At 33.2% G+C, this 72089-nt stretch overlaps 1 protein-coding gene across 1 annotated transcript; it reads right to left on the bottom strand.

Moving 5' to 3' along the window:
• Nucleotides 1-14184: 14184 nt before the first annotated feature.
• On the bottom strand, nt 14185-38668 carry LOC139875682 (putative disease resistance RPP13-like protein 1). The gene is made up of 4 exons (XM_071862995.1): nt 36704-38668; nt 15211-16900; nt 14762-14815; nt 14185-14360 (listed from the first exon to the last, which is right to left on the bottom strand). The coding sequence occupies exons 1-3, from the start codon at nt 38577-38579 to the stop codon at nt 14812-14814; spliced, it is 3570 nt and encodes a 1189-aa protein (XP_071719096.1). The 5' UTR covers nt 38580-38668; the 3' UTR covers nt 14185-14360; nt 14762-14811.
• Nucleotides 38669-72089: the final 33421 nt, after the last annotated feature.

Below are 72089 nucleotides of genomic sequence, written 5' to 3'. Positions count from 1 at the left end.
CCTTCAAATCTCTTGAATTCTGGAATTCAACCAAGGTAACATCAAAAATTAAAACGAAACTTCATTTATTCATTTCACTTTATTGTGATAGCTTCATTCGTGCTCTTCGAATAATCGAATTATTTTATCTGTATTATTCAATAATGATAAAACTCTATTTATCAGCTCATATTCGTCAGGAAAACATATTTATTGTTAGCCATGACGACCTCACTCAAATTTCGGGACGAAATTTCTTTAACGGGTAGGTACTGTGATGACCCGGGAATTTCTGACCAAATTTAAACTTGAATCTTATTTGATTTCGATACGATAAGCAAAGTTTATATACATGAGTCTCAATTTCTTAAAAATGTTTACATGGATTCAATTACCTTTGACTGTTTTCGAGGATTCACGAACAATTGTTTGTAAATATAAATATATATATATATATATACATATATATATGAATATAAGTATGTATGAATTCTATAAATAATTACTAAAATATACACATACGAATATACATATAATGTATAAATATTAGATATCTAATATATGTTAGCATATAACATTAATAAATAAACTTAAATTACAAGTTCGAATATAATTGCTTAATATTATTAAACAATACTTTCATTTTAAAGTATCATTATTGTTAGTATTAATATTATCAATTATCATTTATTATTACTAGATCCTTCATCAATAATTTTATTATTATTAGTAATATTATTATCGTATTAATATATTTATATTTGTAATTAACAAGATTTACAAATTATATATATTTATATATATATAGAGTTATACGCATGAAGGGATATACATATACATATATGTAATATATGTAATATAAATATTTATAATAGGAAATTAGTATTATTTTTATGTAGATTATTATTATTAATAAAATTATAATCATTATTATTTAAAATTAATAAAAAAATTTTTTATCGATATCTATTTATGATTACTTCATGAATTTAGAAGTTGGATTAGTTTTAAATTGCTATCTACATTATTGGTCCTGTCTGTAAATCGAATCCTTTTAACAAGAACAAAACAAAATCTGTTTAGGGTCAATCTCATCTTTAATATATTTGTCTACTCCAATAATTTGATGTAGAATTCATAATCTGTTATAAACCACTATCAACAATTCACTATCAAAACAACTAACGCGTTTTCCTTTCTTTTCTTGATTAACCACTATTAACACCACCGAAGCCTCCCATCGAGCTCTTTTCTGTTTCTATTGGTACGTACACCTACGAATCAAACACACAACCACCATGAACAAATATCACCACTCTTTATCTTTACAATACAATACCCACATCCACCATCTCATACATGTACACGATCATCACCCATAACCTATAATACATCACCACCATCGACCATTTCATCAACCAACAAACATCCACCTGCTGCTATACTAATGTTCGAAAAACTCAAGCAAAGAAACCCATTTACTATTCTTCTCGATCACCTTTAGTTAATAAAGTTGTTGTTTCGGTTTAACACCACAACCATACCACCTTCATCTTTTAAACCATCACAAAAATTGTTTCTGTTCAGATTTTGTCGAATAGCATATACAAACATACTACTTCTGCTCATTTTTTATCAAACACCCATTATCACACCACCACTTCCCTATTATCATTGATATGATTGTGTTCCTGTTTGCAACCGCCATTATCCATCTTACAAAACTCAAACAACCACCACCACCGTGGAAAGCCCAAACCCATTAGTTGATAAAGGTTGCTGCTACTAAGCCATTTCTGTTTCCATTCGAGAACACCCCTAGTTACAATCTTTCTATTCTATAACCGAATAAGACAACCATCATGATCACAGCTGCAAAATCTGCTTGATTTCCTTCTGGTTCCTGCTTCATTCGAACAACAAAGGTTGTGTTCCCTTTGTTATTCTAATCGTGATATATCATTGATATTTGTTATTCATTATAATAGATAAAGTAATGAAGAGTGGGAGACTTAATAATGATAAATCAAGTGTTGTTGCTCTTCCTTTTGTTCGGTTCCTGTGGTGGGCCGAGACTTGGAATTGATTTTTTTTACATGTTCAAATAAAATAAAGCTAGTGACTAGTGATAAAGTGCAAGTGGAATGTAGTGGGAACTAGTTGGAACTTTGGCCGATAATTGGGGATGAGTGGGATAGGATTTGTTTATTGCAATTTATCACCCGTATTGTTCCACCACGTTTGGTATTATATTTCTTTTTTTAAACGAAACCACACAGCACCCTATTCTAAAATCAGTTAGCGGATTGATTGTGGGCCGTGACCCAAAAGAGGTTTTTCTGTTGGGGCAACATAGACCACGAATGACAATTTAATAATTTCTGTTTTTTTTTCTTGTTCGGCAACAACACACACCCGCAATCATTTAATGATGTACAAAATGGAATGAGGTTTACGGGATTGTTAGATGAAAACAATATTAATAATGGTAATATGATGAAGTAATAATGCATAAAACGAAGGTGATTAGATGAGGAGAATGTAAACAGAACATACGGGTTATATATATACAAGTTGAGTATTAAACAGAAATGAATGGGCAGTGGAGTGGTTAGGTGTGTTTGTGTTAAACGAGAGGTCTCGAGTTCGAGCCGTTCTAAGGCATTCTTTTTGTTAGAAAAGCTTTGAGGTAGTTATCTTCTTTTTATTATTTCCTTATTATTATTATTATTATTATTATTATTATTATTATTATTATTATTATTATTATTATTATTATTATTATTATTATTATTATTATTATTATTATTATTATTATTAATATTATTATTATTATTATTATTAATATTATTATTATTACTCAATATTATTATTGTTATTATTCTTGCAAATATATATTTTATCTAAAAATACATTACAATCATAATACATAATATTATATGTTATCATTAAAATGATACTAATTAAACTATATATATATTATATTAATTAATATATATATATATATATATATATATATATATATATATATATATATATATATATATATATATACATGTATATTTTTATCGAATAAACCTTAAAAATAAGTTCTTATTATTAATGAAGGATAAATATTATAATTACAAATAAATTATTAAACTACCTTAAATTATTATATTAATATCAATAAAAGAATCAATGAAACATATAAATAATATCACTCATAATATATAAATTGTTCGATTTCCATTATATATGTTAATATATATACAACTGATATAGGTTCGTGAATCCGAGGCCAACCCTGTATTGTTCAAATTCCGTCGTATGCATATTTTTACTACAAAATATCGTATGGTGAGTTTCATTTGCCCTTTTTACTCTTTTCGTTTTTGAGCTGAGAATACATGCAAATGCTTTATGAACTGTTTTACAATATTTATATGCGTGAGTTTCATTTGCTCTCTTTTTAAATGCTTTCGCAATATATATTTTTGGGACTGAGAATACATGCGCTGTTTTTATAACTATTTTACGAAATAGACACAAGTAATTGAAACTACATTATATGGTTGAATGATCGAAATCGAATATGCCCCTTTTTATTAAGTCTGGTAATCTAAGAATTAGGGAACAGACACCCTAATTGACGCGAATCCTAAAGATAGATCTATCGGGCCCAACAAGCCCCATCCAAAGTACCGGATGCTTTAGTACTTCGAAATTTATATCATGTCCGAAGGAGGATCTCGGAATGATGGGGATATTCTTATATGTATATTGTGAATGTCGGTTACCAGGTGTTCAATCCATATGAATGATATTTTTGTCTCTATGCATGGGACGTATGTTTATGAGAATTGGAATTATGAAATCTTGTGGTCTATTAAAATTATGAAATGATTATTTATGTTAAACTAATGAACTCACCAACCTTTTGGTTGACACTTTAGAGCATTTTTATTCTCAGGTACGAAAGAAATATTCCGCTGTGCATTTGCTCATTTTAAAGATATTACTTGGAGTCATTCATGACATATTTTAAAAGACGTTGCATTCAAGTCATTGAGTTTATCAAGATTATTATTAAGTCAATTATAGTTGGATATATTCTGAAATGGTATGCATACCATCAAATTTCGTTGTAAATAAAGATTGTCTTTTAAAATGGAATGCAATGTTTGTAAAATGTATCATATAGAGGTCAAATACCTTGCGATAAAATCAACTGTTGTGAATCGTTTATAATCGATATGGACTTCGTCTGGATGGATTAGGACGGGTCTTCACAGACAAGGCCGCGGAAGAGTTTTCAATATTAATGCGGCAGAGGCACAGGAAGACCCGGAGCTTGTTACGGGTACGTTTCTTATTGACAATAAATCTACTTACGTTTTATTTGATTCGGGTGCGGATAGAAGCTATATGAGTAGAGATTTTTGTGCTAAATTAAGTTGTCCATTGACGCCTTTGGATAGTAAATTCTTACTCGAATTAGCAAATGGTAAATTAATTTCTGCAGATAATATATGTCGGAATCGAGAAATTAAACTGGTTAGCGAAACATTTAAGATTGACTTGATACCAGTAGAGTTAGGGAGTTTTGATGTGATAATTGGTATGGACTAGTTGAAAGAAGTGAAAGCAGAGATCGTTTGTTACAAAAATGCAATTCGCATTATACGAGAAAAAGGAAAACCCTTAATGATGTACGGAAAAAAGGGCAACACGAAGCTACATCTTATTAGTAATTTGAAGGCACAAAAACTAATAAGAAAAGGTTGCTATGCTATTCTAGCACACGTCAAGAAAGTACAAACTAGAGAAAAGAGCATCAATGATGTTCCCGTCGCAAAAGAATTTCCCGATGTATTTCTGAAAGAATTACCGGGATTACCCCCACATCGATTCGTTGAATTTCAAATAGATCTTGTACCAGGAGCTGCACCAATAGCTCGTGCTCCTTACAGACTCGCACCCAGCGAGATGAAAGACTGCAAAGCCAACTACAAGAACTATTAGAACGTGGTTTCATTCGACCAAGCACATCACCATGGGGAGCTCCTGTTTTGTTTGTCAAGAAGAAGGATGGTACATTTAGGATGTGTATTGACTACAGAGAGTTGAATAAACTTACCATCAAAAACCGTTATCCACTGCCGAGAATTGACGACTTATTTGATCAACTACAAGGCTCGTCGGTTTATTCGAAAATCGATTTACGTTCTGGATATCATCAAATGCGAGTAAAGGAGGATGATATTCCAAAAACTGCTTTTAGGACGTGTTATGGTCATTACGAGTTTATGGTTATGCCGTTTGGATTGACTAACGCACCAGCTGTGTTCATAGACCTTATGAACCGAGTGTGTGGGCCATATCTTGACAAGTTTATCATTGTTTTCATCGATGACATACTTATTTACTCAAAAAATGATCAAGAGCACGAAGAACATTTGAGAAAAGTGCTAGAAGTATTGAGGAAAGAAAAACTGTACGCTAAGTTTTCAAAGTGTGCATTTTGGTTGGAAGAAGTTCAATTCCTCGGTCACATAGTGAACAAAGAAGGTATCCAGGTGGACCCGGCAAAGATCGAAACCGTTGAAAAGTGGGAAACCCCAAAAACTCCGAAGCATATACGTTAATTTTTAGGATTGGCTGGTTACTACAGAAGATTCATCCAAGATTTCTCCAAAATAGCAAAACCCTTGGCTGCATTAACGCATAAAGGGAAGAAATTTGAATGGAAGGATGAACAAGAGAAGGCGTTTCAGTTATTGAAGAAAAAGCTAACTACAGCACCTATATTGTCATTGCCTGAAGGAAATGATGATTTTGTGATTTATTGTGACGCATCAAAGCAAGGTTTCGGTTGTGTATTAATGCAACGAACGAAGGTGATTGCTTATGCATCTAGACAATTGAAGATTCACGAACAAAATTATACGACGCATGATTTGGAATTAGGCGCGGTTGTTTTTGCATTAAAGACTTGGAGGCACTACTTATATGGGGTCAAAAGTATTATATATACCGACCACAAAAGTCTTCAACACATATTTAATCAGAAACAACTGAATATGAGGCAGCGTAGGTGGATTGAATTGTTGAATGATTACGACTTTGAGATTCGTTACCATCCGGGGAAGGCAAATGTGGTAGCCGACGCCTTGAGCAGAAAGGACAGAGAACCCATTCGAGTAAAATCTATGAATATAATGATTCACACTAACCTTACTACTCAAATAAAGGAGGCGCAACAAGGAGTTTTAAAAGAGGGAACTTTAAAGGATGAAATACCCAAAGGATCGGAGAAGCATCTTAATATTCGGGAAGACGGAACCCGGTATAGGGCTGAAAGGATTTGGGTACCAAAATTTGGAGATATGAAAGAAATGGTACTTAGAGAAGCTCATAAAACCAGATACTCAATACATCCTGGAACGGGGAAGATGTACAAGGATCTCAAGAAACATTTTTGGTGGCTGGGTATGAAAGCCGATATTGCTAAATACGTAGGAGAATGTTTGACGTGTTCTAAGGTCAAAGCTGAGCATCAGAAACCATCAGGTCTACTACAACAACCTGAAATCCCGGAATGGAAATGGGAAAACATTACCATGGATTTCATTACTAAATTGCCAAGGACTGCAAGTGGTTATGATACTATTTGGGTGATAGTTGATCGTCTCACCAAGTCAGCACACTTTCTGCCAATAAGAGAAGATAACAAGATGGAGAAGTTAGCACGACTGTATTTGAAGGAAGTCGTCTCCAGACATGGAATACCAATCTCTATTATCTCTGATAGGGATGGTAGATTTATTTCAAGATTCTGGCAGACATTACAGCAAGCATTAGGAACTCGTCTAGACATGAGTACTGCCTATCATCCACAAACTGATGGGCATAGCAAAAGGACGATACAAATGCTTGAAGACATGCTACGAGCATGTGTTATTGATTTCGAAAACAGTTGGGATCGACATCTACCGTTAGCAGAATTTTCCTACAACAACAGCTATCACTCAAGCATTGAGATGGCGCCGTTTGAAGCACTTTATGGTAGAAAGTGCAGGTCTCCGATTTGTTGGAGTGAAGTGGGGGATAGACAGATTACGGATCCGGAGATAATACAAGAAACTACCGAGAAGATCATCCAAATTCAACAACGGTTGAAAACCGCCCAGAGTCGACAAAAGAGCTACGCGGACAGTAAAAGAAAAGATATAGAGTTTGAAATTGGAGAAATGATCATGCTTAAGGTTTCACCTTGGAAAGGCGTTGTTCGATTTGGTAAACGGGGGAAACTAAATCCAAGGTACATTGGACCATTCAAGATTATAGATCGTGTCGGACCAGTAGCTTACCAACTGGAGCTACCTCAACAACTCGCGGCTGTACATAACACTTTTCACGTCTCAAATTTGAAGAAATGTTTTGCTAAAGAAGATCTCACTATTCCGTTGGACGAAATCCAAATCAATGAAAAACTTCAATTCATTGAAGAACCCGTTGAAATAATGGATCGTGAGGTTAAGAGACTTAAACAAAATAAGATACCGATTGTTAAGGTTCGATGGAATGCTCGTAGAGGACCCGAGTTCACCTGGGAGCGTGAAGATCAGATGAAGAAGAAATACCCGCATCTATTTCCAGAAGATTCGTCAACACTTTCAACAGCTTAAAATTTTGGGACGAAATTTATTTAACGGGTAGGTACTGTAGTGACCCGAACTTTTCCATGTTTATATATATTAAATGAAATTGATATTTACATGATTAAGTGTTTCCAACATGTTAAGCAATCAAACTTATTAAGACTTGATTAATTGGAATAGGTTTCATATAGATAAATGACCGCCCAAGTTGACCGGTGATTCACGAACGTTAAAACTTGTAAAAACTATACGATGACATATATATGGTTATATATATAGTTAACATGATTTTATTATAAGTATGTATCTCATTAGGTATTTTAACAATGAGTTATATACATAAAAATGAGACTATTAAATTAAGAAACTCAAAAACGATATATATAACGATTATCGTTATAACGTCTTACTAGGTACATATGAATCATATTAAGATATTGATACACTTGGTTAATTATGTTAAATGATAAGTAAATATATCATTAAGTGTATTAACAATGAACTACATATGTAAAAATAAGACTACTAACTTAATGATTTCGAAACGAGACATATATGTAACGATTATCGTTGTAACAACATTTAACTGCATATATATCATACTAAGATATATTATATATCATAATATCATGATAATATAACAATTTAACATCTCATTTGATATAATAAACAATGGGTTAACAACATTTAACAAGATCGTTAACCTAAAGGTTTCAAAACAACATTTACATGTAACGACTAACGATGACTTAACGACTCAGTTAAAATGTATATACATGTAGTGTTTTAATATGTATTCATACACTTTTGAAAGACTTAAATACACTTATCAAAATACTTCTACTTAACAAAAATGCTTACAATTACATCCTCGTTCAGTTTCATCAACAAATCTACTCGTATGCACCCGTATTCATACTCGTACAATACACAGCTTTTAGATGTATGTACTATTGGTATATACACTCCAATGATCAGCTCTTAGCAGCCTATGTGAGTCACCTAAAACATGTGGGAACCATCATTTGGCAACTAGCATGAAATATCTCATAAAATTACAAAAATATGAGTAATCATTCATGACTTATTTACATGGAAACAAAATTACATATCCTTTATATCTAATCCATACACCAACGACCAAAAACACCTACAAACACTTTCATTCTTCAATTTTCTTCATCTAATTGATCTCTCTCAAGTTCTATCTTCAAGTTCTAAGTGTTCTTCATAAATTCCAAAAGTTCTAGTTTCATAAAATCAAGAATACTTCCAAGATTGCAAGTTTACTTCCAAGTTTTCTAAATCCATTCCAAGTAATCATCCAAGATCAAGAAACCTTTGTTACTTACAGTAGGTTATCTTTCTAATACAAGGTAATAATCATATTCAAACTTTAATTCAATTTCTATAACTATAACAATCTTATTTCGAGTGAAAATCTTACTTGAAATTGTTTTCGTGTCATGATTCTGCTTCAAGAACTTTCAAGCCATCCAAGGATCCTTTGAAGCTAGATCTATTTTTCCCATTTCCAGTAGGTTTATCCAAGGAACTTTAGGTAGTAATGATGTTCATAACATCATTCAATTCATACATAAAAAGCTATCTTATTCAACGTTATAAACTTGTAATCACTAGAACACAGTTTAGTTAATTCTAAACTTGTTCGCAAATAAAGTTAATCCTTCTAACTAGACTTTTAAAATCAACTAAACACATGTTCTATATCTATATGATATGCTAACTTAATGATTTAAAACCCGGAAACACGATAAACACCATAAAACTGGATATACGCCTTCGTAGTAAAACCGGGGGCTGTTTTGGTTGGGAAAATTAAAAGCTAAGAAGAACTTTGATTTAAAAGCTATACTTCTGGAAAAATGATTTTTCTTATGAACATGAAACTATATCCAAAAATCATGGTTAAACTCAAAGTGAAAGTATGTTTTTCAAAATGGTCATCAAGATGTCGTTCTTTCGACGGAAATGACTACCTCTTTCAAAAACGACTTGTAACTTGTATTTCCGACTATAAACTTATACTTTTTCTATTTAGATTCATAAAGTTAAGTTCAATGCAAAACCGTGGCCACTGGAATCACTCAAAACGGATTAGAAACGAAGAAATGGCGAGTAAAACAAGATTGATAAAAACTACTCATTTTACCTACGTGAAAGTTAGTAATAAATCTATTCCAACCATAACCTAATCAACTTATATCGTATATTATGTAATCTTGAGATACCATAGACACGTATACAATGTTTCGACCTATCATGTCGACCCATCTATATATATATTGCGGAACAACCATGTACACTCTATATGTGAATGTTGGAGTTAGCTATACAGGGTTGAGGTTGATTCCAAAATATATATATAGTTTGAGTTGTGATCAATACTGAGATATGTATACACTGGGTCGTGGATTGATTCAAGATAATATTTATCGATTTATTTCTGTACATCTAACTGTGGACAACTAGTTGTAGGTTACTAACGAGGACAGCTGACTTAATAAACTTAAAACATCAAAATGTATTAAAAGTATTGTAAGTATATTTTGAACATACTTTGATATATATGTATATATTGTTATAGGTTCGTGAATCAACCAGTGGCCAAGTCTTACTTCCCGACGAAGTAAAAATCTGTGAAAGTGAGTTATAGTCCCACTTTTAAAATCTAATATTTTTGGGATGAGAATACATGCAGGTTTTATAAATGATTTACAAAATAGACACAAGTACGTGAAACTACATTCTATGGTTGAATTATCGAAATCGAATATGCCCCTTTTTATTAAGTCTGGTAATCTAAGAATTAGGGAACAGACACCCTAATTGACGCGAATCCTAAAGATAGATCTATTGGGCCTAACAAACCCCATCCAAAGTACCGGATGCTTTAGTACTTCGAAATTTATATCATATCCAAAGGGTGTCCCGGAATGATGGGGATATTCTTATATATGCATCTTGTTAATGTCGGTTACCAGGTGTTCACCATATGAATGATTTTTATCTCTATGTATGGGATGTGTATTGAAATATGAAATCTTGTGGTCTATTGTTACGATTTGATATATATAGGTTAAACCTATAACTCACCAACATTTTTGTTGACGTTTAAAGCATGTTTATTCTTAGGTGAATACTAAGAGCTTCCACTGTTGCATACTAAAATAAGGACAAGATTTGGAGTCCATGTCTGTATGATATTGTGTAAAAACTGCATTCAAGAAACTGATTTCGATGTAACATATTTGTATTGTAAACCATTATGTAATGGTCTTGTGAAAACAGGATATTTTAGATTATCATTATTTGATAATCTACGTAAAGCTTTTTAAACCTTTATTTATGAAATAAAGGTTATGGTTTGTTTTAAAAATGAATGCAGTCTTTGAAAAAACGTCTCATATAGAGGTCAAAACCTCGCAACGAAATCAATTAATATGGAACGTTTTTAATCAATAAGAACGGGACATTTCAGATGATATCTAAACTCGAGCTTGAACGAGAAAATATTTTGATCAAAATTACAAACCGATTTGTTTTCTGAAAACCCTATTTTCAATGCGTTAATTACCATTGAACGTAAAATCCTAGAAATTCACCTGGAATTCGTTAGGTCACCTGAACCAAATCGGGTGTCAACCGTAAGAACGGTGGTTGCATAGCATGGTCAAAGACAAGACCTTGTGTCAGACTGAAAAATTATAAGGGTGAGCTTTACTATTGCTACTACCAAGGATAGTAATTGCATCCGACACGTTATAAACCATAATTAAAAGCATGTCAGGGGACATTGCCTTAACAGTTGCTTGTTCAACGCTTTCCTTTACAACAGGACGGTAGTTTATCGAAAGGTAATATACGGAGCAAGTATACTGGACATGTTGCTTTCCTAATACAAGGTTTGCAAGTGGGTGACACAAAACCACAAGTTTTGAGCTAAAATTTTCAAATATGAAACCCACCAAACCCACAAAAACATTTTGCAAACACCGGTGAAGGGTTATTCCGGAAAACTTATCTAGGGTAAAAGCTAGATTAAATTTTCAAAAGATCAAATGTTTTCATAAAGATCCAATTTCCTTAATGGATCTAAATTTTATAGTCATGAGGGACTGTAAACCACAACGTTACTACCATTGTTTATACCGCCGCATAGAAATCACTGATGTACAAAGTGTGAAGAATAAAGAAGTGATTCTAGTATTTTTATTTCAAGACTATATTGCTTGAGGACAAGCAACACTCAAGTGTGGGAATATTTGATAATGCTAAAAACGAACATATATTTCATAGCATTATCCCTCAAGAAAGACAAGCTTTTAGTTGCAATTGTTCTATTTACAAGTAATATTCGTTTAAATAATAAAAGGTGAAGACAAAAGACAGATTCGACGAATTGAAGACGCAAATGACCAAAAAGCTCAAAAGTACAAAATACAATCAAAGTGGTTCTAATTATTGATGAGAAACGTCTCAAAATTACAAGAGTACAAGACGCGAAACGCAAAGTACAAGATATTAAATTGTACGCAAGGACGTTCGAAAATCCGGAACCGGGACCAAAGTCAACTCTCAACGCTCGACGCAACGGACCGAAAGTTATAAATTAATTATGTATATAAATATAATATAATATATAATTAATTATATAAATTATATATATATATCATATTTATATAATAAAAACCGTCGGCAAAGCTAGGATCCAAAGTGTGTGAGCTGGAATCCAGTGCTCCGCACTCGCGGTACTTTTGTGAAGGAAACCTCAGCACTCACGGAACTCTACAGTGCAACGTGGGCCTATAAAAGCCATCGAATTCTGCACGAATTTTACATCTTTTTCTTTCCTTCTACCAACGTAAACATATATATATATATATATATATATATATATATTATATTTTAATTTTAATTTTAATTTTAAATTCTAATAATAAGGGTATGATAGCGAATGTTGTAAGGGTGTAAGTCGAAATTCTGTCCGTGTAACGCTACGGTATTTTTAATCACTGTAAGTTATGGTTAATGTTATTTTTAATTTAATGTCTTGTAACTAAGTTATTATTATGCTTATTTAATGCCAAAGTAATCGTGATGTTAGGCTAAATATTAAAATTGGGTAATTGAGTTTTGTACCATAATTGGGGTTTGGACAAAAGAACGACACTTGTGGAAATTAGACTATGGGCTATTAATGGGCTTTATATTAACTAAACGATACCTCGTTAATTTAATATATAGACTTATAATTTGACGTATTTATATATAACCACATACGCTTGACTGGGTACGGTGGGCGGGATATCTATAAATACCAATAATTGTTCATTTTACCGGACACGGAACTGGATTAATAGTTAATAGTCTTGTTGAAACAGGGGTGGATTACATTCAAGGGTAATTGGTGTAATTGTTAACAAAGTAGTAAAACCTTGGTTTACACGCAGTCGATAACCTGGTGTATTCATTAAACAAAGTATTAAGACCTTGTTACAATTCGAATCCCCAATTAGTTGGAATATTTGACTTCGGGAATAAGAATAATTTGACGAAGACTTTCGCACTTTATATTTATGACTGATGGACTATTATGGACAAATCCGTATGGACATATTGAATAATCCAGGACAAAGAACAATTAACCCATGGGAATAAACTAAAAACAACACGTCAAACATCATGATTATGGAAGTTTAAATAAGCATAATTCCTTTATTTCATATTTAATTGCACTTTTAATTAACGCACTTTTATTTATTGTCATTGTATTTAATTGCACTTTTAATTATCGTACTTTTTAATTATCGCAATTTTATTTTCTCGCACTTTTATTTATCGCAATTTCATTATCGTTATTTACTTTGCGTTTTAAATTAAGTTGTATTTATTTTTAATATTTTACATTAGGTTTTAACTGCGACTAAAGTTTTAAAATCGACAAACCGGTCATTAAACGGTAAAAACCCCCTTTTATAATAATAATACTACTTATATATATTTTTGTATTTTTATAATTATAAGTTAAAACTAATATAGCGTTAAGCTTGTTTAAAAGATCCCTGTGGAACGAACCGGACTTACTAAAAACTACACTACTGTACGATTATGTACACTGCCTATAAGTGTTGTAGCAAGGTTTAGATATATCAATTCTATAAATAAATAAATATCTTGTGTAAAATTGTATCGTATTTAATAGTATTTCGTTGTAAAAATAATATTATTTTCTAGTACACCTCGCACACATTAGTTTTGATCTTTAAATACCATTTTTTTTTTAAGTTTATGCTAACCAATTAAATGTTCAATTCAAACACAAATAAAAATAAGATTATTTGCTTTAGTTACAAATAAATTTAAATGTATTTTGAAAATCTATTTATTTTATTTTTTCATTGTATTTGGATCTTTAAATGATTAGCATGAAATTTGCTGGAAAGCATATGCTAATTTTTTAATTTCCACGTGAAGGGAAAGTGGGAGTTTTGAGGCACAAACAAGATTCTTTATGGTAACTAGAAAAGCAACAAACAAAAAATTGCTATAAAATTTCTTTTGTTTCACCAACATCTAAACCATGTCAATCATGTTTTATGTCATTATATAACAAAGAAACTCCTCAAACAATCACACAGTTAAGAAATCGAATCACATCTTAAACATGGCTCCGGAGTCTTCTCTTTTGGCAGGAGCGATTGAGCCAATTTACATCTGTTGTGCAACAAAACACGAATTATTTCTAACATGAGAATTACAATTTTTTTTTTTAGCAAGGAATATTATTAATCACGAAAAAATATTATTAATCATGAGAATTACAATTTTAATCACAACTGAGTTGCAAGCTAAAGACAAATACTTATTAGTCATATAATAAAGCCAAACTAAGTTGAGTGTTCTTGATTTATTAAACATTATATTAGTCTCTTTTATATTTATCCTGTTTTTTTTTTTTTTTTCGAACGACGATATCGGCATCACCTAGAGGAGACTTAACCACCTTTGCAATTATATGCCACCCACACACGTTAGGAGGAATCCAATTCACGACGATATTTGCAGTTCAAATAAGTCAATGATAGTTAGCTAGATGATGGTATTTGCAAACATACCTTTACTTAAAGCTCTTAATTTTCACTATTGCACTCGTTCAAAATATGAGTCACCTGTGGAAGTGGACACATATTATAAGAATAAGAATTATTATTATTATTCCACTAGTTCAAATAAGTCAATGACAGTTTGTGTAACATTATATCAATATTTTGCCGCACGAGAATAAATCTAGAGTAAGAAAACAAATAAGCACTAAATTATGTTGATAATTTCCCTGAATTCAATGATAACCAGCAATTTCCAAAAAATTATTATAAAAATGCATATGTTTGAGGACTTTCATCAAGCGCTGGAGGCCATGAATGAAAAGTTCAGTGAAGATGGAATGTTTTTGAGTTATTGACAATGAAGACTAACAAGCATAAACAAATACTCCGTAGTATTTTAGTAATAAAAACTAATATAGGCACACTATTTATTGTAATAAGAGATATATATGACATACCTTTTACTGCCATTGACTGTTACTGTCAAAGATGAAGTTGAACATGGCACATCTTTAATATTCGGGCAATAATAAATTTCAAGTTCCTGAAGGTGAGTGAGGTGTGAGACCACCTCTGAAATCAATTCCACATCATCAAAGGAAGATATACATAGATAAGTTAGAGATGGTGGAAGAAAAAAAGATGTCGATTCAACATTCATCTCATTTCCTTCCACTACAAATGAAGTCACTCCTGAATCAGAACCATCTAAGTCAAGCTCAACAAGTGAGGTCGGGTAATTTTGCGGCCCCCACTCTGACAATGTCGTTAACCTTCCTATTATTAACACCCTTAAACTAGGAGGCCACAACCCACATCGAACATCCATGGTTGGACAATTATATATCTCCACCTCTTCCAAAGACTCGAGACTTTGCAAATGCTCATGAGGAAATGACTTTAAATTCATGCAATCACTTATTTCAAGAAACTTGATAGAAGATGGGAGCTCATGCAACGTTGTCGACAAGGTCAATGAATTCATTGAAGAGCACTGTAAGATCTTCAAATTCTCAACACTATTGGGGCAATTGTAACTCTCCAATGAATCACAAATCCAAAGTTTCACATCTCTAATGACAAATTCGATGTTGCTACTTCCAACATCAACCTCTTTCTCTCCGATTGATACCAAATTTTTACATTTAATTACATCCAACGTTTGTAACTTCACAAGAAACCTGCTTGCCTCCGATTCTGAATCCCAAAGGTATCTTAATTCTTCACAAGCTTCAATCTTTAGATGCTCAACTACCCCAAGATGTTCTAAAAATTCCCCATCAAGTTTTGTAAGATTTTTTATTTCAAACATTTCCAATCTACGAATTGTTGAAGATGCAACAACTACGGCTCTTAAGACTTCTTCACCACAACAACTTATAAACAATACCTCAAGTGACGGCATTAATCCAATCGACACCTCAACCAGTTTTGGACAACTTACTATACAAATTTCACGAAGATTGGGAAATGATCCGGTAGGTTTCCCATTGTCACCATTACAAGACCATTTCTCCAAGCCTTCCATCTCAAAAATGTTTAATTTTTCTAATGATGGAAATGAAATATTAAGAAAGTGTGTACAATTTCTGCACCCTTCTATTGTAAGCTCCACTAACTTATCAAATGAGGGGTCTCCTACCCAACTAGGGAATTTTGTTCCCCCGTAGCGGAAAATTCTTAGTATTTCCAGATTCGTGTGAGGATTTAGTCTATGAATTACTTCATATTCTATCATCGACTTCTCAGAATTATTAAATACATCACTCCATTTCATATCTAATCTAATAAGACCCTTCTTTTCTTGTAAGTTGGCATCATTCGCTTGTTGTGGATCTGTCACATTTTCTAATCCTTCAATAGAAAGTGCACCTTGAAGATTCAATAAGCCTTTAAGGTCGGATACCTTCAAACCATTAGCTCCGTCGACAATAAACTTTGACAAAGTTTGTAGACTCGATAACCCACCAATCCCTAAGGGCATCTTGTTCAATGACGGAGTCTCACTCATGTCAAGATGCCGTAGATTTATTAGCTTAGAAAAACTGACCGGCAACCTATATAACATCTTACAGTCATGAACCAAAAAGCTTTGGAGATTATAAAGCTCACTAACCTCCTCTGGTACTTTTTTGATATTTGATAATGCTAAAAACGAACATATATTTCATAGCATTATTCCTCAAGAAAGACAAGCTTTTAGTTGCAATTGTTCTATTTACAAGTGATATTCGTTTAAATAATAAAAGGTGAAGACAAAAGACAGATTCGACGATTTGAAGACGCAAACGACCAAAAAGCTCAAAAGAACAAAAGACAATCAAAGAGGTTCCAATTATTGATAAGAAACGTCTCGAAATTACAAAAGTACAAGATTCAAAACGCAAAGTACAAGATATTAAATTGTACGCGAGGACGTTCGAAAATCCGGAACCGGGACCAGAGTCAACTCTTAACGCTCGACGCAACGGACTAAAAATTACAAGTTAACTATGTATATAAATATAATATAATATATAATTAATTATATTAATTATATATATATTATATTTATATATAAAAAACCGTCGGCAGAGAAACTCCAAGGGTGTGAGCTGTAAATACATTCTCCGCGACTCGCGGAGTTTGAAGGGGATTTTGCCGCGAGTCGCGGAGCCCCAAATTTCAACTCTGGCTATAAAGCCAACCGAATTCTGATCAAAATTCATCATCTTTTTCTTCCTCCTTCATACGATATATATATATATATATATATATATATATATATATATATATATATAATTTATATTTTAATTTTAATTTTAATTAGAATTCTAATAATAAGGGTATGTTAGCGAATATTGTAAGGGTGTAAGTCGAAATTCTGTCCGTGTAACGCTACGCTATTTTTAATCATTGTAAGTTATGTTCAACCTTTTTATATTAATGTCTCGTAGCTAAGTTATTATTATGCTTATTTAAAACGAAGTAATCATGATGTTGGGCTAATTACTAAAATTGGGTAATTGGGCTTTGTACCATAATTGGGGTTTGGACAAAAGAACGACACTTGTGGAAATTAGACTATGGGCTATTAATGGGCTTTATATTTGTTTAACTAAATAAAAGTTTGTTAATGTTAATATAAAGATTTACAATTGGGCGTCCCTATAAATTACCATATACACTCGATCGGACACGATGGGCGGGGTATTTATATGTACGAATAATCGTTCATTTAACCGGACACGGGAATGGATTAATAGCCACTAGAATAATTAAAACAGGGGTGAAATTACATTCAAGGGTAATTGGTGTAATTGTTAACAAAGTAGTAAAACCTTGGTTTACACGCAGTCGATAACCTGGTGTATTCATTAAACAAAGTATTAAAACCTTGTTACAATTCGAATCCCCAATTAGTTGGAATATTTAACTTCGGGTATAATAATAATTTGATGAGGACACTCGCACTTTATATTTATGACTGATGGACTGTTATGGACAAAAACCAGACGGACATATTAAATAATCCAGGACAAAGGACAATTAACCCATGGTCATAAAACTAAAATCAACACGTCAAACATCATGATTACGGAAGTTTAAATAAGCATAATTCTTTTATTTCATATTTAATTTCCTTTATTATATTTAATTGCACTTCTAATTATCGCACTTTTATTTATTGTTATTTAATCGCACTTTTAATTATCGTACTTTTTAATTATCGCAATTTTATTTTATCGCACTTTTATTATTCGCAATTTCATTATCGTTATTTACTTTACGCTTTAATTTAAGTCTTGTATTTATTTTATATTTTACATTAGGTTTTAACTGCGACTAAAGTCTTAAAATCGACAAACCGGTCATTAAACGGTAAAAACCCCCCTTTATAATAATAATATTACTTATATATATGTTTGTATTTTTATAAAAGTAAACTAATATAGCGTTGAGCTTTGTTTAAAGATTTCCCTGTGGAACGAACCGGACTTACTAAAAACTACACTACTGTACGATTAGGTACACTGTCTATAAGTGTTGTAGCAAGATTTAAGTATATCCATTCTATAAATAAATAAATATCTTGTGTAAAATTGTATCGTATTTAATAGTGTTTTCTGCTAAAATTAATAACTATTTTATATACACCTCGTACGACATCAAGTATTTTTGGCGCCGCTGCCGGGGATTATCTTAAAAGCCGGAAGCGCAACGCTAATATATAAAAAAAAAAAAAAAAAAAGATTTTTAGTTTACTTTTATTAAAAGTCGTTTTTGTAAAAATACGTTTTAATTATTCAAAAATATAAAAAGAAAAACAAAAATATATGTATTTTTAAGATTTTGTTAAATATTTAAGTTTTATAAGTTTCTTTATTTTTATTTTAGTTTATAAAAATATAAGTTTTATTTTAAAATCTTTTATTTAAAAACAGAAAACAGAAAATAATAAAAAAATAAATAAAGAAAAACGCGTTGAAATTATAAGCTGTCAACTGAATTTCTGAACCCCGCGACTCGCGGGGTTTTCTTCATTAATTACCGCTACTCGCGGAGGGTATCTGACAGGCGACAGGAAGCCCTAATCGAGCATTAATTACGGGTTATTATTAATTAATTATTATTAAAACCTAATTATTATTATTATTATTAGTTTTAGTTTTATTTTTACTTTTTATTTAATTTATGTATTTTGTTTAATTAGTTTTATTAAAATTGTAAAATTAATAGTTTAATAAAATAAATAATATAAAAATAATATTTTTATAAAAAATTGTACTTTTTACAACTTTTTGTATATTTTTATATTTTGTACCTTTTTAATCGTTGTAGCGTAATATTTGTATTTTTCGCTCATATTTAATTTTAAACTTAGTTTTTGCTATAGTTATTTTTACTCCTAGATTTTTAGGCTTTGCCGTAGAATTCCTTAAGTGCTTTTTCTTTAGACTAAGATTTAGGTGCTTTAGAATTTTGCGACGCCTTTTTAAGTTTTAGTTTCTTTTTAAGTTATTTCCATTTGGGATTTAGTTTTTTCTGTAAGCTTTAATATTTTTAGACACCTTTTACTATGTATCAATTATCATTCCAATTAGTAATTTCAATTTGCGATTATAATTTTAAGTTAGTTGTAGTAATAAGGTTAGGTTAGTCAAGTATTTTTAAGTTTTTATAAGTTTCTTTTATTTTTCCGTCACCTTTTATTTTTTTCAACCATTTTTCTTTTTCGACCTTTTTCGACGAACTCTTTTTCTTTCCTATTTCTCGCTATTCTAGTTTTAGGACATAGATTTTTATTCTACTTCTTATCTAAATTTCTTAAAATTACGAAAATTTATTTTAAGTGGTTAAATTGATAGACATCAAAATTTTCTGGTTCGTAGTAATAGTTGGATTTGTACGTGGACCGGGTTATTGGAGCCAAACAGTCCTCAATTATATTGAGACCAAACGAATCCTGCCCCTCTGCTGCATCTTTTGGCTATTCGAAACGTGGGCAAAATCAGAAAAGTCTATTGATTGGATAACTTATTATAATTTTTCTTTCATTTTTAAAACTAATAGGATATTCAGTGAATGCACCGAGCAAGACGTTCATCACCTTTTGTACGTTCACCACCTGTAACTAGATCAAGACATTTAGCAAATATAACCGCCGTTGATTTTTCTTTAGAATCGTCATCCAGTCGACCAAGTACTTCAGTTCAAATTTCCGATAATCCATTTTTTGAACCCAACCTCACAATTGAGAATCCGGAAAATATTCAGGAACGGTTCGTAGATCCTGAACCATTAAACTTTCCTCCGGAGCCACCAATCATTCAAACAGAGATTGTTGAGGAACGAACTATTAAATCAGAATCATCTAGTGATACCGATTCAACAAATTCAATTATGGAGAATCTGGAACCTTTAAGTATGGAAGACCGAATGAGAGCTAAACGCACTGGCCAAGGTTACGCAATTACTCATCCAGACATTAATGCGCCAGATTATGAAATCAAAGGACAAATTCTACACATGGTGACTAATCAATGCCAATTTAGTGGTGCGCCGAAGGAAGATTCAAATGAACATCTACGTACCTTTAATAGGATCTGCACACTATTTAAAATCCGAGAAGTGGAGGATGAACAGATATATCTCATGTTATTTCCCTGGACTTTAAAGGGAGAAGCCAAAGATTGGTTGGAATCGTTACCTGAAGGGGCGATCGATACATGGGACGTTTTAATTGACAAATTTCTTAAACAATTCTTTCCTGCATCTAAAGCCGTAAGACTTCAAGCAGAAATTGTTACGTTCACACAGAAACCAAATGAAACTCTATATGAGGCGTGGACAAGATATGGAAAGTTGTTAAGAGGATGTCCGCAACATGGTTTAGACACCTGTCAAATAGTACAAATATTCTACCAAGGATGCGACATCACTACAAGGAAAGATATAGATATAGCAGCTGGTGGTTCTATTATGAAGAAAACCGAAACTGATGCTTACAAAATTATTGATAATACTGCTTCCCACTCACATGAGTGGCACCAAGAAAAAGATATCATTAGATCATCTAAAGCAGCTAGAGCCGATTCTAGCCATGACTTAGATTCCATTTCCGCAAAGATAGATGCTGTGGAGAGACGAATGGAAAAGATGACTAAGGATATTCACTCAATACGAATTAGTTGTGAGCAGTGTGGAGGACCACATTTGACAAAAGATTGTCTCAGTATTGAATTAACAATGGAACAAAGAGAGAATATTTCATACATAAACCAAAGGCCTGGAAATAATTATCAGAATAATTATCAACCGCCAAGACCGATTTACAATCAAAACTAGAATTATAACCGAAATATTCCATACAACAACCAACAAGGTCCTAGCAATCAACAAGTATCCAATAATACTTACAATCAGCAAAGACCTAATTTTCAAAACAAACCACCACAACAAACCGATGATAAAAAGCCGAATTTAGAAGATATGATGACGAAGCTAGTTGAAACTCAAACGCAGTTTTTCACATCTCAAAAACAAACAAATGAACAAAATGCTCAAGCATTTAGAAATCAACAAGCTTCTATTCAAAATCTGGAACAAGAAGTAAGTAACCTAGCAAGGTTAATAGGTGAAAGAAAACCGGGAAGTCTACCTAGTGATACAAACGCTAACCCCCGGAATGAAACAGCTAAAGCTATTACCACAAGAAGTGGTACAACACTTAAACCACCTGAAATACCTGTAACTTCTGATGAAACTATTCCTACTCCACAAGAACCACAACCTGATCAAGATAAGGAAAAAGAACCGGTAGTTGAAAAGGATAATGAAGATAACACAGTTAAGGATAAACCTTATGTTAAACTATACCAACCACCACTTCCTTACCCGAGTAAAATGAAGAAAGAAAAACTTGAAGCCGAGCAATCCAAATTTTTGGATATGTTTAAACAGATAAATGTAAATCTTCCTTTCATTGATGTGATTTCAGGAATGCCAAGATATGCTAAATTCTTGAAAGATCTAATCTCAAATAGAAAGAAAATGGAAGAACTCTCGGCTGTTACTATGAATGCTAATTGTTCAGCAGTGCTGTTGAATAAGATACCAGAAAAACTATCTGATCCAGGAAGTTTCACAATTCCATGTTTTCTGGGTAGTCTTAGTTCAATAGAAGCATTGGCAGACTTAGGCGCTAGTATAAATCTAATGCCGTATTCACTATACGCTAAACTAGACCTTGGAGAATTGAAACCAACCAGAATAAGCATACAACTAGCCGATAGATCAATAAAATATCCTAGAGGGATAATGGAGAACATGCTAGTTAAAGTTGGTACTTTAGTATTTCCAGTAGATTTTGTTGTTTTGGACATGGAAGAAGATTCTCAAGTTCCTCTCATATTAGGAAGACCATTCTTAAACACGGCTAAAGCAATGATAGACGTGTTCGGTAAGAAACTGACCCTAAGTATAGAGGATGAGAGTGTTACCTTTTCAGTTGATAGAGCAATGCAACAACCACAATCTGTAGATGATACATGTTATTATATTCAAACTATAGATGCACATGCAGAATTATTAGAAGAATTTCCAGAATTACAAGGAACAGGAGAATGTTCTTTAGGAGAAGGTAATGAACCAATTGATGAAGCTGAAATGTTAGCTACACTTATAGCTAATGGATATGAACCAACAACAGAAGAAATTCAAATGCTAAAAGAAGAAGACAGATATCGATATAAATCATCGATAGAAGAACCTCCGAAATTAGAGTTAAAGCCACTTCCAAACCATTTGGAATACGCTTATTTACATGGTGAATCTGAATTACCTGTAATAATATCGTCTTCTCTTACTGAAAATGAGAAATCACAGCTCATTTCTGTGTTGAAAGCTCATAAACCAGCCATTGCATGGAAGATTCATGATATTAAAGGAATAAGTCCTTCGTATTGCACACATAAAATCCTTATGGAAGAAGGTCATAAAACGTATGTGCAACGCCAACGAAGACTAAATCCGAATATGCAAGATGTAGTTAAGAAAGAGATTATTAAACTGCTAGATGCAGGTTTGATATATCCAATTTCTGATAGTCCATGGGTAAGCCCAGTTCAATGTGTGCCTAAGAAGGGTGGCATGACTGTCATTACAAATGAGAAAAATGAGCTTATTCCTACTAGGACTGTAACAGGATGGCGTGTATGTATTGATTATAGAAAATTAAATGACGCCACCAGAAAAGATCACTTTCCCTTACCTTTCATAGATCAAATGTTGGAAAGATTAGCCGGAAATAGTTACTATTGTTTTCTAGATGGATTTTCCGGATATTTTCAAATTCCAATAGCACCCGAAGATCAAGAGAAAACCACATTCACGTGCCCTTATGGTACTTTTGCTTACAAACGCATGCCATTTGGACTTTGCAACGCCCCTGCAACCTTTCAAAGGTGTATGATGGCGATTTTTCACGACATGATAGAAGAATGCATGGAAGTATTCATGGATGACTTTTCAGTCTTCGGTGATACATTTAAATCATGTCTAGTTAATCTGGAACGAATGCTAATTAGATGCGAAAAATCAAATCTAGTACTTAATTGGGAGAAATGTCATTTCATGGTTAAAGAAGGCATCGTTCTTGGACATAAAATTTCAAAAGAAGGAATTGAAGTGGATAGAGCTAAAGTAGATGTAATTGCTAAACTTCCACATCCCACCAATGTTAGAGGAGTTAGGAGTTTTCTAGGGCATGCCGGTTTTTACCGACGTTTCATAAAAGATTTTTCTAAAATTGCCACTCCTATGAATAAACTCCTAGAAAAGGATGCGCCATTCATCTTTTCAGATGAATGTATCAAATCTTTTAATATTCTTAAAGAAAAACTCACTAATGCGCCGATCATGATAACACCAAATTGGAATCTACCATTTGAACTAATGTGCGATGCAAGTGATTTTGCAATGGGAGCCGTTTTAGGACAAAGGATTGAAAAACGATTTCAACCTATATATTATGCTAGTAAGACGTTACAAGGAGCACAAACGAACTATACAACTACTGAAAAAGAACTCCTTGCTATTGTCTTTGCTTTTGACAAATTTCGATCATATCTCGTTCTAGCAAAAACGGTGGTCTATACCGACCATTCTGCTCTTAGATACCTATTTTCAAAACAAGATGCTAAACCAAGATTAATCCGTTGGATCTTACTCTTACAAGAGTTTGATATTGAAATCCGAGATAAAAGAGGAGCAGAAAATCTCGCCGCTGATCATCTTTCTCGTCTTGAAAATCCCGAATTAGAAGTTCTAAATGAATCAGCCATACAAGACAACTTTCCTGATGAATATCTATTGAAGATAGATTATAAAGAAATCCCATGGTTTGCAGACTATGCAAACTGTCATAACCCGTCCTTAACCATAAGAACGTGTTAGATAACGTATGATTTCATTGCGAGGTATTGACCTCTATATGCGACATTTTTAAAAGAGAAACTGCATATATTATACATTACAAACCATAACCATTATTTTTGTTACAAGCTTTAGACAATAAAAAGATGATTATCGTTTAGCGATAATCTTCGACTTACAAACTTTACATATAATGATAACAACACGATTTCGAGCATATTTTACAACACAAATCCTTGGGTATGCAGTTTTATTTTTGACACAAATATGCGTACGCAAGATCCTGCTCAAATTCAACATAATGCAGCGGAAGCTTTAGTAATCTCCTGAGAATAGACATGTTTTAAAAGGTCAACATAAAGTTGGTGAGATATAGGTTTAATGCCGGCAGCAATATATATATATATATAGACCACAAGATTTCGTATATAAACAGTTTAATAAAAATATTCTAAGTGGTTGAGCACTTGGTAACCATACTTAACATTTAATCACGTCGCATATTCCCTTTAATATGAAATCTTACTACACCGTACCAAGTGTAGTCACAAAACGAAGTACTGTGCAACCGTTGAATACTGGTCGTCCAGTCCGGTTGGGGTTGTCAGGCCCGATAGATCTATCAACAGGATTCACGTTTACAATACCGCTGTAAATAACAGTTACCAAGCTACAAGGAAGTATGCCAGTGGTACAACTCAACGTAGAATATATTTTTCAGTTACTTGTGTCCATAACGTAAAACATAAAATACATGTATTCTCATCCCGAAATATTTAGAGTTTAAAAGTGGGACTATATACTCACTTTCGTCTTGAAGATATATATATAGTTTGACTTGGTCTCCGGTTGATATCACGAACCTATCCATATATAATATATCAATACCTTTTCTTTTTAAACAAACGTCACATATATATACTTGTTATACTTTTAATACTTTGAATAATTCCTTAGTCCGTAGTTAGCAGTTCGTTGTTAGTAATTCAATTTTAATGGTTCATTTTTAGATGTTTAATATACCCGCAATGAAATAAATAAAACCCCCAACGAAATAAATAAAACCCCATCGTATATGTATTGGTCGAGATTAATCTTGACCCACGGTACCGGTGTTGTCAAATGACGTGTTGCGTACATAAAGTACCGGTGTTGTCAAATGACGTGTTGCGTACAATCATGGGATCTTATGATTAATCTTCTCGTGTTGTTTACGGGTGATCCTGAACCATATAAAATTGAATTATAAGTACATATATATAAAATATCATGTTAACTTAAAAAGATGTGATTTATTTAATGTTTCCCAATTATTTTAGTGGCTAAACTAGTCTTAGATATCCGATCTCGTTTTGGTCATAGTTTCTTCGTTACAACTCCGTTTTTGTTGATTCAACTTGTCACTTCCTTGGATCGAGTCCCTCTTTAAGACTATGATCTGTAAATACCTTAGTTTGTATTCGAAATCACAGGTCATAGGTCAAACTTTAGTGAAACTTATGGAGTTGATCATTTTCCATCATGTAAACAACCTTAAATGATTATTTTTCTAAAAATACTTATACTTTGAGTTAAATCATGAAATTTTTATGTGTTATCATATTCATAGTAAAAATCATTTTTCCAGAAAATAAACCTCCAATTCAAAGTTTAAGATGGTTTTTAATTATCCAACCCAAAACAGCCCCCGGTGGCACTCCGACGTCGTAAAAACAGTTTTTAAGATAATCTTTGAAAAACCAAGTTATACCTTGTTAAATTAGCATATATTTAAGTTATATTACAGGTCTTGGAGTATTTTAAAAGTTAAGTTAGAAGGATCTATTTAGTTTGCAAACAAGTTTGAAAACATTCAAACTATGTTCTTGTTGTTAAAATTTTATACCACAAAATAAGATAGCTATATATATATGAATCGAATAAGGTTATGAACATAGATTCTACCTCAAGTTCCTTGGACAAGGTTGTTGTAAAAGAGGAGTAAGAACCTAGAACCAAAAGGGTGATGGAAGTGGATGAAAGATTGGAAGTAAGTTGGTGTTCTTGGAAGGATTTCTTGAAGTATTTTTGTAAGGTTTTCTTATGAGGTTTAAGTGTTGTTTTTGAAGCTAAATGATTGGGAAAATGCTTGGAGATGATCAAGTATGAAGTTAAGAGTATTTTGAGAGAGAAATGGGAGTGTAAGTATGAGAAAATGGGGTGAAGAAATGGTGTGCATGCATAAAAACGTTTTTAGGTTATAAAGGAAAAAAAAGATACCTAACTTTGTTTTCTTGCTAAATAATTCATGCTACTTGACAAATGGTTGGTTCCACATGTTTCTTAATCATTTAAGGCTGCTAAGGAGCAGATTTTTATTGGTATATACCAATAGTAAATACATCTAGAAGCTGCGTATGATACGGGTACATATACCCTAGATATACGCGTAGAAATCTTTGAGAAAACGGAACGAGGATTCAAATATAGCTATCTTTTGTAAATATACTTATATTGTTTTATGTATGTAAGCCCTTTAAAAGTGATAAAATACATATCTATACGATGCATGTATAAGTATTATAGGTTATAAGTATTTATGTCGAAGAACGTTACGTATAGTTATCGTTTTGAAAACTTAAGTTAGTAGTTTCAAAATATACTTATAACTCATTGTTATTAGTACCCAAGGAGATGTTAAACATCCTTAGATCATGTTAAATATATATAAATACATATATATACATAAACGTATAATTATCGTATGTTATATAGTTCGTGATATCATCGGTCAAATTGAACGGTCAAACGTTGTGTAAAACTCTTTTCGAAGACATAAGTCTCAACAATTTGGATTGCTTGTCATGTTGGTAAGGTTTAATTTATGTAAATATTAATCTTATAAATATAGAATGATCGAAAAAGTGCGGGTCATTACACAAACTACTTAGTTTGTGGATTCCTTAAAAAAGGATTATCGTACCAAAGACGAAAGAAATTCTTCAGTGATATAAAACACTATTTCTGGGAAGATCCACACCTGTTTAAAAGTTGTCCCGATGGAATAATACGCCGATGTGTATTTGGAGATGAAGCTAGTAAAATTTTAAACCATTGTCACACAGGACCAACAGGAGGGCATTATGGGCCTCAACTAACAGCAAGAAAAGTTTATGAAGCTGGATTCTATTGGCCTACAATTTACAAAGACGCACACCTTCTGTGCAAATCCTGTGATGCATGTCAAAGGGCCGGAAAAATAAGTCAACGTGATGAAATGCCACAAAATGTCATCCAAGTATGTGAAGTATTTGACATTTGGGGTATTGACTTTATGGGTCCATTTCCAAAATCTCATAATAATCTATATATACTCGTAGCCATTGATTATGTATCTAAATGGGCGGAAGCACAAGCTCTCCCAACTAACGATGCACGAGTTGTAGTCAACTTTTTAAAACGTCTTTTTGCAAGGTTTGGAACATCGAAAGCTTTAATAAGTGATCGGGGAACTCATTTTTGTAATAATCAACTTGAGAAAGTTCTTAAAAGATATGGAGTAACCCATAAAATCTCCACCGCATATCATCCACAAACAAGTGGACAAGTTGAAAATACCAACCGAGCTTTAAAACGTATTCTAGAGAAAACCGTAGGATCAAATCCGAAGGAATGGTCCATTAAATTGGAGGATGCACTCTGGGCTTTTAGAACAGCCTACAAAACTCCAATTGGAACCACACCTTTTAGACTTGTTTATGGAAAAGCATGTCATCTTCCAGTAGAAATTGAACACAAAGCATTTTGGGCTTTGAAGACATGTAATTTTGATTTACATGAAGCCGGACGTCTACGATTAAGTCAACTAAATGAATTAGAAGAATTAAGACATGAAGCATACGAAAATTCGTTAATCTATAAAGAAAGAACGAAGAAATGGCATGATAAAAGAATCAGAAGTTCAAAAGAATTTAAAGAAGGAGACAGAGTTCTTCTTTTCAATTCACGATTCAAACTATTTCCTGGAAAATTGAAATCAAGATGGTCTGGACCATTCATAGTCAAAAGAGTTTTCCCATACGGAACGATAGAATTGATAAATTCAAATGGGATGGAATTTAAAGTTAATGGTCACAGAGTTAAACATTACATACATGGTCCGATGGAAGTCGACAACGAAGTTAATCACAATTTCGACACCACAGCTAACTAAGTGTGGGGAGAATCAAGTCTTTAAAGGATAATATGTATTTCTGTTAGAGTTAGATTGTCTGTTTTCGTGTAGTTCTCGAAAATGGAACCCGAATGGTCTTTCCCTAGCAGACCCTAAAGAACTGGTCTTCTCCCCCCATTCTGAATTTTTATTTTTTTTAGGTTTTTACGAAATGAAGACTGCCTGTGAACTAAACCATGGTCTAATGCTACACGCTTTGATCACTAAACGTAATAATGACATACTACCGAGTGAATTAGTATCAGTAATCAGAGAAAGAATGGACGGAGTTAGAAAAGAATCCAGATGCGAAGATAATAAGTTACAATTTGGTAAAGGAAAATCAAAATCCGCAGCGAAAAGAAGAGCACGACACCTAGAACGATGTCACAAATGCGGAAAATGGTCACATGGAGGTAAATGTTCAAATAATCAAACCTATTCAAATACCGAATTTGTTACTTTATGCAGAGACGGACCGTTCATATGTTTAGAAGAAAAGACACTGAATGCTCGAGGTTACGCCTATGCAGCCATGGAAAACCAATTAAACTGACTATCTTATGAATGGAATAGATCATATAACTAAGAAATCTATTTCACAGGTATGTCTGTACAGTTTTTATTTTTATTTTTATTTTTAACCTTTTGATAATAAACGCTAATTTGTTCGCTAAAAAGTATTAAATTGGTATTAAATAAAATTAGGTTTGGCGACCGAAATTATTGATATCATTCAAAAATTTATTACATCACTGCGAAATTTAACGTTTATTCTTAAGGTATAAATATCTTTAATCAATCAACCCAAAATATTTCAAAAATTCGTCATGAGTTAAATTAGGTCTTGGAACCGAAATTACTTTACCGAAAAGAGGGGCGCATATTTTTGATAATATTTGATTGATTAAAGTGGGATAAAAACACAAAAAGATTTTTAATTTTATTTTTACCATGTTTTTAAAATTAATATTTAAATCTTAAATTAATATTGTAAACTTTGTAAAAACAATATATTTAAAATTGTAAATATTTGAAAAATTAATATAAGTTTGGTATGAATTTATAATATGAATTTTTAAAAAAATTAAGTTTGGTGTGAATTTTTAATTTTTAAAATATGAATTTTTAATTTTATGCATTTCAAATTTTAAGTTTGGTGTGAATTTTTAATATTAATTTTGAATTTTATATTTAAGTTGTGTGAATTTAAAAACAAAAATTTACTTTATCTCATTAAGTTAAAAATATGATTTTTAAAATTCGTCGTAAGTTGAAGACTAGGTCTTTGAACCGAAATTGCTTTACCCGAGGGAGGGACGAGAACTTTTATTATCATTATTTTTAATCTTATTGAATTAGAGTATGCCAAAAACATTGAAAAAACCCAAAAATCTTAGCTTTTAAAACAATCGCTACAAAAAGACAAATTTTAAAATTTTGTCGAGAGACGGACTAGGACATCGATCCGAAACGACCTCGTCCTAAATAATAAGGGAAACAAAATTTTAAAATTAATTTCTTAATTGTTTTCAAAAGTTAATGATTATAAAAAAAAAAAAAAAAAAAAAAAAATATACCAAACTCCGGGAGTCGCGGAGTTTGGAGGGTATTTTGCCGCGACTCGCGGATAGACTAAAAACCGGAAAAAAAATATAACTGCAGAACAGATCAGTCCCCAACCCCCAACTCAAAAATAACTGCGAAAAAAGAACCCGAAAAACACCCCCAAAAATCCCAATTTTTAACCGTTAATCACCAAATCTTTTGCTAAAATCATGTTGAGAAGGATGCTATCTAAGAATTACTCAAGAAAAACGGTAAATTTCTACACCTAAACACCATTTAATTCGAAATTTGGTGTTCTTGAGCTATTTTTTCCCCAATTTGATTTTGATGCATTTTAGTGTAATTAAGCTTAAATTGTTTATGTATTATGCTTGTATAACCTAGATTGATGCTGTTTAACATGATTAGAAGCCTTAAACTTCAAATTTTGAATAATCTAGGGTTTGTGTTCTTGAGCAAATTTGGGGCTTTTTGATATAAACAGGTTATGGCCGATTTTTGTCATGAATTGTTGCTAAATTGAGTAGTGTAACATGTCTAGGTAGTTAAATGATCCAAACTTTGAGCCTAAACATGATTTTGAGAATTAAAGTGGACTTCAAGTCTAAAATTCATGAACTTGATTTTTGAAAGATAATGCCATTTGAGACTTGTTTAATTGCTAGTAATGATTATTTTGACATGTTATTTGAGTTGAATGCTTATGAACTTGGCGAACATTTTCATATATGCTTATTTGAAAAAGTGTAGATTTGATAAAAATGTGAAAATAAGCTTAAGTTTGATATAAATTGATAATGTCATTGTAATTATTTTGATTGATGATTTTGCTGACACTAATGCATATTTGGATGCACAAAATTTGTGTTTGATGTGTTTTGCAGAATGAAAGGGGTGAATCTTCATCCCAAGCCCGCAATGCTCCTGCTGAGAATTTGGAACAACAGGAGGTGGATAACTACTACAAGCAGGATGTACCTCATCCAGTCATGACCTTTTCCGATATGCATTTGGAAGAGTTGCACCCGAACCTGAGATTTGACAGACTTTGGATAGATTATCCAAAATATCAACGGGGTTTGCATACTCTTCATTCCAAGGTTGTTGAGGTACCGAGGGTCATAGAATGGGGACCCTTAGAAGCTGTAGAATTGGCCGGGCCAATTAGGGAATTACTTGTACAGAGGTATGGTAATTCTTCTTTTAATGACTGGATATGTTTATTCACCATACGCAGACCTGTATATAAAGTATGGTGTGAAGAATTGTTATGTAGTATAGAGTTGAATGATCGGGTAGCTAGTTTAACCGATCGTTCTTTTATTAGATTTTTGTTAGGCGGTTCGATGCGCCACATGTCTTTACTGGACATGGCTCAGGCTTTACGTATATATACGCCTGAGGAGTTAGCGTCTGCCGATTGTAGAGGATTGATACTAAACGGTAGAAAGATAGATGAAAATTTTGATACACACGGTGTGTGGAGTCAAATGACAAGCCATCACCGTTTCAAAGGGGGAAATTACTCTTATTTGGATATAGATAGAGCCGAATTAAGAGTGATACATAGGTTTTTAGCTAATTCGATTACACAAAGGGGTAAGAACAAAGAAAAAGTAAATGAACAGGATTTGTTTTACCATATGTGTATTCGAGACCCACAAAGCGCTGTAAGTATACCATATTGTGTGGGTTATTATTTATCAGCTATGGTTCGGGGGATGCGACCACATAGCATAATAGGAGGTGGTATTTTTATTACTTTGATTGGTGAATATCTCGGTGTGGATATAAGTCGGGGGGGATTATTAGTAGAAGAACCAGAACCCCGCGACACTATAGGTTTAAATGTATACCATGGTGCGAAAGTTTTGAAGAGGCGAAATAACGCCGCAGTACGATACCATGGTAGACATCCACAGGTGGAGAGAAACCAGCAACAAGGTAATGTAGGAGGGGGGAATGAGATGCAAGAAATGCATAGGTTTATAGCTTCTCAAGAATACGAAAATGCTAGACAGAGAGCATTTGAAGATTGGCAAGTTCATCAGAACCAGATCATAGCTCATTGCCAACATATAGGTAGAAACTATATTCCTACACTGAAACCCGTCTTCCCTCCTTGGTCGATAGAGATGCAGCCACCATATCCTACGTATGACCCTGCCGAAGCATTCTATAGCACTTATGGTTATGCCTGGAACCCCTATTGGTACCAATATCATCCTTAGTTTACTTATTTTTTTTATTTTGTAATTTGTAATTATTGATATGTTTAATACTTTTGTTAATATTGTAATCATTTTTATAATTATCTAACTTTTATTCTTAGACTTTAATAATTTTTGAATGTGGGGTAATATAACAAACTTCAAAAATATGTATATATGTTTGCAGTTTATCTTATGTACACAACAGGGTAAAACAACGCATTTTCAAAGACTGGCATTAAGTTCAGCAAAAGCAACTAATTTTGACGACAAGATGCAAAATATATGTGAAATAACAACAAGACGGAATGAACAAATGATGTGCACCATTTATCATTCAGCAAACAAACGCCAATATATTTGGAAACTTTGGTAAAAATTTAATCATTTTCACACAAATCACCCTCAATAATTTAAATTGTTACTGATTTCTTGCAAATGAGGGCATTGCAAGATCTTAAGTGTGGGAAGGGGTTAAATTCTTTCGGATTTTAAAATTTTTATATTAAACACTTGGTTACCATTAAAAATACTAGTAAAGCAGTAGTTGTATTAGAATCTAGTGCTCTCTGATAAAAAAGAACAGCCCTAGTCTTATATACTGACTACCCAATTCTAGTAAAATTTTTCAAAATTTTCAATTAAATGAATTCAAAATCATGTTTATACATATTTATGAACGATAAAACTAGGTTTTAACACCGAAATTATTGTTACCTCGGAAAGGACATAAATTGAGAAACAAACTAAAATGTTAAAATTCATTTAAAATGGAATAGAGGACGATAAAAAGGAAAATAAAAGCCAAGTGTTGGAAAATTTACCAAGTTATTTTAAACATATGTCACATATATCTGTAACAAATAACTGAAAATACTTTTGCTTTGAACTAAACTAAACTGTTTTACCCAATGAAAGAAAAGAAGAGATGGATCTACACGATGAATCAATTCCATCATTAAAAGGAAGTAAAGTCTTCCTAAAAAGAAACGCGCTTCTTGATTTAGGTCATGAAGTTGTCGTCCAGACCAGCTGTAGGTTGACGAAAAATCTAGAAAAGTCATCTCTAAAATCAGCAGGAAATCCACGGACCTCAGCATTAAACAGGGTCGCCAAGTGGTCAGATTTATCCTAACCATGAGAAGGATTTATCTCGTACAATGGGGGGGCACCATGCAAATTAGCTGGATAAGACTAATGAATCAGATCCCCAGAAAGGATAATCTCCTTAAAGATTAAAAATCAGCTTTTAAGACTGATATTACTCAATCCTAGAGATTGACCTTAAAGATTGAGAATTACAAACTCATGGAATTCAATGATATCTAAACTCGAGCTTAAACGAGAAAATATTTTGATCAAAATTACAAACCGATTTGTTTTCTGAAAACCCTATTTTCAATGCGTTCATTACCATTGAACGTAAAATCCTAGGAATTCACCTGGAATTCATTAGGTCACCTGAACTAAATCGGGTGTCAACCGTAAGAACGGTGGTTGCATAGCATGGTCAAAGACATGACCTTGTGCCAGACCGAAAAAATTATAAGGGTGAGCTTTACTATTGCTCCTACCAAGGATAGTAATTGCGTCCGACACGTTATAGACCATAATCAAAAGCATGTCACGGGACATTGCCTTAACAGTTGCTTGTTCAACGCTTTCCTTTACAACCGGACGGTAGTTTGCCGAAAGGTAATATACGGAACAAGTAAACTGGACGTGTTGCTTTCCAAATACAAGGTTAGCAAGTGGGTGACACAAAACCGCAAGTTTGAGCTAAAATTTTCAAATCTGAAACCCACCAAACCCACAAAAATATTTTGCAAACACCGGTAAAGGGTTATTCCGGAAAACTTATCTAGGGTAAAAACTAGATTTAATTTTCAAAAGATCAAATGTTTTCATAAAGATCCAATTTCCTTAATGGATCTAAATTTTTATAGTCATGTGGGACTGTAAACCATATCGTTACTACCATTGTTTATACCGCCGTATAGAAATCACTGATGTACAAAGTGTGAAGAATAAAGAAGTGATTCTAGTATTTCAAGACAATATTGCTTGAGGACAAGCAACGCTCAAGTGTGGGAATATTTGATAATGCTAAAAACGAACATATATTTCATAGCATTATTCCTCAAGAAAGACAAGCTTTTAGTTGCAATTGTTCTATTTACAAGTGATATTCGTTTAAATAATAAAAGGTGAAGACAAAAGACATATTCGACGATTTGAAGACGCAAACGACCAAAAAGCTCAAAAGAACAAAAGACAATCAAAGAGGTTCCAATTATTGATAAGAAACGTCTCGAAATTACAAAAGTACAAGATTCAAAACGCAAAGTACAAGATATTAAATTGTACGCGAGGACGTTCGAAAATCCGGAACCGGGACCAGAGTCAACTCTTAACGCTCGACGCAACGGACTAAAAATTACAAGTTAACTATGTATATAAATATAATATAATATATAATTAATTATATTAATTATATATATATTATATTTATATATAAAAAACCGTCGGCAGAGAAACTCCAAGGGTGTGAGCTGTAAATACATTCTCCGCGACTCGCGGAGTTTGAAGGGGATTTTGCCGCGAGTCGCGGAGCCCCAAATTTCAACTCTGGCTATAAAGCCAACCGAATTCTGATCAAAATTCATCATCTTTTTCTTCCTCCTTCATACGATATATATATATATATAATTTATATTTTAATTTTAATTTTAATTATAATTCTAATAATAAGGGTATGTTAGCGAATATTGTAAGGGTGTAAGTCGAAATTCTGTCCGTGTAACGCTACGCTATTTTTAATCATTGTAAGTTATGTTCAACCTTTTTATATTAATGTCTCGTAGCTAAGTTATTATTATGCTTATTTAAAACGAAGTAATCATGATGTTGGGCTAATTACTAAAATTGGGTAATTGGGCTTTGTACCATAATTGGGGTTTGGACAAAAGAACGACACTTGTGGAAATTAGACTATGGGCTATTAATGGGCTTTATATTTGTTTAACTAAATGAAAGTTTGTTAATGTTAATATAAAGATTTACAACTGGGCGTCCCTATAAATTACCATATACACTCGATCGGACACGATGGGCGGGGTATTTATATGTACGAATAATCGTTCATTTAACCGGACACGGGAATGGATTAATAGCCACTAGAATAATTAAAACAGGGGTGAAATTACATTCAAGGGTAATTGGTGTAATTGTTAACAAAGTAGTAAAACCTTGGTTTACACGCAGTCGATAACCTGGTGTATTCATTAAACAAAGTATTAAAACCTTGTTACAATTCGAATCCCCAATTAGTTGGAATATTTAACTTCGGGTATAATAATAATTTGATGAGGACACTCGCACTTTATATTTATGACTGATGGACTGTTATGGACAAAAACCAGACGGACATATTAAATAATCCAGGACAAAGGACAATTAACCCATGGTCATAAAACTAAAATCAACACGTCAAACATCATGATTACGGAAGTTTAAATAAGCATAATTCTTTTATTTCATATTTAATTTCCTTTATTATATTTAATTGCACTTCTAATTATCGCACTTTTATTTATTGTTATTTAATCGCACTTTTAATTATCGTACTTTTTAATTATCGCAATTTTATTTTATCGCACTTTTATTATTCGCAATTTCATTATCGTTATTTACTTTACGCTTTAATTTAAGTCTTGTATTTATTTTATATTTTACATTAGGTTTTAACTGCGACTAAAGTCTTAAAATCGACAAACCGGTCATTAAACGGTAAAAACCCCCCTTTATAATAATAATATTACTTATATATATGTTTGTATTTTTATAAAAGTAAACTAATATAGCGTTGAGCTTTGTTTAAAGATTTCCCTGTGGAACGAACCGGACTTACTAAAAACTACACTACTGTACGATTAGGTACACTGCCTATAAGTGTTGTAGCAAGGTTTAAGTATATCCATTCTATAAATAAATAAATATCTTGTGTAAAATTGTATCGTATTTAATAGTGTTTTCTGCTAAAATTAATAACTATTTTATATACACCTCGTACGACATCAATATTTGTTCCCGAAAAGTTTAGGTAGCGCAAATGCTTGAGACTACTAACCGACTGTGGGACCTTTGTGATTGATCGTGTCAAGCTTAGCACCCTTAGGAACTGTAATTTTGGAATAAATTCCACCATAAAGTTATCCAAGGTATCAAATTTTTTCCATAAAGTGATTGACGTCGGTAAGAATGTACGCAAGCGTTTAGATCTATGTAACTCCTTGAACTTTCTGTATTCTGCATGTCGCTCACCTATGAATGAAAAGTGACGGAACTTCTCAAAAGCTTCGGTCCTTCCATTCACATCCCGCTTATCATCCAACATAAAGAAAAAATCTCCCGCAACACTTACTGCCAAGTCATTCATCAAATCATGCATTGTGTATAAAAATTCGCTATGTTGAAATAATGACCTTGAATGTAGCTCTTCAAAGTATTGACAACCCAAACTCTCCATTGTGTTGTTGCCCTTTGATTGGGATAAAAACCCTTCTGCCATCCACAATAGGACTAATTCAAACTTATTGAACTTATAGCCCTTTGGAAATAAAGAGCAATATGCAAATAACCGTTTCAAATGTAGAGGGAGGTCATAATAGCTCAACTTTAAAGCTGGAAGGATGCCGCTTCCATCTTCAATATCCCATATATCGCTATTCATCAATTCCTGCCATTCATCATCACTTGTTCCTTTTATCTTCAAGACCCTCCCAAGCGCTACCAAAGCTAGAGGCAAACCATGACATTTTTTTATTATACCATGAGCAATTACTTTAAGTGATGGGTAATTGTCAAAGTTCTCTTCATTCAACGCGTTATATGCAAATAACGACAGAGCAATCTCATCAGACAAAACCTCCAAATTGTAAGAATGAACGGAGTCCATCACTAAAGATACCTTGTTCTTGCGAGTGGTGACGATGATTTTACTACCGGGGGAGCCGACAACAAAAGGGCTTTTAAGGAGTTCCCATTGATTGTGGTCTTCATTCCAAACATCGTCTAATACAACTAGGAATTTCTTTTTCGATAACTTTTCTTTAAGAGCCACATGAATCAGATCTAGATTAGAAAAAGCTTTGTCATCCCCCGCCACAGCCTGATAAATTGCCTTGCTAATACTAAATACATCAAATTCTTCAGAAACACAAACCCATGCCCTGAGTTCAAAATAATCGTTAACTCTTTCATCGTTGTACAAAAGCTTGGCAAGGGTTGTTTTTCCGATCCCACCCATACCTACTATGGACATCAAACTTACTTTCCGATTAGCGGCTTCAGGTTCCAATAACTTCGCAAGCAATACCTCCGTATCCGCTTCCCGACCCATAACTGTGGACTTATCGACTAATGAAGTTTGTTGGAATTGTACACTTTTTCTCATTGAACTATTTTCCACTTTCACATTCAGATCCAACAGGCCTAAATTATTTTTCTTCTTAGCCAGATCATTTAGTCTATTGGTAATCTCATCAAGTGTAGAACTCATGTTACGTCCATAAATCATGTTATGAGGATTGAAATTGGTACAACACGCTGGAAAAAAGTTAAGTAACTTACTACTAGTGCTACTAGTGGCATGAGGTTCTTGATTCAGTTTGCGCTTAATAACTTCAGTAGCCATATCATCAAAAACATCGTCTATGTCGTAAGCCAATTCCCGAAGGCTATATAACCACGATTCAACAGCCTTTTGGGTTATGTGTTTCTGGGATGCATCAGCAAGCACATGTTGGATCAGAGTCAAATTTTCGGTCCATTTGTTCAGCTGAGAATCAATTCCTTCATATCGAGCCAACTTTATCAAATCAACTGACATTGGATTCTTGATCAACTCACTCACAACTGCACCAATAATCATTTCATCCATTTGTATTTAGAGAATTAAAGATTGATTGATTGTTTGTTTGGTCTGATTGATTTCAAAGGATAGGAGTAGAGCAAGACGTAAGTGTAGAATTTGTGTGGTGAACATTGAATAGATAAGTCACTAGTTGGAAATATGAAAGTCTTAAATTACAGCTATTTTAATATATATTTTTAGTCATATTATTAATAATTACGTCCCACTTGGAAATATGAAACTCTAATATCATCAACAAACTGATTTTACAAACAAATTACGATCACTAATTTTATTGTACGAAGAGTCATAAAGTTTAGGTCTTAGAAATTTAACCAAGTGTTATATCGATAATTAATTCTAGTAAAATTATGAATCACAAAATAGCATAGTGGTCAGAGTCATGAGTTCTTTGCAAGTGGTGACCATAGCCATTGGCGAGTTGGAAACATCAAGGAAGTAATCCTGCTGGACTGCGTACATCAGAGTATGGGATCGAAATTAGTCGCCCTCCCGGGTCACCTAACAAGGAAAACCCTCTACCGCTTAAAATGTATTTCACGACTAATCATTGTAGAATCAGCTTTCAAACTTATATCGGATCCAGAGTTCAAAAATGAAATTTATTTTTTTTAATTGTTTTCTTATTTATTTTAACTAGCTTAAGGCCCGCGATTTTGAGAGCACTTTTGTATGTGTGTCATCGAAAGTGTGATAGTTCCAGTAAAGTAGTTTTATATATAAACACATATTGATAGTGAAATATAATTTTTTACACATTGATAACCATCACAAAAGACCATTATCTCTTCTATTAACATGAAGCACACATTTGTCTTTTTAAACGGGGCATTAGAAGCCTACTAACATTAAAAGGATAAACGGGACAATATTAAAGTTAAACCTAAAACGAATAAACGATAAGCATACCAACATTAAAAAGATGTTGTCGATTAATAGTTGTGGATCGTTGATGTTTGATAAGAGAAAATAAGTTAAAGATCTTTGTGTTACGTCGTTCAATTTTTAGCTATTCAAGAATCGAAAATGTCCCGGTTGATGATGCCCATATTACGATCTTTTTAGGGGAATCACAATTTCGATTTCGCTTTAAGTTTGGCCGGGGATATTCGGGTGGTATCATTTCCGTTTGGGATCCTAATGCTTTCATTAGAAGCGATATTTGGTGTGACAATAACTTTGTAATTGTTAAAGGTACTTGGGTTCAAGAAAATTTTGACGTGCTTATGGTCAATGTTTACGCTCCGCAAGCTTTGGTGGATAAAGTCACTCTTTGGATGAAAATTTCTAATTTTATTGATACTCATCCGGGTGAGTACATTCTTATGGGTGATTGGAACGCGGTTAGATGTAGTGATGAACGTTGCGTTTCAGTTTTTTGCCCTCTTGATGCCAGAGCATTTAATGATTTTATTGATCATAATGCCTTATACGATATCCCTCTTGGTGGTCTAAAATTCACATGGCGCAATAAAACGGGTAACAAATTTAGCAAAATTGATCGCTTTCTCATTACTAATAATGTTTTAAATGTTGTTGATGACTTGAAAGGTTTAGTTTGTTCTCGAGGTTACTCAGATCATTCTCCTATTCTTTTGTTCCAAGATAAAGTTGATTTCGGTCCTACGTATTTTAAGATTTTCGACTCTTGGTTTTCTCGTCCTGATTTCGATGAAACTGTTCGAAAAGCTTGGGACAATATCAATGTTGACGTGAATATGGATATTGTTGGCAAATTCAGATTGTTAAAAAGTCATTTGAAAAGTTGGATACATTCTTCTCGGGTCGCGGAAGATAAACGTTTAAAAGAGATTAAAGATAAGATTATCGAGCTTGATATTATTATTGATTTGGGTTGTGCTAGTAGCGATGATATTAATTTAAGAAATTCATTAGCCGCTGAAAAAGATGACATTTTCAAATTGAACGATCTTGATACTCTCCAAAAAGCTAGCATTAAATGGGATGTAGAGGGAGATGAAAATTCAAAGTTTTTTTTCATAGCTTGCTTAAACATAAAAGACGATGTCAGCAGATTCAAGATATACTAGTCAACGGAATTTGGCATGATGAACCAAAAGTTATAAAATCCAAATTCGCTGACCACTTTGAAGCTAAATTCGGCAATCATGGGCCTAATCAAATTTTCGGTTCTTTAAGTCCTCATGCTCGGTTATTGGACTCTGATGTCGATGAGCTAGAAAGAAATATTGATGATGAGGAGATTAAAAGCGCGGTTGTGAATTGTGGAAGTTCAAAAGCGCCTGGTCCGGATGGTATTTCGTTTCGTTTCTTAAAACACTTTTGGGACTTATTTAAATCTGATTTTTGCAGGGATATTAAAAGTTTTCGCTACTTGTAATATGCCCCGTGGAGCAAATTCGGCATTATTTTCTCTAATCCCTAAAGTGGTTAACCCGATGCTTATTAATGATTTTTGCCCCATGTCATTAGTGGGGTGTTTCTATAAAGTGGTCACTAAAATTATGACCAACCGCTTACAACTTTTCATCGATAAAATCATTAGCCCGGTTCAATCGGCTTTCATTACAGATCGTCAGATTCTTGATGGCCCCCTTATGCTAAGCGAAATTTTAGCGTGGTACAAAAATAAAAATAAGAAGATGCTCCAGTTTAAAGTAGACTGCGAAAAAGCCTATGATTCGGTAAATTGGGAGTATCTGTTATTTGTGTTTTCGTCCCTTGGTTTCGGTGATAAATGGTGTTCTTGGATTAAGGGATGCCTTTTTCAGCTAAGACTTCGGTTTTAATTAATGGTAGCCCGACTCGTGAATTGACTCTAAAGAGGGGTTTGAGACAGGGTGACATGTTGAGTCCTTTCTTATTCTTCATTGTTATGGATGGTCTTCATCTCGCGTTTCATCGCGCCATGGATATTGGTCTCATTCGAGGGATTAAAATTGGTACGGATAACATTCGTTTATCTCATTTTATTTATGCCAATGATGTCATTATTTTTTCAGATTGGAGTGCTCTTGAATTGAATCGCATTCTTTAAATTTTGGAAATTTTTTATCGAGTTTTCGGATTAAAATTAAACGTCACTAAGTCTCATGTTTTCGGTATTGGTGTGGAGGACCATGAAGTTACTTGTCTCGCCAATGTTGCGGGGGCTCGGGTAGGAGTTTTTCCTACTACTTATCTTGGTATTCCGATAGGTTCGAGCATGAATAAAATCTCAAATTGGGACTCGTTATGCGAAAAGTTGTGCTCAAAGCTTTTGACTTGGAAAGCTAGTCTTATTTCGTTGGGAGGAAGATTGACTTTGGTCAAATCTGTTATGGGAAGTCTCGAGATTTACTTTATGTCATTATTTAAATGCCCCGAGACTGTTCTCAAACATCTTGAAACGATTGGGGCCGGATTATTTTGGGGTAGAAACACGTCGGTTAAAAAATTGTCATGGGTTAAGTGGGACAAAATCCTTGCTCCGTTTGATAAAGGTGGGCTCAATGTCGGGAGTCTTAAAGCTTTTAATTTAGCTCTTCTTTTCAAGTGGAGATGGAGATACTTGACAAAACCGAACGACATGTGGATGAAAGTCATTAAATCTATACATGGCGACATTTTTGAGAAGACTACGTTTACAAGCAATAGTATTTGGAATAATATAGTCGCGCGTTGTTTCAAATGTTCCCAAAATAATTTTTTACCGGTCGACATTTTCAAAATGGTAGTTGGTAATGGCTCATCGATTTTTTTTCGCACGATTTATGGCTTGGTAATTCTTCCCTTTCGTCCCATTTCAATAGACTTTACCATTTAGATTCCGAACCGAATGGATCTATTGTTAATAAAGTTGATAATGGCAATTGGAATTTCAGTTGGACTCGTAATATTGCTGGAGGTCGATCCCAACAGCAGCTTTCGGATTTTCTCGAGCTGTTAGGGACTCCGAATCTCAGTGATAAGATCGAGTCTTGGTCGTGTAACATCATAAAAGATGGTTCGTTTACAGTGAAAGAAGCTAGGGAACGAATATACCGTAATCATCTTCCTTCGTCTCAGTTGATATGATATAGTTTAAATTCATCCCGCGTAAAGTTGATATTTTTCAATGGAGATTTCTTTTAGATTGTGTAACAACCCGACTTTTTCCGTTTACTAACGTTACTTGTCCGTTAAATATTTAACGGTGATTACTTAGAACTTTATGTGTTTGATTGATTTAAATGCATACTTGATCCTAGTGGATTACTTGAATTAATATTATATTAATTTATGAACTTATTTCGGATAGCGAAATAACTAAAAAACGTTACGATTAAGTTAATCGCCTAGAAAGCTTTTCAGTTTACGGAACTTAGAGAATGAGAAAATAATTATTTTTAATAATTATTTATTTTAAGAAAAACTTATTTATTATTTATTTAGTAAATTAAACCCGGTGAATTCGTTTCAATGATTAGTTAACGTTCTGAAGATCCAGTACGGTTAACGGCACCCGAAACGGTCCACGCGCGTACAAGAAAATAACGAAACGAATGGTATTTCACTTTTAATAATTATTTTATGTAATTAATATGTTTTAAACATACTTTCAATTTATTAAAATTTATATAGATTAAAAACGCGAGAAATTGACGTTTAACGTTCCGGTTCGCGTTTTCGGTTAACGACACTCGATGGATTGCACAATACTTAAACTACCTAGACAAAATAAAGCCCAAGGAGACTTTTTCCAGCCTCTAGGCCGAAATCCACAAGAAGGTGGCCTTCTTTGATCTATTTTGGGCTATTACTTCTCCTAGTGTCCATTTAACCTTGATTTGGGTCCAAAAGCTAACCCACAAAACCCCTAATTAAAGAAATACACTCATTTATCCTCCCTTAACCCTAACCCATGAAATTTACAGCCACATATCATCATCTTCATCATCGATCATCATCCCTATCATAACTCCATTTAATTTTGATTATTTGCTCTTGCGTTCTACACGAAAGTGATCGTTCTTGTCATTCTCTACGCGCTAGTATAAGTTAATTGGTGTTTAAAGGTATATTTGCTAACCCTAATTTTATTAGATCAATTTTTTTTTTATCAATTTCAAAGTGTAATCAAGTCTAGTGCTCAATTGATGATGTATAGAGTTATCGTTTATCGTTTAATTGCTCGATTGATGTTGTTTGCATGAAAAACGAATTTGTATTTTAATGATTTGATAAAATTGACTTATGAACTGATCTTGGATGATTATCTAGATGGATAGAGATCGAAAAACTATTGAGTTTGGACTTTGATTTTTCATGATTTCGTTATCGTATGCTCAAGATATGATTAATCGAAGTTTCGTAAGGGTTTCACGTGTAATCCGAATTTTCTGAGTTGTGTGCTTTATGATTTGGCTAATTAAAAGTGTACTATTGTATTCCTTGTGAAAAACCATGCATGTTGGACTTAAGATTTACGTTAAACGCTTTCGTAATGCTTCCGATATGTTAAAACGAAGATTCGTATTGTTAAGTGAGTTGAAACTGATTTTAATGTTAAACAAAAATTGCTAGAGTGAACTAGGAGCTGATTGAGACTTTGATTTTCTGGAATATGTTATAACTTGCAAAAACATGATTTGCCATGAGATATATGCTTGTCTAAGTGATGTGTCTAGTTGATGATTAAAAACTGATGAGTCTGTAAATGTTTGCCAAACACTACAAATTGGCTAAAGCAATGTTTCTGATTATTTTATTACTAAAACTTTGAGATGTTTTGAGATGATTCCAATTGGCCGTTCATCAAAATCTATTTTCTATATTTTTTGAGAAATGTTTAAAAACTGACGCGCGGGCAAAAATTTCTGTAATGAACTATGAATAGACCCTTTCTGATATTGCACATTTATATATCGTATGAGGCTTTGGCTGAACTTTTTAGAATCTATTTTAAGTGTAGTTATGATTTGGAGTTGTTCATAATTTAATGATTTGTGTGCTATGAGCTATAGTTGAATCTTTCTACGATGTATGTTTTTCGAAGGCATGCTTTAAAATGCAAAAGTGCAATTTGCTTTACTATGACTTGTAAAGTGATACTTGACCTAGGTTTGACATGTTGACCATGTTTGCATGAACTACTGAGATGTTTGACTTTAGTTGACCACTTTGACCGAGTTGACTTTTGGTTTGACTTTAATTGACTTACTTAGATTAGTTGACTTTTGCTTGTTTGTTGAGTTAGTCTGAGCACTAGGACTTTGCGTACACTATAGGTTGACATAGTATGACCTATATGTGTATACTTAAGATGACCTATTTGACTAGGTTGCATTGTTGGTCGAGATTCTTCGACTACAGTACGTTTTGCTAAGATATTTCAGGTGCTTTTGCTAAGGTGAGTCTACAGTCCCTTTTTCATCAACATTTTTGGGATGAGATACATGCTACTTTTGAAACTATTTCTTAAATTGTTTTTACAACAATTTTACATATTAGGCACGAGTAACTTACCAAGGATATACATATGAGTTCAGATCAAAAATCCCTTAGCTTGATTATATTAGTTACTTTGTAAGCTCGCCTTATAGGGACGGTACTGTTAGGTTTGACAAACCTCACCGCAACATAAACTGGTGCTTATTTTGTTGTTACTCGTACACTTGATCGGTGTATCACCATGATAGGGTAAACTAAAGACGTTGGCTCGGCCTACGCAAAGGTTAAAGCTTTATAATCAAGTGCTCATGATAAGTGTATATTATTACGAAGATTTTCAGAAATCTCGTGGCCTAACTTACGATGAATGTTACTTAAACTTGATGTTTACAAACTTGAAACTAGGCATGGTAATGGCTATAAACAGATGAAACAAAAAGAACTTTTTGATGTCACTCACAGTTGAAACTTGACATCTTACAAACGGTTTATTACTTAGCATTTGCTATACGCAAACTTTTGAGATTAAACCTTAGCGGTTTAATCAGATAAACGATTTTGAGAAATGATTTTCGACAAACGATTTATAAAAACTGTTTTATGAAATATACGAGAACTATTTACTCAAACCTGTAGATTCAGTCAACTTTATGTTGATCCGTTTTGCATGTTTTATCTCAGGTATTAGTTGCTTCCGCTGTAGAACATTGCTGTTATATAGAAGTCAAGCCAAACATTGGGACCAGAGTTAATTTGCCATTAGTGGATTCTGATGGGGTATTACATTTGGTATCAGAGCTGGTTTAACTGTGTTCAAAGCAACGACCAGTTAACGTTCCCAGGATTCGGGTTCGGTTAACGGCAACGACTTTGGGCGAGTTAGTCGTAGAGGGGGTTCTCACAGTGTAACCTGTGACGAAGCATTGGCTCTTACCCCTTGCGATCCCTTACAAAGAAAGAGGAGGGTTGGCAGTTTGGCAAAAACGCGGGCAGTAAAATCAGTGTCTGAGGTACGCTCAGTGGTCACCCTATTCGTAGGAAAGGCACTGGGTGGGTTTTACCCCAAATGTATGGTATTACATTTGGTATCAGAGCTTTGGCTATAGGGAACTATGATACATTAGTGTGCTAACCGTAGGGCGCATTATGTAAAGACCTCGACCTTATCCTCCCGGACGAAGTCTTCAACAGTTGATTCCATTGCATTGATCGACTCCAAGTAATGTCCTTATCATGAGCAAATGCACAGCGGAAGACTTAATTCGTACCTGAGAATAACATGCTTTAAAAAGTCAACATAAAGTTGGTGAGATATATAGGTTTGATGCTAGCAGCGTAATAACTATGGACCACAAGATTTCATATTTATAAACATAATACACTCGCAAGTGTATGAAAAGCATTCCAAGCAGTGGGCACCCGGTAACTAGCCTTAACAAGAGTGTGTACCCCTGAGTTATAATAATATGTGCACCGAATCAAGTGCGTTCCGTTAACCTCGAAGTACTAAACACCCGTTCTTCTAGTTTAGTATTGACTAGAACAACATCTGGGTGGGGGTGTAAAACCCGATAGATCTATCTTTAGGATTCGCGCCTACCAGTTCATAAACCAATAGTTAAAGTTACCAAGCTAGGGGATTTTTGATTCAAACCCATGTAGAACGTAATTTTAGTCACTTGTGTCCATAACGTAAATCATTTATAAAAATAGCGCATGTATTCTCAGCCCAAAATATTTAGAGTTTAAAAGGGGACTATATACTCACCTAATGTATTTTGTAGTAAAAATACATATATCATCACTGAACACGTAAAGGGTTGGCCTTCGATTCACGAACCTATATCATTTACGTATATATTAACACATCTATTTGTAATTGAACAAATTTATATATATTATTCTTTAGTAATATAATTATATTTAATAACTTTTAGGCTTTGTTAATAATCTAGTTAGGTATATTTACATTAGTTAAATAAAAATATTAATATAGTTATGTTATATGTAATTAATATATTTTTATATAACTAATATTTATTCGGTAAACTAATATTAATAATAATAATAATAAAAATAAAATGATAATAATCATAATGATAACACTATTAATTAATAATAATAATTCCAATAATAACAATAATAATAATAATTTCAATAATAATAATAATAATGATAATAATAATATTAATAATAACTTTAACCATTTTATTACTACTAATGATATTATTAATAATCTTATGTTTATATTAATAATTCTAATATTTACTAAGTTTAGTATTAATAAACATGATAATTAATTTCATTAGGTTGATAGCAATAATCCTAAATAATAATACTTACTAATGATAATTATATTAGTAAGAAAAAAAAATGTTTATAATAATTGTAACTACTATAATTGTAATAATCATAAAAAGTAATAAATAACAATAATAATAATTTTTGATGGAAAAACTACCTTTGAAGCCATAAAAAGAAATAATTGCACCAAGTGAGGATCGAACACGAGACCTCCCGCTTATTACATACATCTTAAACCGTTTGGGCTGTCGCCCTTTTTCTGAAATGTTATCGAACCTAATGTATATAACCCATTTATTTGTCTCATCCTCTTCATCTTCTACAATTGAATTTTAGAAACCGAACCACAATCCCTCTTACACTTTAAAATAAATACAAACTCGTTTTATATGTATAATATCCAACGCAAAACTATCCACTTGTGTTTAATCAATTTGAAAGAAAAAAAAAATAGATAAATGAATAATACGGCTGTTGTTCTTCGTATATAAAAAAAAAATTGGATTTCGAGTTTTAGTGCATTATAGCGAAATTATATAACACAAAACAGTTTGTAATTTGTTTATAGAAACTAAAGAAATCATTAATTCAACTTGATTCGAAACGTATAACCTGAATTTAATTAAAGAACAAAATTTAACCTTTAAAAACCAAAAGCTTTATCTTCGAAATTCTTACTCAATTTAAGAAATTATGAGTTAAGATTTTACAGAAAGATCGCCCACAAGGTTCCTAACACAATTGTGTTAACAGATTTTAAAGTCTAATTTGTATTCGAGCTTTTGTATAATTGGATTAGAAACAGAGGTGCTCGTCTGTATATATCTCCCCTTTTTATTTTTAATGTACCGAATTGCTGAAGGATATAGCAGTTTATATTGATGGCAGTCAATATTTCATCTCTTACGCATGTTCTAATCGATTATATGAGGAGACAGATAATTGACACTCATTCACGGGTTTAATAGGATAAGAAGAAAAAAAAACATTATCAGATAATGATGTATTTGTATGGTTCGAATAAATATCAATATATATCTGTTTCTCTTTTTTTTTTTTTTTTTTTTTTTTTTTTTTAACTTAAATTAAACTGATAATAATAATTATTAATGTATTAAGGTTAATAATAAAGTTAACATTTCCTAATAAGAATACTAGTGCTAATATCAAATATAATAGAGATAGTATTAGTGTTAATAATATCAAAATAATACTATTATTAATAATGAGACTAATGATAATAATAATTATAAAAATGATAATTTTTGGTAATAATAACTGAAATTATAATTTTTCTACTAATTAAAATAATAATGATACAATAATATTGGTAATATAATATAACAACTTAATGCATCAAATTTCTTATTTAGAAATACTATTAGTAATACAGATATTAATATTACAACTACATATTTTTAACTATGTGATAGTCAATAATATATATATAATAACATATATTCAGTAATTAGTATTTATTCATTTAATTGTTTTATCTCTTAATGTCTACTTAATAATTTCCCATTTATATAAAAGTAAATATACATATAGAAGAAAAATTGTTCGTGAATCGTCAGGCTTGGTCAAAGGGTAATCTAATTATCCAGATATAGATTTCAGATTTTCTAGACTCAACATTAGGGTTTTTGCTTATCGTGTCGGAAACATATAGAGATTAGAGTTTAAATTTGGTCGGAAATTTCCGGGTCGTTACAGTACCCACCCGTTAAGGAAATTTCGTCCCCGAAATTTGGTAAAGGTTGTCATAAATAACAATAGGAATGTTTTCATGACGAATATGAGGTAATAATAGAGTTTTATCATTATTGGAAGATATGGATAAAACGATTCGATCATGTGAAGCGTACGAGTGAAGCTATCACAAAAGAGTGAAATGGGTAAATATGAAATTGTTTTAACCGATGACATGATTAGGATTGATTTCCGGATTTTAAGGGATTTAAAGAAAATCTTACGTAATAAGATTTGGTTCTTCGGCGATCAGGATCTTCTTTGATTTAATGCGACAATCTGTTTCGATTTCTTTGTCGGATATTTCAATATAAATCCACTTCCTTCCCTTTCTTACTTCCATACCTCCCATCTTCTATCCTTTCTTCCTCAATTTATACCTTAGAGTATTCTTTAAAATGCTCCACCCCATTCTGATCCTTGATATACTCTTAATTTTCACATCTGTCATTCTTCTTTTTCATTTACCACTAGAAGAATCTATTTACTTCTACTATTTTCTTGGGATTATAGTGTTATTAATTCTCCCGTGCCTTTACGTGGCAATATGTATTGATATGCACGGTTTGTAGTTTCAAGGTTGCTATTGGGTTTTATATCTTCACTTATATTTCAATGTCCCTACTTCTGTTTTCTATAATCATTGTCATCCATAGTTAATATCTCCTCCTATTTGCTGCGATTTTTGTCCTAATTTCTATTTCGGGGCCTTGTCCCTTTTGTTTCTTCTTCCCGTCCTCGAGTCAAGCGAGCAATGGTCCGGAATTTGTAGGTATGAAATTTCGGAATGAACATAGCTGATGCTCTTAGAAAGAAATGGAAATGGCACGATTTTGATTTGTCAAATTACCAGAATATCCAGAAAGATAGAACTATCAAGATGATATGTTCTTGATATATTTGGAGATTGGATAGAATGTAAGAGTCGTGTAACATGGCACATGATGATGGTACTGTGAATCATCACATTCCATTAGAAACTCAACATGTATTACGGTAATATAATGAAGTTGATCAAGTTTCATTATATTATAATAATTCATGCATCAGTTCCCAACACTACTTCATAATCCAGGATGTTTTTCAGAAACTTCATATTCAAAATATGTAATTTTTAGGGATAGACGTTTTCGGTATAACTGGAGAAGTGCTACAAGATTTTCAAAATACTAATTGCGGATTCTGCCAAAGAGATAACGAGCTGCTGGTATATCTGCTGATGATGTTGTGAAATATAAAAGGTTCTCCGGTAACGACGGCGAATGGACAAGGTATAATTATCGAGATTATAATATGAGTAGTCTCACTGAGAAGTCGAAGTGGAGCTGTAACAAAATTAGCTTCTTGAAAAGGAATTGTAGGGTTGTTTTTGCTAATAAATGGCAAAGGATTCAACACGATATATGTGTTAAACTATGAATTTGGATTTGAGAGTTTTTCAGATGCATAAATCTTTTCTTCCGTAGATGAAGTGCGGTTGGTTCATCTTTCCGATCGAGGTGTTTTCAAGAATCACGAAAAGTTGTGAATGCAAATTGTAATCGTCAAGATACGAACGAGGTTTAAAATCGAATCAAGTGGCAAACTTGAAGAATTGTTTAGTTTCATATGTTATAATCAGCATTTTAACTTATTTTATTTGTCCAAGGTTAGCAGTACAATAGTCCGATGGTTCAATGATTCATATATAATTTAATATATAATATTCGAATTAAATAATACGTATCGTGACCCGTGTACCGGTCTCGGTGTCGATCACAACTCAAAGTATATATATATTTTGGAATCAACTCCGACCCTGTATAGCCAACTCCCACCTTGACATATAGAGTGTCTACGGTTGTTCCGAAATATATATATAGATGGGTCGATATGATAAGTCGAAACCTTGCATACGTGTCCCGTTATTTAAAGTGCGTAAACGTAAATAACAGAAATTAAATGACGATAAATAAAATTGCGAGAATGTAAATTGCGATAATGTAAATGTTAATCAGTTAGCTGGGAACAGTTAGCCGGAACAGTTAGCGTGAAATCCTATCACAATTTCAATTAATTAATTCGTTTGTTTCTAACACTTTTTATTTTTGTCTAATGTTTTCTTCGTTATGCCACTTGTTGGATTCGGATAGGTAAAAATCCGAATATGAAATTTGGATGGAAACGGTTATTTTGTGATGAACGGATACGTATATCGGTAATTGTAAATAGAATAGCAAACGACCGTTGAATCAAATTCGAAGAATGTACTGTGTAACTTATTAATGTGAATTCTAAATATTCCTCGGGTACTACCCACCCGTTAAAATATTTTCATTATTAACAGTTTGTACGAAAGAATTTTTAATTACAATCTTTATGAAAATATACTTGCATATATAATTTCGTCAGATGTAATTATGGATTTAATGAGTCACAAACTCATTTGATTTATCGTTAATATTAGATTACATAATATCTAAAACTTTAGAAATTACATAATCACCATGTCGAACGAGGAAAAATGAGGTAGAATGATACGTAAAGCGAAGATAATCGATGTAGAACGATATGTAGAACGAAGATCATACTCGAAGTACAGATGGTGATATTGAGGCGTGTGAGGTTGATATCCGAGGTACAGATTGTGATGTTGAGGTTTACGACGTGATTGTGGTTGGGTGTTAAGAGTATTGTCGGCGTTGATGATGATGATACAGATTATGCTGCTGGTGCTGCTGCTGATGTTTGTAACCTTCGCACCGTGTTCTCCAAAGCCATCACACGAGCGCGAAGTTCGTTAATTTCTGCTAGTATACCAGGATGATTGGCGGTTGGGGTGAGCGAATGAACAAGATCCGAAATATGGGATAGGATATAATCGTGACGAGATACTCGAGAAATGAAAGAGAAAATGGTTTCTCGAACAGGTTCGCCGGTAAGTGCTTCAGGTTCGTCGTCAATAGGGCAATTTGGTGGGTGAAAGGGATCACCTTCTTCTTGTCTCCAATAATTTAGTACACTACGAACCCATCCCCAATTCATCCAGAATAGATGATGGGAAATTAGTTGATCCATTCCGGTGACGCTGCCTTCGGAGCCCGAATGAAAATCCATATCAGCGTAGCTGTCGGAGTCGGAGGAATTCGAACTGGACGCGGAGTTCATCTTGTATAGTCGGGGAATGAATTTTTGGTTTGGGATAAATTATAGAAGTTGGGTTTGATGTTCTTCAATACATAACTTACATATGTATTTATAATACTCAAAATCTCGTAATTTGCGGATAATCTTTGAAATTCGTCAGGCAATGTCTATAGTAACAGATACGCTAGGATACGAATTTTGTCTATACACTATCGATGCACTAAATGCAGTAAGACGTGTCTAGACTTAAGAATACTAAGCAGGCAATTCCTAAGGATGATAAGCACATAATTTCCGACTAAATATGATAAGCAAAACTTTTGACATATAGACACGGTCAAAGTCCAGACTCATTAATGTATTCTAACAACTACTAGTCAGACACACTAATGCAAGACCTGGTTCACTAAGACCAACGCTCTGATACCACCTGTAAAGACCTCGACCTTATCCTCCCGGACGAAGTCTTCAACAGTTGATTCCATTGCATTGATCGACTCCAAGTAATGTCCTTATCATGAGCAAATGCACAGCGGAAGACTTAATTCGTACCTGAGAATAACATGCTTTAAAAAGTCAACATAAAGTTGGTGAGATATATAGGTTTGATGCTAGCAGCGTAATAACTATGGACCACAAGATTTCATATTTATAAACATAATACACTCGCAAGTGTATGAAAAGCATTCCAAGCAGTGGGCACCCGGTAACTAGCCTTAACAAGAGTGTGTACCCCTGAGTTATAATAATATGTGCACCGAATCAAGTGCGTTCCGTTAACCTCGAAGTACTAAACACCCGTTCTTCTAGTTTAGTATTGACTAGAACAACATCTGGGTGGGGGTGTAAAACCCGATAGATCTATCTTTAGGATTCGCGCCTACCAGTTCATAAACCAATAGTTAAAGTTACCAAGCTAGGGGATTTTTGATTCAAACCCATGTAGAACGTAATTTTAGTCACTTGTGTCCATAACGTAAATCATTTATAAAAATAGCGCATGTATTCTCAGCCCAAAATATTTAGAGTTTAAAAGGGGACTATATACTCACCTAATGTATTTTGTAGTAAAAATACATATATCATCACTGAACACGTAAAGGGTTGGCCTTCGATTCACGAACCTATATCATTTACGTATATATTAACACATCTATTTGTAATTGAACAAATTTATATATATTATTCTTTAGTAATATAATTATATTTAATAACTTTTAGGCTTTGTTAATAATCTAGTTAGGTATATTTACATTAGTTAAATAAAAATATTAATATAGTTATGTTATATGTAATTAATATATTTTTATATAACTAATATTTATTCGGTAAACTAATATTAATAATAATAATAATAAAAATAAAATGATAATAATCATAATGATAACACTATTAATTAATAATAATAATTCCAATAATAACAATAATAATAATAATTTCAATAATAATAATAATAATGATAATAATAATATTAATAATAACTTTAACCATTTTATTACTACTAATGATATTATTAATAATCTTATGTTTATATTAATAATTCTAATATTTACTAAGTTTAGTATTAATAAACATGATAATTAATTTCATTAGGTTGATAGCAATAATCCTAAATAATAATACTTACTAATGATAATTATATTAGTAAGAAAAAAAAATGTTTATAATAATTGTAACTACTATAATTGTAATAATCATAAAAAGTAATAAATAACAATAATAATAATTTTTGATGGAAAAACTACCTTTGAAGCCATAAAAAGAAATAATTGCACCAAGTGAGGATCGAACACGAGACCTCCCGCTTATTACATACATCTAAACCGTTTGGGCTGTCGCCCTTTTTCTGAAATGTTATCAAACCTAATGTATATAACCCATTTATTTGTCTCATCCTCTTCATATTCTACAATTGAATTTTAGAAACCGAACCACAATCCCTCTTACACTTTAAAATAAATACAAACTCGTTTTATATGTATAATATCCAACGCAAAACTATCCACTTATGTTTAATCGATTTGAAAGAAAAAAAAAAATAGATAAATGAATAATACGGCTGTTGTTCTTCGTATATAAAAAAAAAATTGGATTTCGAGTTTTAGTGCATTATAGCGAAATTATATAACACAAAACAGTTTGTAATTTGTTTATAGAAACTAAAGAAATCATTAATTCAACTTGATTCGAAACGTATAACCTGAATTTAATTAAAGAACAAAATTTAACCTTTAAAAACCAAAAGCTTTATCTTCGAAATTCTTACTCAATTTAAGAAATTATGAGTTAAGATTTTACAGAAAGATCGCCCACAAGGTTCCTAACACAATTGTGTTAACAGATTTTAAAGTCTAATTTGTATTCGAGCTTTTGTATAATTGGATTAGAAACAGAGGTGCTCGTCTGTATATATCTCCCCTTTTTATTTTTAATGTACCGAATTGCTGAAGGATATAGCAGTTTATATTGATGGCAGTCAATATTTCATCTCTTACGCATGTTCCAATCGATTATATGAGGAGACAGATAATTGACACTCATTCACGGGTTTAATAGGATAAGAAGAAAAAAAAAACATTATCAGATAATGATGTATTTGTATGGTTCGAATAAATATCAATATATATCTGTTTCTCTTTTTTTTTTTTTTTTTTTAACTTAAATTAAACTGATAATAATAATTATTAATGTATTAAGGTTAATAATAAAGTTAACATTTCCTAATAAGAATACTAGTGCTAATATCAAATATAATAGAGATAGTATTAGTGTTAATAATATCAAAATAATACTATTATTAATAATGAGACTAATGATAATAATAATTATAAAAATGATAATTTTTGGTAATAATAACTGAAATTATAATTTTTCTACTAATTAAAATAATAATGATACAATAATATTGGTAATATAATATAACAACTTAATGCATCAAATTTCTTATTTAGAAATACTATTAGTAATACAGATATTAATATTACAACTACATATTTTTAACTATGTGATAGTCAATAATATATATATAATAACATATATTCAGTAATTAGTATTTATTCATTTAATTGTTTTATCTCTTAATGTCTACTTAATAATTTCCCATTTATATAAAAGTAAATATACATATAGAAGAAAAATTGTTCGTGAATCGTCAGGCTTGGTCAAAGGGTAATCTAATTATCCAGATATAGATTTCAGATTTTCTAGACTCAACATTAGGGTTTTTGCTTATCGTGTCGGAAACATATAGAGATTAGAGTTTAAATTTGGTCGGAAATTTCCGGGTCGTTACACATTAGTGAGTCTAGTCTATAGCCGTGTACTTAGAATGACTGTTATACGTCATGCTTGCACTGTTTGCTCTACTATGCTACCCGTAGGGCTACATATTAGATATCACATGCATATACGCATCTATACCCATAATGATATGGACTTGGACTAGATATATGTTATCACGAATCACATACGTACACACGACGCGACACTTAAGAGTATTAAGTTGACTACGCTATCTTGAACTTATGGAGTAATGTCGAATGGATATGTGAGATAGCGTAATGTAATGACCGGGATTACATTACGGTAACTCATATAGAAGTTTCGACATTGCAAAATAATGAATGGGGAGCTAGTCAAGTAGGTTACTTGGATAAGCATCATTTATAGCATAAGCCGTATAATCTTAACTATGAGTAGAAAGTTACAATGTGCAATTTTTTTTTGTTATTATAACCTATAAGAAACGTATAATCACGTCATAACTCGTCACTACTCGACACTGTCCTCCACCATCGATCACTACTTGGAGCTACGAAGACACTGCTAGAACATACTCATCATCTCCTACCACTACTTATCATTGCTTACTACTACACAACGCCGCCTCTCACTGCTAGTCTCGACCGATCACCTACCTCTCACTACTTGTCATCACTAGTTACTACTTGATGTCACCCATTGCTACTTACCATTAGTAAATACTACTCATCACTACTAGCACCTCCACGATTTACTACTAGCTACTATGCATCATGACTCATTTTTGATATATCTTTAGAGGATGAATTCCTTGTAACAGCTTGTGAAATCCGTAGTAGATATTGACTACTTAACGTCCGACTTTCCTATCATTCAGCCACCCGCGGCTTCACGATTTTGCTTTCCAATATGAGTCTACCGGAAGAGGTATTCACACCTTCCCTCATAAAGGGTATTTTGTTCTTCTTCCCCACTGATGTGGGACCAGTCTGATAATTCACCCTGCTTTCAACATCAACTTCAGTGAAGTTCGTCACGAGTCTGTTCTTACTCAAGAATCATAATGTTTATATCCTACTGACACCGGTACCGATAGAAACTTTATCGCTAGAGAATTCTGTCACAACATTTGGGATCCAATATCTGTCTTAGACAACATGAACTCTATATAACACATCGTGATTGATGTCATTTTAGTTTAAGGAGGTCCAGTTTTAAGAATGTTGATCGTACCATCCCATCGTAAACGTCTCTCACCCGAAACTCACACCAAACTTTAATCAACGATTGCTCCCAATCTTTTGCAAGTTATAAGCTAAGACCCATACCATATATCTCATAACAACCTTCTGTATCGAACATTACTTTTACCGACGATTAGCGAGCCATTACAATAGAAATCTACTTGAGTGATGTTGGAGTTAAATTATTTTACTTGGACTACCATATTTCTTTATTTGACCTTGTGGTTAGAATGGACTGGTTAGCTAACGACACAACTGAGGCTGTTGCGACCAGAAGGCCATTCGAATTCCTTTTACTGAAGACGAATTAATGATGGTGTACGGAGAGAAGATCAGTACACCGTTGCGTTACATTAAATGCTCGAAGGTCTAGAAGTACATGAGATAAGGATGTCTCGCAATTTTTGGCACATGTGAGCAAAGTGGAATTAGCAGTTAAGAGACCCGAAGATGTCCCAACCGTTAGAAATTTTCCGTAAGGTCCTTTCGAGAGAATTACCATGTCTTCCACTGCATAGAGACGTAGAATTTTAGATTGACTTAATGCCAGGAGCAATGCCTGTAGCACGTGCACCGAATAGACTTGCACCTTCATAATTCCAAGAGTTGTCTAGTCAGTTACAAGAGCTTTTAGAAAAGGGACTCGTTCAACCGAGCTCTTCACCATGGAGAGCACATGTGCTCTTTGTTAGGAAGAAGGATGGATCTATGAAACCTTGTATCAAGAATAGATACCCGCTACCGAGAATCAATGAGCTGTTATATCAGTTGCAAGAATCTGGATGTTACTCTAAGATGATCTGAGGTCAGGTTACCATCAGATAAGAGTAAAGGAGACAGATATACCGAAGACAGCGTTTAGGACATGCTATGGACATCATGAGTTCACAGTAATGCCATTTGGATTGACGAACGCACCGGCAGTGTTCATAGATCTCATGAATTGTGTGTGTAAGTCATATTCGGACAAGTTTGTTATTGCGTTTGATGTTAAAGCAGAGGGGTACGAAATAGTTATATTTTTATTGCGAAATACTATTAAATACGATACAATGTTACACAAGTTATTTATTTATTTATAGAGTGGATATACCTAAACCTTGCTACAACACTTATAGGCAGTGTACCTAATCGTACAGTAGTGTATTTTATAGTAAGTCCGGTTCGTCCACAGGGAACTAGCCAAGTTTAACGCTATATTTTTTTAAAAACTATATTTGTATATAAATATATATAAGTAATATTATTATTATTATAAAAGGAGAATTTTACCGTTTAATGACCGGTTTGTCGATTTTAAAACTTTAGTCGCAGTTAAAACCTAATGTAAAATATTAAAATTAAAAATAACTTAATTTAAAGCGTAAAGTAAATGACGATAATAAAAGTGCAATAATTAAAAGTGCGATAAATAAATTGATAGTAAATAAAAGTTGCGATAATTAAAAAGTACAATAATAAAAAGTGCGATAAATAAAATGACAGTAAATAAAAGTGCGATGAAATATAAAATAAAGGAATTATGCTTATTTAAACATCCGTAATCATGATGTTTGACGTGTTGATTTTAATTTATTACCATGGGTTAATTGTCCTTTGTCCTGGATTATTCAATATGTCCATCTGGTTTTTGTCCATAACAGTCCATCAGTCATTAATATAAAGTACGAGTGTCCTCGTCAAATTATCCTTATATCCGAAGTCAAATATTCCAATTAATTAGGGACTTAAACTGTAATAAGGTTTTAATACTTTATTATCAATTACACCAAGTGTCCTTGCATGTAATTCACCCCAGTTTTAATGAGTCCATTGACTATTAATCCATTCCCGTGTCCGGTCAAATGAACGATTATTAGTATTTATAAATATCCCGCCCATCGTGTCCGATCGAGAGTATGTGGTTATTTATAATTACGTCCAATTGTAAATCTTTATATTAAATTAACAAACTATCATTCAATTAAACAAATATAAAGCCCATTAATAGCCCATAGTCTAATTTCCACAAGTGTCGTTCTTTTGTCCAAACCCCAATTATGGTACAAAACCCAATTACCCCGTCTTAATATTTTAGCCCAACATCATGATTACTTCGGCTTAAATAAGTATAATAATAACTTAGCTACGAGACATTAATTTAAAAAGGTTGAACATAACTTACAATGATTAATAATAGCGTAGCGTTACACGGACAGAATTTCGACTTATACACTTACAACATTTGCTAACATAACCTTATTATTATTAATCTTAAATTAAAATTAAAATTATAAATTTTTTATATATATATATATATATATATATATATATATATATATATATATATATATATATCGTGAGAGAGAGATTGAAAAAGAGGTGTGTTCATCGAGCAGAATTCGCGGCCTTTTATAGGCCCACGTTTCATTGTACAGCTCCACGAGTGCGGAGCTTTTGTGCTTCACATCTCCGCGAGTGCGGAGGTTCAATTTCCAGCTCACACAATTTGGATCCTAGCTTGCCGATGGTTTTTAATATATAAATATAATATATATATAATTTTATAGAATTAATTATATATTATATTATATTTATGTGCATAGTTAATTTGTAATTTTAGGTCCGTTGCATCGCGCGTTGATAGTTGGTTCATGTCCCGGTTCCGGATTTTCGAACGCCTTTTCGTATGATTTAATATCTTGTACTTTGTGTTTTACGGCTTGTACTCTTGTTATTTTTAGTCGTTCTTCATCAATAAATTGAACCACTTAAATTGTATCTTGTACTTTTTAGCATTTTGGTCATTTGCGTCTTTAAATCGTCGATTCTGTCTTTTGTCTTCACCTTTTATTATTTAAACGAATATCACTTGTAAATAGAACAATTGCAACCAAAAGCTTGTCTTTCTTGAAGGATAATGCTATGAAATATATGTTCGTTTTTAGCATTATCAAATATTCCCACACTTGAGCATTGCTTGTCCTCAAGCAGTATAGATCTTGAATAAAACTTTACTAGAATCACTTCTTTATTCTTCACACTTTGTACATTAGTGATTTCAATACGGCGGTATGAACAATGGTAGTAACGATGTGGTTTGCAGTCCCACATGACTATAAAAATTTAGATCCTTTAGGAAATTGGATCTTTATGAAAACATTTAATCTTTTGAAAATTCAATCTAGCTTTTACCCTAGATAAGTTTTTCGGAATAACCCTTCACCGATGTTTGAAAAATGTTTTTGTGGGTTTTGTGGGTTTCAGATTTGAAAATTTTATCTCAAAACTTATGGTTTTGTGTCACCACTTGCTAACCTTGTATTAGGAAAGCAACACGTTCAGTATACTTGCTCCGTATATTACCTTTCGGTAAACTACCGTCCGACTGTAAAGGAAAGCGTTGAACATGCAACTGTTAAGGCAATGTCCCGTGACATACTTTTGATTATGGTCTATATCGTGTCGGATGCAATTACTATCCTTTGTAGGAGCAATAGTAAAGATCACCATATAGTTTTTCGGTCTGGCACAAGGTTCTGTCTTTGACCATGCTATGCAACCACCATTCTTACAGTTGACACCCGATTTGGTTCAGGTGACCTAATGAATTTCGGTGAATTCTTAGAATTTTACGTTCAATGGTAATGAACGCATTGAAAATGGGTTTTCAGAAAACAAATCGGTTTTAATTTGATCAAAATATTTTCTCGTTCAAGCTCGAGTTTAGATATCATCGAATTCCATGAGTTTGTAATTCTTAATCTTTAAAGTCAATCTCAAGGATTGAGTAATATCAGGCTTAAAAGCTGATTTTTAATCTTTAAGGAGATTATCCTTTTTGGGGGTCTGATTCATTAGTCTTATCAAGCTAATTTGCACGGTGCCCTTCCCATTTTACGAGACAGATCCTCTCATGGCTAGGATAAATCTGACCACTTGGCGACCCTGTTTGATGCTGCGGTCCGTGGATTTCCTGCTGATTTTAGAGATGACTTTTCTAGATTTTTCGTCAACCTACAGCTGGTCTGGAAGACAACTTCCTGACCTAAATCAAGTAGCGCGTGTCTTTTTCGAAAGACTTTACTTCCTTTTAATGATGGAAGTGATTCATCGTGTAAATCCATATATTCTTTCAAAGGTATTACAATAAATCGGTTAAAACTGATTAGTTTAGTCCAAAGCAAAAGTACCTGCAATAATCTGTACCAAATATGTGATATGTGTTTTAAAGAAATTGGTAAATTCTTCCCATACTTAGCTTTTATTTATTTATTTATTTTTCTTTGCCTTTTTATTATCCTCTATTCCATTTTAAATGAATTCTAACGTTTTGGGTTGTTTCTCTATTTATGTTCTCTCCGAGGTAACAATAATTTCGGCATTAACACCTAGTTTTATCATTCATAAATATGTATAAACATGATTTTGAATTCATTTAATTGAAAATTTTTCAAATTTTCACAAAATTTGGCAATTACACTAAGTGTAAACCCGAGAGAATTTATAACCCTTCCCCACACTTGAGATCATGCAATGCCCTCATTTGCATGAAATCAGACTATAATTATAAATTTATGAGGGCGATTATTGTAGAAAAGTGATTAAAAATACCGAGTTTGCAAACATATTATTTTATATTACATTTGATATTTTGCGTCTTGTCGTCAAAATTAGTAGCTTTTGCTGAACTTTAATGTCAGTCTTTAAAAATTCGCTGTTTTACCCTGTTTTGTACATAAGATAAACTACACACACACACACACACACACACACACATACACACACACACACACACATACACACACACACACACACACATATATATATATATATATATATATATATATATATATATATATATATATATATATATATATATATATATATATATATATATTTTATGAAACCTTTATTTATTAAAAAAAATTAAATGAATAATTTTTTAAAATTTTGTTTCCTTTTACTTTAGGTAGTTTCGGTATGTTTACCTAATCCGTCCCTCAACAAAATTTAAAATTTGTCGTTTTTAAAGCGATTGTTTTAAAAGCAAAGATTTTTGAGTTTTTTTAATTTTTTTGGTATACTTTAGATCAATAAAATTAAAAAAAATGATAACAAAATTTTTCGCCCCGCCCTCGGGTAAAGCAATTTCGATTCTATGATCTAGTCTTTAACTTACGACGAATTTTAGAAATCATTTTTTTAAACTTAAAGAAATAATGTAAATTTTGTTTTTAAATTCACACAAAACTTAAATTTAAAAAGCGTATTAATTTCATACAAACCTACAAAACAAAAAAAAAAATCAGAATGGAGGGAGAAAACTAGTTCTTTAGTATCTGCTAGTGGAAAAGACCAATCGGATTCCATTCTCGGAACTACACGAGAACAGAACAACTAAATTTAGACATCATTTTCTTTTTAGAACATTTGAATCTCCCCACACTTAGGTAGCCGTGGTGTCGAAATTGTGATTAACTTCATCGTCAATTTCTTTTGGAACATAATCAACTTGCATATCTGTGACTTTTGCTTTAAGCCATTGGTCGGATTCCTGTGTAATATCCACAAATTCAACTAGTTTTGCCTTTTCTTTAGGCGATAGATTGGATACTAACCGGTTACATAACTTAAAGTTCCCCTTGGTTCTAGCATCGCGAATCCGTTTAATAAGTTTCTCCATTGAACTATTAATAACGGGGTCATTTAATTTTGTATCAACAACGGGGTTCTTTGTTATCAAGTCATTAATAGGTGTTACTTCATCTTCCCCACACGTAGGCGTTTTATTATTGTTAAGCACTACAGTTGGAGTTGGTAAAACAATATGGTTCTTACCAATCTTTTTTGTTGGTTCAACGGTTTTGGTTAGTGGAGATTTAGACTTTCGACTCACAAAGGTGATTGATTTTTCTTCATTACTAAGTGTCATTCTACCCTCTCTTACATCAAATAACGCCCCGGTGGACGCTAAGAATGGTCGACCTAAAATTAGAGGAATGTTTGAGTCCTCTTCTATGTCAATGACAATAAATTCGACTAAAAAGGTTAAATTACTCACTTGAACGGGTAGGTTGTCAGCAATTCTAAATGGGTGCCTAATGGTTTGATCAAAGAGTCGGACACTCATCTCTGTTGGACTTAACTCACCTACTCCTAATCTCTTATATAATGAAAGAGGCATAACACTCAAACTCGCACCTAAATCTGCTAGTGCATCATACATGACACAATCACTAAGTAGACAAGGAATAATAAATTCACCCGGATCACCCAACCTGGGTGGAGGTTTTGGTGGAACTGTCTTCACTGGGTTTACTTCTATGGTTTTTGTTTCTTGCACTTTCTTATTCTTTTTTTTTTTCCAGAGATATCACAAATTTTATTACCTATTACTTGCTCATACTCAACTCCTTTTCTTGGAAACGGGATGGGTGGTATGTATGGTGCCACCACTGGCTTTACATACTCGGGTGGTGGTGGTGGTGTAACTTCTTCATTGTTACTCACATCTAAAACCTTCCCATCTTTTGGAGCTGGTTTTTCAGAATTTGTTGACACCATGTTAACATTCTCACTCCGAGGATTTACTTCAGTATTACTCGATAGCTTTCCTTGTTCCCTCTCACTCATCATGCTAGCAAGAGTACCTACGTGTTTTTCTAGATTCAAAATGGAAGCTTGTTGAGTTCTTAATGACTGATCAAACCTCACATTCGTTTGGGTTTGAGATGTAATAAATTGTGTTTGAGATTCCATTAGCTTTGCCATCATTTCTTCCAGATTTGGCTTTTTCTCTTCGGTTTGTTGTGGTGGTTTATACAAACCAGGTCTTTGTTGATTGAAAGTGTTGTTTTGAGTTGGTTGGTTTTTCTGACCTTGTTGGTTGTACAAGTTATTGTTGGGTCCATTTGGATTGTAAAGAATGTTTTGATTTTGATTAAAGTTTGGCCTTGGCGGTTGATAATTATTTTGATAATTATTTCCCGGTCTTTGGTTCATGTAGGAAACATTCTCTCGTTGTTCCATCGTTTGCTCAATGTGACAATCTTTCGTTAAGTGTGGTCCACCGCATTGCTCACAACTGATTCGTATTGCATGAATATCTTTATTCATCTTTTCCATTCGTCTTTCGAAAGCATCTATTTTTGCGGAAACGGAATCAAAGTCATGGCTAGAATCGGCTCTAGCTGCTTTAGATGATCTAACGATGTCTTTTTCTTGATGCCACTCATGTGAGTGGGAGGAGGTGTTATCAATAATTTTGTAAGCTTCAGTTGCAGTTTTCTTCATAATGGAACCACCAGCTGCTATGTCAATGTATTTTCGTGTAGCAACGTCGATACCTTGGTAGAATATTTGTACTATTTGATAAGTATCTAAACCGTGTTGAGGACATCCTCTCAACAACTTTCCGAATCTTGTCCACACCTCATATAATGTTTCATTTGGCTTTTGCGTGAACGTAACTATTTCTCCTTGAAGTCTCACAGCTTTAGATGCTGGAAAGAATTGTTTAAGAAATTTTTCAACTAAGACATCTCATGTATCAATCGCCCCTTTAGGTAACGATTCTAACCAATCTTTGGCTTCTCCCTTTAAAGTCTAGGGAAACAACATGAGATAGATCTGTTCATCCTTAACTTCTCTAATTTTGAATAGAGTACAGATCATATTAAAGGTTTGAAGATGTTCGTTTGGATCTTCTTTTGACGTACCACTATATTGGCATTGATTAGTTACCATGTGTAGGATTTGTCCTTTGATTTCATAATCTGGCGCATTAATGTCTGGCTTAATAATGGCGTGACCTTGGCCAGTGCGTGTGGCTCTCATTCAATCTTCCATACTTAGAGGTTCCGTTACTTCCATAATTGAAATTGTTGAATACGAATCACTAGAGGATTCTGATTTAACAGTTTGTGGTTCAGGAGTAATGATTAGTGGTTCTGGATCTTGGAATTGTCCTTGAATATCCTCCGGGTTTTCAATTTTGAAGTTGGGTTCAAAAAAATAGATTATCGGGATTTTGAGTTGGAGTACTTGTTTGGCTAGATGATGATTCTAAAGAAAAATCAATGGCGATAACATTTGCTAGATGTCTTGATCGAGTTATGAAATGTCCCGTTCTTATTGATTAAAAACGTTCCATATTAATTGATTTCGTTGCGAGGTTTTGACCTCTATATGAGACATTTTTCAAAGACTGCATTCATTTTAAAACAAACCATAACCTTTATTTCATCAATAAAGGTTTAAAAAGCTTTACGTAAATTATCAAATAATGATAATCTAAAATATCCTGTTTACACACGACCATTACATAATGGTTTACAATACAAATATGTTACAATAAAATAAGTTTCTTGAATGCAGTTTTTACACAATATCATACAAGCATGGACTCCAAATCTCGTCCTTATTTAAGTATGCGACAGCGAAAGCTCTTAATAATTACCTGAGAATAAACATGCTTAAAACGTCAACAAAAATGTTGGTGAGTTATAGGTTTAACCTATATATATCAAATCATAATAATAGACCACAAGATTTCATATTTCAATACACATCCCATACATAGAGATAAAAATCATTCATACGGTGAACACCTGGTAACCGACATTAACAAGATGCATATGTAAGAATATCCCCATCATTCCGGGACACCCTTCGGATATGATATAAATTTCGAAGTACTAAAGCATCCGGTACTTTGGATGGGGTTTGTTAGGCCCAATAGATCTATCTTTAGGATTCGCGTCAATTATGGTGTCTGTTCCCTAATTCTTAGATTACCAGACTTAATAAAAAGGGGCATATTCGATTTCGATAATTCAACCATAGAATGTAGTTTCACGTACTTGTGTCTATTTTGTAAATCATTTATAAAACCTGCATGTATTCTCATCCCAAAAATATTAGATTTTAAAAGTGGGACTATAACTCACTTTCACAGATTTTTATTTCGTCGGGAAGTAAGACTTAGCCACTGGTTGATTCACGAACCTATAACAATATATACATATATATCAAAGTATGTTCAAAATATATTTACAACACTTTTAATATATTTTGATGTTTTAAGTTTATTAAGTCAGCTGTCCTCGTTAGTAACCTACAACTAGTTGTCCACAGTTAGATGTACAGAAATAAATCGATAAATATTATCTTGAATCAATCCATGACCCAGTGTATACGTATCTCAGTATTGATCACAACTCAAACTATATATATTTTGGAATCAACCTCAACCCTGTATAGCTAACTCCAACATTCACATATAGAGTGTCTATGGTTGTTCCGAAATATATATAGATGTGTCGACATGATAGGTCAAAACATTGTATACGTGTCTATGGTATCTCAAGATTATATAATATACAATACAAGTTGATTAAGTTATGGTTGGAATAGATTTGTTACCAATTTTCACGTAGCTAAAATGAGAAAAATTATCCAATCTTGTTTTACCCATAACTTCTTCATTTTAAATCCGTTTTGAGTGAATCAAATTGCTATGGTTTCATATTGAACTCTATTTTATGAATATAAACAGAAAAAGTATAGGTTTATAGTCGGAAAAATAAGTTACAAGTCATTTTTGTAAAGGTAGTCATTTCAGTCGAAAGAACGACGTCTAGATGACCATTTTAGAAAACATACTTCCACTTTGAGTTTAACCATAATTTTTGGATATAGTTTCATGTTCATAATAAAAATCATTTTCTCAGAATAACAACTTTTAAATCAAAGTTTATCATAGTTTTTAATTAACTAACCCAAAACAGCCCGCGGTGTTACTACGACGGCGTAAATCCGGTTTTACGGTGTTTTTCGTGTTTCCAGGTTTTAAATCATTAAGTTAGCATATCATATAGATATAGAACATGTGTTTAGTTAATTTTAAAAGTCAAGTTAGAAGGATTAACTTTTGTTTGCGAACAAGTTTAGAATTAACTAAACTATGTTCTAGTGATTACGAGTTTAAACCTTCGAATAAGATAGTTTTATATATATGAATCGAATGATGTTATGAATATCATTACTACCTCAAGTTTAGTAGGTAAACCTACTGGAAGTGACAAGAAATGATCTAGCTTCAAAGGATCTTGGATGGCTTGAAAGTTCTTGAAGTAGGATCATGACACAAAAACAAGTTCAAGTAAGATTTTTACTCGAATTAAGATAGTTTATAGTTATAGAAATTGAATCAAAGTTTGAATATGAATATTACCTTGAATAAGAAAGATAACCTACTGTATATAACAAAGGTTTCTTGATCTTAGATGATTACTTGGAATGGATTAGAAAGCTTGGAAGTAAATTAGTAAACTTGAAGGGATTTTTGGAGTGTTCTTGAAGTGTTCTTCCTATGATGATTATAGCTTGATTATTGAAGTGATTTTTGATGAAGATGATGATTAACTACTGGAAAAATACGTTCATAATAGTGTGTGTGTTTTGAGAGAGAATTAGAAAGAGAATTGGAAGTGAAATGGAGTGAATGATGAGTGGTAATTGGTGAGTGGTGAGTGGGGTTAAAAGGAGTTCTAGTTAGTTGACTAGCTCATGGTAGAAGTTAAAATTGATTAGTCATACATGACATAATCAAGAGTGGAATCCCATGCTAGTTCCTATTGGTATATACTCATAGTAAGTACGTTTTGAAGCTGTGTATAATACGGGTAAGAATACGACTAGAATTCTTGATGAAAGAAAAGAATGGAAAAGTAACTGTAACCATTTTCGTTAAGTATGAGTGTTTTGATATATGTCTTGAAGTCTTCCAAAAGTATTTTAATACATCTAAATACACTACATGTATATACATTTTAACTGAGTCGTTAAGTCATCGTTAGTCGTTACATGTAAGTGTTGTTTTAAAACCTTTAAGTTAACGATCTCAATTAATGTTGTTAACCCATTGTTTATTATATATAATGAGATGTTAAATTATTATATTATCATGATATTATGATATATTAACATATCTTAATATGATATATATACATTTAAATGTCGTTACAACGATAATCGTTACATATATGTCTCGTTTCGAAATCCTTAAGTTAGTAGTCTTGTTTATATGTATATAACTCATTGTTAATATACTTATGGAGATACTTACTTATCAAAATCTCATGTTAACCATATGTATATCCATATATATATCGTCATGTCGTTTTTACAAGTTTTAACGTTCGTGAATCGCCGGTCAACTTGGGTGGTCAATTGTCTATATGAAACATATTTCAATTAATCAAGTCATAACAAGTTTGATTGCTTAACATGTTGGAAACATTTAATCATGTAAATATCAATCTCAATTAATATATATAAACATGGAAAAGTTCGGGTCACTACAGTACGTAACCGTTAAATAAATTTCGTCCCGAAATTTTAAGCTGTTGAAGGTGTTGACGAATCTTCTGGAAATAGATGCGGGTATTTCTTCTTCATCTGATCTTCACGCTCCCAGGTGAACTCGGGTCCTCTACAAGCATTCCATCGAACCTTAACAATTGGTATCTTGTTTTGCTTAAGTCTTTTAACCTCACGATCCATTATTTCGACGGGTTCTTCGATGAATTGGAGTTTTTCGTTGATTTGGATTTCATCTAACGGAATAGTGAGATCTTCTTTAGCAAAACATTTCTTCAAATTCGAGACGTGGAAAGTGTTATGTACAGCCGCGAGTTGTTGAGGTAACTCAAGTCGGTAAGCTACTGGTCCGACACGATCAATAATCTTGAATGGTCCAATATACCTTGGATTTAATTTCCCTCGTTTACCAAATCGAACAACGCCTTTCCAAGGTGCAACTTTAAGCATGACCATCTCTCCAATTTCAAATTCTATATCTTTTCTTTTAATGTCAGCGTAGCTCTTTTGTCGACTTTGGGCGGTTTTCAACCGTTGTTGAATTTGGATGATCTTCTCGGTAGTTTCTTGTATAATCTCCGGACCCGTAATCTGTCTATCCCCCACTTCACTCCAACAAATCGAAGACCTGCACTTTCTACCATAAAGTGCTTCAAACGGCGCCATCTCAATGCTTGAATGGTAGCTGTTGTTGTAGGAAAATTCTGTTAACGGTAGATGTCGATCCCAACTGTTTTCGAAATCAATAACACATGCTCGTAACATGTCTTCAAGCGTTTGTATCGTCCTTTCGCTCTGCCCATCAGTTTGTGGATGATAGGCAGTACTCATGTCTAGACGAGTTCCTAATGCTTGCTGTAATGTCTGCCAGAATCTTGAAATAAATCTGCCATCCCTATCAGAGATAATAGAGATTGGTATTCCATGTTCGGCGACGACTTCCTTCAAATACAGTCGTGCTAACTTCTCCATCTTGTCATCTTCTCTTATTGGCAGGAAGTGTGCTGATTTGGTGAGACGATCAACTATTACCCAAATAGTATCAAAACCACTTGCAGTCCTTGGCAATTTAGTGATGAAATCCATGGTAATGTTTTCCCATTTCCATTCTGGGATTTTGGGTTGTTGAAGTAGACCTGATGGTTTCTGATGCTCAGCTTTGACCTTAGAACACGTCAAACATTCTCCTACGTATTTAGCAACATCGGCTTTCATACCCGGCCACCAAAAATGTTTCTTGAGATCCTTGTACATCTTCCCCGTTCCAGGATGTATTGAGTATCTGGTTTTATGAGCTTCTCTAAGTACCATTTCTCTCATATCTCCAAATTTTGGTACCCAAATCCTTTCAGCCCTATACCGAGTTCTGTCTTCCCGAATATTAAGATGTTTCTCCGATCCTTTGGGTATTTCATCCTTTAAATTTCCCTCTTTTAAAACTCCTTGTTGCGCCTCCTTTATTTGAGTAGTAAGGTTATTATGAATCATTATATTCATAGATTTTACTCGAATGGGTTCTCTGTCCTTCCTGCTCAAGGCATCGGCTACCACATTTGCCTTCCCCGGGTGGTAACGAATCTCAAAGTCGTAATCATTCAACAATTCAATCCACCTACGCTGCCTCATATTCAGTTGTTTCTAATTAAATATGTGTTGAAGACTTTTGTGGTCGGTATATATAATACTTTTGACCCCATATAAGTAGTGCCTCCAAGTCTTTAATGCAAAAACAACCGCGCCTAATTCCAAATCATGCGTCGTATAATTTTGTTCATGAATCTTCAATTGTCTAGACGCATAAGCAATCACCTTCATTCGTTGCATTAATACACAACCGAGACCTTGCTTTGATGCGTCACAATAAATCACAAAATCATCATTCCCTTCAGGCAATGACAATATAGGTGCCGTAGTTAGCTTTTTCTTCAATAACTGAAACGCTTTCTCTTGTTCATCATTCCATTCAAATTTCTTCCCTTTATGCGTTAATGCAGTCAAGGGTTTTGCTATTCTGGAAAAGTCTTGGATGAACCTTCTGTAGTAACCAGCTAGTCCTAAAAACTGGCGTATGTGTTTCGGAGTTTTCGGGTTTCCCACTTTTCAACAGTTTCTATCTTTGCCGGATCCACCTTCATACCTTCTTTGTTCACTATGTGACCGAGGAATTGAACTTCTTCCAACCAAAATGCACACTTTGAAAACTTAGCGTACAATTCTTCCTTCCTCAATACTTCTAACACCTTTCTCAAATGTTCACCGTGTTCTTGGTCATTCTTTGAGTAAATAAGTATGTCATCAATGAAAACAATGATAATCTTGTCAAGGTATGGTCCACACACTCAGTTCATAAGGTCCATGAACACAGCTGGTGCATTAGTTAAACCAAACGGCATGACCATAAACTCATAATGACCGTAACGTGTTCTGAAAGCAGTCTTTGGAATATCATCTTCTTTCACCCGCATTTGATGATACCCGGAACGTAAGTCAATCTTTGAATAAACAGACGAGCCTTGTAGTTGATCAAATAAGTCATCGATTCTCGGTAGTGGGTAGCGGTTCTTGATGGTAAGTTTGTTCAACTCTCAGTAGTCGATACACAACCTGAATGTACCATCTTTCTTCTTGACAAACAAAACAGGAGCTCCCCACGGTGATGTGCTTGGTCGAATGAAACCACGCTCTAAAAGTTCTTGTAATTGGCTTTGCAGTTCTTTCATCTCACTGGGTGCGAGTCTGTAAGGAGCACGAGCTATTGGTGCAGCTCCTGGTACAAGATCTATTTGAAATTCAACGGATCGATGTGGGGGTAATCCCGGTAATTCTTTCAGAAATACATCGGGAAATTCTTTTGCAATGGGAACATCATTGATGCTCTTTTCTTCAGTTTGTACTTTCTCGACGTGTGCTAGAACAGCATAGCAACCTTTTCTTATTAGTTTTTGTGCCTTCAAATTACTAATAAGATGTAGCTTCGTGTTGCCTTCGTGTTGCCCTTTTCTCCGTACACCATTAAGGGTTTTCTTTTTTCTCGTATAATGCGAATTGCATTTTTGTAACAAACAATCTCTGCTTTCACTTCTTTCAACCAGTCCATACCGATTATCACATCAAAACTCCCTAACTCTACTGGTATCAAATCAATCTTAAATGTTTCGCTAACCAGTTTAATTTCTCGATTCCGACATATATTATCTGCTGAAATTAATTTACCATTTACTAATTCGAGTAAAAATTTACTATCCAAAGGCGTCAATGGACAACTTAATTTAGCACAAAAATCTCTACTCATATAGCTTCTATCCGCACCCGAATCAAATAAAACGTAAGCAGATTTATTGTCAATAAGAAACGTACCCGTAACAAGCTCCGGGTCTTCCTGTGCCTCTGCCGCATTAATATTGAAAACTCTTCCGCGGCCTTGTCCATTCGTGTTCTCCTGGTTCGGGAAATTTCTAATAATGTGGCCCGGTTTTCCACATTTATAACAAACAACATTTGCATAACTTGCTCCTACACTACTTGCTCCGCCATTACTCATTCCGACACCATTTGTTCCTTTCGTTCTATTAACCCCTGGTCCGTAGACCTCACACTTTGCCGCGCTATGACCATTTCTTTTACACTTGTTGCAAAATTTGGTGCAGAACCCCGAGTGATACTTTTCACACCTTTGGCATAGCTGCTTCTGATTGTTGTTGTTATTGCGGTTATTATTGTTGTTGGGATGATTGTTGTAGTTGTTGTTGTTGTTGTTGTTGTTGTTGTTGGGCCGTTTGTTGTAGTTGCGATTGATGTTGCGATTGTTGGGATAATTGTTGCGATTATTGTTGTAATTGCTGTTGTTGTTGTATTGGTGATTCTTATCACCGTTTTCCTCCCACTTTCTCTTGACTTGCTTCACATTGGCCTCTTCAGCAGTCTGTTCTTTAATTCTTTCTTCAATCTGGTTCACTAGTTTGTGAGCCATTCTACATGCCTGTTGTATGGAGGCGGGCTCGTGTGAACTTATATCTTCTTGGATTCTTTCCGGTAATCCTTTCACAAACGCGTCGATCTTCTCTTCCTCATC

This window comes from Rutidosis leptorrhynchoides, chromosome 11, assembly GCF_046630445.1.
Source record: "Rutidosis leptorrhynchoides isolate AG116_Rl617_1_P2 chromosome 11, CSIRO_AGI_Rlap_v1, whole genome shotgun sequence".
Taxonomy (NCBI): domain Eukaryota; kingdom Viridiplantae; phylum Streptophyta; class Magnoliopsida; order Asterales; family Asteraceae; genus Rutidosis; species Rutidosis leptorrhynchoides.
This window is presented reverse-complemented; position numbering and strand designations above follow the sequence as displayed.

Excerpts from the sequence above, each read along its gene's own strand:
- LOC139875682 (XM_071862995.1), bottom strand. The coding sequence starts at position 38,579 with ATGGATGAAATGATTATTGGTGCAGTTGTGAGTGAGTTGATCAAGAAT. Across the intron at positions 16,901-36,703 it reads AAATATTGATGTCGTACGAG|CATTATCAAATATCAAAAAA; the intron begins GTGTATATAAAA and ends GTTCGTTTTTAG.